Here is a 72,089-nt window from a genome sequence, read left to right on the forward strand (position 1 = left end):
CCCCCCATCGTGCTCCATCCTCCATGCTGCGCACCCCCATCATGCTCCATTCCCCATGCTGCGCACCCCCCATCGTGCTCCATCCCCCCTGCTGCGCACCACCCATCGTGCTCCATCCCCCATGCTGCACACCCCCCATCATGCTCCATCCCCCATGCTGCGCACCCCCCATCGTGCTCCATCCCCCATGCTGCGTAACCCCCATCGTGCTCCATCCCCCATGCTGCGCACCCCCCATCGTGCTCCATTCCCCATGCTGCGCACCCCCCATCGTGCTCCATCCCCCATGCTGTGCACCCCCCATCGTGCTCCATCCCCCATGCTGCGCACCCCCCATCGTGCTCTATCCCCCATGCTGTTCACCCCCCATCGTGCTCCATCCCCATGCAGCTGACCCCCCATCGTGCTCCATTCCCCATGCTGCACACCCCCCATCGTGCTCCATCCCCCATGCTGCGCACCCCCCATCGTGCTCCATCCCCCATGCTGCGTACCCCCCATCGTGCTCCATCCCCCATGCTGCACACCCCCCATCGTGCTCCATCCCCTATGCTGCGCACTCCCCATCGTGCTCCATCCCCCATGCTGTGCACCCCCCATCGTGCTCCATCCCCCATGCTGCGCATCCCCCATCGTGCTCCATCCCCCATACTGCGCACTCCCCATCGTGCTCCACAGTCACACATCAGACAGTATACACGCACACATCTGATCGCATACACTCACACCCCACTTCTCCCTGTGCCCTCCGGTGGGCGGTCCCTGCAGCTGTGCTGCACGCCGTGCTCCTCTGCCTTCTGCCGACACTCACAGATCTGATCGCATACACTCACACATGAGAACACACGCACACATCCGATCGCATACACGCACACATCCAATCGCATACACGCACACATCTGATCGCATACATGCACACACACACTGACGATATCGCACATACGCGCTCACACACTCACAACATCCGAAGATACCACATGCTTTCAGCCATGTGATCCTCCGGCAGGTCCTGGAAGGTCACTGCACGCACAGTATCGCCGCCGAGAAGTAAGCAATATCACTGGATGTTGTGAGTGTGTGGATGCGATCTGATGTGTGTGTGAGGTGTGTGTGAGAGTGAGTGAGTGTGATCTGATGTGTGTGTCTGTTCTTATGTGTGTGCGTGTGTGTGTGTTCCGCCGCTGCAGGACCTTGATGCGCTCACCTGCTCCCGGTCGGCGTCTGGTGAGTATGACTGCGGGGTCTTCTTTCTTCTGTCTTCTCTCTTCTGGGGGTGCCCGCTGCCTATAATGAAGTGTCTTGCAGTGTCTTTAACTCTTTCACCGCTGCATGATACTTCATTATTGACCGCAGCGTATGCCGGCTCCCTGCACATGTGTACCGGGAGCCGGTGTACGCTGGTAACCATGATACACATCGGGTAACTAAGGGAAGCGCTTCCTATAGTTACACGATGTTTATCATGGTTACCAGCGTACACCAGCTCCATCACGATCCCAGCATCGCAAGGTTATGTCTGGGCTAGGGGAGTCGGGGCTTCATTTGAATTCAGGGGAAGGGGCGTGGCCGAGCGGTCGATGCGTGCGGAGGGTCGGGGCGAGCGGCCAATCCATGCGGGGGGCGGGGCCAGGCCGAGGCGAGCGGCCAATCTGTGGGGGTGGGCGGGGCCAGGCCGAGCCCAGCGGCCAATCCGAAAGTTGTCACTGTAACGACACAATTTTGGAGCAAGACAGACAGACAGACAGAATAAGGCAATTATATATATAGATTTTGGTAATCCTAATTGACCTAAAACGGGAAAGGTTTATTCTGATTTCATGTCAAATAGTGAGAAAAACATGCAAATGTGTCTTTTTAGATACTGTATGTAAACTTCTGGTTTCAACTGTATCTATTGTGACTGGCATTTTGTCACTACTATGCATACTTTATTAATGTCACCATATGATTATAGATATTTTGTCATTTAATATTGTGAATCGCTGCAGAATATGTTGGTGCCATAGAAATAAACATTATTATTATTATTATTATAAAATGGATTCAATATTTTAGGTTTACTCATGACGTGATTGTTAGCAAGCTCATTGCATTTTTATTATATTGCCCACTGGTATCACTGTTGTACAGGCATTTCCAGTATAGGAGGCTGCAGTTGCTTTCTAGTATCCAGATGTTGTGGTAATAGGGAGCAGGAATCATCAGCACTGGGTAGTTTACAGTTTATTACGCCCTCATGTAACCAGCAAAGCAATGAATATGCCTGTGTTTGGGAGATCGGTTTGTTTAGCATATGCAGTAGAGATCAGCAGCTAATATTAATGCTGAGGCTGGATTCCTATCTTATTTTCTTATTCAAAGCTGTAGTTTATTTCAAGTTCGTCATTTTCTTATTCAGTAAGAATGTATTATACATTCTCCAATACATTTTTTTTCTATGCATTCCATATGTTGTCATTTGCATTAGCTTCCCTTTTTGCTTTCTATCTGGAAAATCCTTGGTTATATCTGGTCTGTTGGGTCATGGAATCCGACCATGACCTTCTGTAGACGGCCCATTATATAATCTGTAAATAATGTGACCAGTAGTTTGATACATGTATTAATGCTCATGATCTTTGAAAGTGAAATCTCTATGTTTTTATAATGTGAAGTCCTTGGACCAAAGTAAGTTAACTCTTTGTAGACACCGAATTAATCTAGTCACACTGTGCCAACTCTTAACTCAAGTTGAATCAGTCAGGACTACAAAGCCAGCCATGCACATTAGATGGTTATCGGTAAGCGATGCCTCTACTGATTGTTTGGTGTAAGCCATCTCAGCTGACTTTGCCAAACACAGAAGCTGTGCTTCAGCGCTATGAGAAAGCCGCACACTGCCAGCGGCCAGCATCTTCTCTCCAGCAGAACAATACGATCGACAGTCCGAAATTGGAAATCTACCCAGACTATCAGTCAACTGGTGACTCTACACACATTAGACCATTGACTGAGTAAGTTGATCTCCGTGGGTTCTGCCAACATGAGTCCATTGTGTATGGGGGAGCTTTAAGACTGGGGCTAGACAGGAAATTTTGTTGCACACAGGTTTTATGGCCAAAGATCGCTCTACGAGAGTGAGAGTGAGTGGTGAACATGGTCAGATGTGGTTGAAATTAAGTGTTGGCATTGTATATACCGATAAGGACAAACACAACTACAGAGAAATATTGCCACATAAACAAATTGTTAATGACACTGCTATGTACATTGGAAGAGGGAGACAGAGCAATGCAACGTGAGATAGGCATTGTAGATCACACCTGCAACTCTGTGAAAGTGAGTTTACTTCCAGAAGACATAGTACTGAACTCAGTGTTGGTAGCTCAGTGTCATTAGATGGTGTAAGGCCACCTTTATATGTTTACAATACGTGAGGTATCCATTTTTTTCACAGATGCCACACTTACCCATTATAACCTATTGAGCTGCTAACATCTGTGTTTTTACACAGACCATGTGTCCCTGCACATGGAGACTTGTCCAGTTTTTTGGCCACACAAGTGACAAAGGCGAAAAAAGTCTATAAGTCCATGAAAAAACATGTACAGCACACAGATGGCTTCTATGTATCTTCCGTATGCCATCTGTGTGCCGTGAATGTGCTGTGCGTGTTTACCAATGTCAAGAATAGGAGAAGATTTGTAATTTAATTTTTTATCCATAACGGAGAAATACTGGTGATACACTATGGGCACATTGAGGGTACCCTGACGGAAAACACTGATGACACTGGTACTATTTTTTACATATATGTTTTATATGCACATGTGAAGGGGCCTAGGACTGGTGGGGACCTGTTGAAAAACAAGGCCAACTCTTGATCGCTAGAAATACCTATATATATATATATATATATATATATATATATATATAATTGCCTTATTCTGTCTGTCTGTCTGTCTGTCTGTCTGTCTTGCTCCAAAATTGTGTCCTTACGGTGACACAAAGCCAATTGGCCGCTGGGCTCGCCATGGCCCCGCCCCCCCCGCATGGATTGGCTGCTCACCCAGGCTCTGCCCCCACACGGATTGGCCGGCCGCTCGCCCAGACTCCGCCCCCCACTTGGATTGGCCTCTTGCCTCGGCACCCTGCACGTATTGGCAACTCGGCCACGCCCCGCCCCCTCACGCAATGCATGCTCGCTCTGGCCCCGCCCCCCGCACGCATTCCCCGAAGTGACACGGAGCCACGACTCCCAGGTGAGTACTGTACCCCCGGGAGCCCACATCAGCGTACGCCGCCAACCCAGCCGACACATACCCTTGCATTGCTGGGGTTGCCGCTGTATGCTGGTGTGGGCTCCCGTGCGGGCGGGGGACGGGATACGCTGGTAACCATGGTAGCATAGTTACCAGCGCATCAAGGTCCTGCAGCGGCGGAACATACACACACGCACACACATAACAACACACACGCACACACGCACACACACACGCACACACATAACAACAGAAACACACACACATCAGATCACACTCACTCTCACACACACATCACACACACATCACATCGCATCCACACACTCACAACATCCTGGGATATCGCTTGCTTCTCGGCGGCGATACTGTGCAGTGCGCTTCCAGGACCTGCCGGAGGATCACATGGCCAGAAGCATGTGGTATCTCCGGATGTTGTGAGTGTGAGCGCGTATGTGCGATATCGTCAGTGTGTGTGTGTGTGTGTGTGTGAGTGTATGCGATCGGGTGTGTGTGAGTGTATGCGATCGGGTGTGTGTGAGTGTATGCGATCGGGTGTGTGTGAGTGTATGCGATCGGGTGTGTGTGTGTGTGTGTGTATGCGATCGGGTCTGTGAGTGTCGGCAGAGGAGCACGGCGTGCTGGAGGAGGCTGGGAGGAGAGAGGCTGATCCTGGGGAAGGCTGGGAGGGGGAGGCTGATGCTGGGGGAGGCTGGGAGGAGAGAGGCTGATGCTGGGGGAGGCTGATGCTGGGGGAGGCTGGGAGGGTGTAGGCTGATGCTGGGGGAGGCTGATGCTGGGGGAGACTGGGAGGAGAGAGGCTGATGCTGGGGGAGGCTGAGGCTGGGGGAGGCTGATGCTGGGGGAGGCTGGGAGGAGGGAGGCTGGGAGGAGAGAGGCTGATCCTGGGGAAGGCTGGGAGGGGGAGGCTGATGCTGGGGGAGGCTGGGAGGAGAGAGGCTGATGCTGGAGGAGGCTGGGAGGAGAGAGGCTGATGCTGGGGGAGGCTGGGAGGAGAGAGGCTGATGCTGGGGGAGCCTGGGAGGCGGGGGCTGATGCTGGGGGAGCCTGGGAGGCGGAGGCTGATGCTGGGGGAGCCTGGGAGGTGGAGGCTGATGCTGGGGGAGGCTGGGAGGCAGAGGCTGATGCTGGGGGAGGCTGGGAGGCGGAGGCTGATGCTGGGGGAGGCTGGGAGGGGGAGGCTGATGCTGGGGGAGGCTGGGAGGGGGAGGCTGATGCTGGGGGAGGCTGGGAGGGGGGAGGCTGGGAGGAGGGAGGCTGGGAGGGGGGAGGCTGAGAGAAGAGAGGCTGATGCTGGGCGAGGCTGAGGCTGGGAGGAGAGAGGCTGATGCTGAGGACAGAGAGGCTGATGCTGGGGACAGAGAGGAGAGGCTGATGCTGGGAGGAGAGAGGCTGATGCTGGGAGGAGAGAGGCTGATGCTGGGAGGAGAGAGGCTGATGCTGGGAGGAGAGAGGCTGATGCTGGGGGCAGAGAGGCTGATGCTGGGGGCAGAGAGGCTGATGCTGGTGCAGCATGGGGGATGGAGCACGATGGGGGGGTGCGCAGCATGGGGGATGGAGCACGATGGGGAGTGCGCAGCATGGGGGATGGAGCACGTTTGGGAGTGCGCAGCATGGGGGATGGAGCACGATGGGGAATGCGCAGCATGGGGGATGGAGCACAATGGGGAGTGCGCAGCATGGGGGATGGAGCACAATGGGGAGTGCGCAGCATGGGGGATGGAGCACGATGGGGGGTGCGCAGCATGGGTGATGGAGCACGATGGGGGGTGCACAGCATGGGGGATGGAGCACGATGGGGGGTGCGCAGAATGGGGGATGGAGCACGATGGGGGGTGCGCAGCATGGGGGATGGAGCACGATGGGGGGTGCACACCTCCCCCCAACACACACACACGTGCACTGCACAACACACCACACACACACTGGGAACCACAAACACCGCCCTACACACACCCACACACACAGACAACGCCGCACACACACAACACCCAACACACAAACACCGCGGCATACATAAATATACGCACATACCGCACAACACACACATTGTACAAAACATACCTCCCCCCAAGACACACACACACCCCACACAAACCGCGCAACACACACACACACACACACACACACAACGCTACAGACACACAGCGCTCCACAAACAACGCAACACACGCAACACACATACAACACCGCTCTCACCCCCCGCCACACCCAGACAACACCCAGAACATGTACAGCGCCCTACACAAACACTTAGTAACTACACACAACAACATATATATATATATATATATATATATATATATATATATGTAACAAAAATCATACATGAACTACACAATACGTAAATTCTAGAATACCCGATGCGTAGAATCGGGCCACCTTCTAGTATATATATATATATAAAATATATATATACAGTATATATATATATATATATATATATATATATATATATATACAGTGTATATAGCACACGGATGAAAGCCATGTGCCGTTCATGTGACACGTACCAGAATTAAATGCATGTAAGTGGACTACGTGTACTAAGCCGAACTTGTTTGAGATATTTTCTTTTATTTTTATTTTTTAATAAAGTGCTGAATGAGGGAACGTGTTGGGGAGTGTTTAATTCAACAAAGTATTTGTGTGGTTTATTTTCCTTCTTAATAATGGGCTAGGAATGGGGGTGTCTGTTAGACACCGATCCAATACTATCACCAGGGCTTGATTCTAGCTAATATTACACAGCTGACATCAACTACAATTACCATTAACCCGATTGCCAATGCACAAGGGCAATTGGGAAGAGATGAGCCGAAGCACCAGAATTGGAGAATCTAATGTAATGCTTCACTTCTGAGGTGGCTGTGGGTTGCTATTTTTGGGCTGGGAAGGGCCTAAGAACCATGGACCTTCCCAGCCTTATAATATCAGCCCACAGCTGTCTGCTTTACCTTTGCTGGCTACAAAAAAAATGTATGTTTTTTTTTTTTGTTTAATTGATTTATTTATTAGGTTAATACAATAAGTTCCACATGCCAGGCACTAAAGGGTGCATTTTATAATTTCTCATGTCGTTGTGAAGTTATATATATCTATCTATCTATCTATCTATCATTATCTTTGCACATCTTTAACACATAAAAATCAGGAATTTCTTGAACGCATTTCATTCCGGTACATGTCACATGAACAGCACATGGATGTCATGCAGATGACACATGTATGGAAACACTGGTCACATGGTAGGGCAAAACGGACTGTCTCATACATATGTTTTTGATGCGCACATGGGAACGGGGCCTTACCCTTAGTCATTTAACCCTCTAAAATTCCAAAGGGTCAAGCAGTCAGAAGTCACCAGATGCCCATTTTCAAGCCAGTCTTGAAGCCCAAATATAATTTAAGCCAGTCTAAACTTGCTTGATTTTGATGTAGCGCTTCGGCATCTATATACTAGCAGTGTGAGAAAAATTGCCCAATGATATTTAACCCTTTGAAAGCATCTAATACTTATTCAGACTATTACTATTATATACTTATTCACACTATATAGTGTTCGTCTCCTCACTTTTATACCAATATAACTGTCAAAATCTGTATTTGGCCACCTGGAATGAAATAATTTTGATGCCAGATATTGAGGTAAATATGTATAGTGTGTCAAAAACATTTATTCCGTTGAAAGTCCCAGCTACTTTTCAAAAATATTAATATTTGGCCCACTACATATTATTATGCCAGTATTCATGCCCAGAACCTCTTTGAGACAACCTGGTCGGGAATTATTTTGATGCTGAGAATCCCTGTCTGTGTGCTAGCCATGTAAGCTCAGATGTCTAATGTAATTTACCCCTTTAAAACCACCAGTTTAATATTGAAAACAGTAAAAATTGACATTATACCCACTATGATGCGAGTTTGTATGGCAGGAAAAGAGAAGCAATTGCATTTTATGTAACGTGGCACAGTCACTCATAGATTAGCATGGTTGCAATGCCACCAAGGACAACATGTGCAATGAGCTTGTATGTTCTCTCCATATTTGAGAGTAGTTATTCTGGGTACTTCTGTTCTCTGCCACACTTTAAATGCATATAGTTAGAGAATTGTGAGTTTCAATCACAACAGTAATGATATGATGAGCGACATTACAATGTTCTGGTACTTGTAGCTGGAAGTTGGATGCTCTGAAGAGCTCTTGTGTACCTGAGTAAAATGGAAGTCAATGGGGAACTCGAGCATTTTTTCAGGAAATCTTCTGAAAAAATGCTTGCATTCCAATTGACTTCCATTATACTTGGATGCTCGGATGGGCATCACTCAACTGTTTGTCACAAGTACCAAGCGCCTGAGTATGGTAGTGTTCGCTCATCACGAGTATCGAGCACCTGAGCATGCTAGTGTTCACTCTTCATGAGTATCGAGCATCAAAGCATGGTAGTGTTCACTGATCAGGAGTATAGAGCAGTTGAGGATTGTAGTGCTCACTCACCACGAGTTTTGAGTACCCGAGCATGGTAGTGTTCACTCATCATGAGTATTGAGCACCTGAGCGTGGTAGTGCTCACTCAGCAAGAGTATCGAGCACCTGACCATGGTAGTGCTTGCTCATCATGAATATAGAACACCCTAGCATGGTGGTGTTTGCTCATCAAGAGTATCGAGCACCCATACATGGTAGTGCTTGCTCATCACAAGTACTGAGCACCTGAGCATGGTAGTGTTCGCTCATCATGGTAGCGCTCACTCATCACGAGAACCGAGCACCCTAGCATGGTAGTGTTTGCTCATCATGAGTACCGAGCATGGTAATGTTTGCTCATCGCTAGTATCGAGCACCCAAGCTTGGTAGCGCTCACTCATCATGAGAACCGAGCACCCTAGCATGGTAGTGTTCGCTCATCATGAGTATCTAGCGCCTGAGCATGGTAGTACTTGCTCATCACAAGTACCAAGCACCCGAGCATGGTACTGTTCACTCATCATGGTAGTGCTCACTCATCACTAGTATTGAGGACCCAAGCATGGTAGTGCTCACTCATCACGAGAACCGAGCACCCTAGCATGCTAGTTTTCGCTCATCACGAGTATTGAGCACCCAAACATGGTAGTGCTTGCTCATCACGAGTACCGAGCACCTGATCATGGTAGTGCTTGCTCATCATGAGTATCGAGCACCCGAGCATGGTAGTGTTCGCTCATCATGGTAGTGCTCACTCATCACTAGCATCGAGCACCTGAGCATGGTAGTGTTCGCTCATCATGGTAGTGCTCACTCATCACTAGTATTGAGCACCTGAGCATGGTAGTGTTCGTTCATTATGAGTACCGAGCATGGTAATGTTTGCTCATCAATAGTATTGAGCACCCCAGCATGGAAGTGCTCGTTCATCACAAGAATCAAGCACCCAAGCATGGTAGTGCTTGCTCATCATGAGTATTGAGCACCCGAGCATGGTAGTGCTTGCTCATCACGAGTATCGAGCACCCGAGCATGGTAGTGCTCACTCATCATGAGTATCGAGCACCCGAGTATGGTAGTGTTCTCTCATCATGAGTATTGAGTACCAGGGCATTGTAGTGCTCACTTATCAAAGTTCTGTGTAATGAATGGTATATAAAGGAGTAAAATAAATTAATGAATAATATGAGGTTGCAATGTGAAATCAGTGGCTCAAAGGTCATTAGCCTCAGTAAATAACACTTTCAGGTGCTCACCTTGGTCCTCATTTTATGCATATTTTCTCTGATTCTAGGTTGCTTTCAGCTTCCCTCGTATCTGTGCAATTGATTCAATGTATTAATATGTACCATAATCTCTAATTACTGAAGCATTAAAAAACAATATTACGTACCTAGTTATTAAGACACTGGTGAATTAACTTCAGCCCTGAACACTGGACGAATAAGAAAAGAGCTTCAGCATCGTCAGCTGATAGAACATGAGGGAGGAGGTGAAAACTCCAGGCTGAGAGGAGCAGTCACACAAGAGGAAGCACAGAGGAAGGAGTGCTGTCAGCACCCAGCTCTGTCCTGCCTGCCCTAACTGAACTCACGCACTTTCCTCCATAGTCCTCACCTGCAGCTTCTTCATCACTTGCTTCTATAGTCAGAGTTCTGTGCAGTAAAGTACAGACTGAAGTACAGTGACTGCTGATCAGTGCATGGCTATCTGACTGGTTGAAGACATGGATCACATTACAGAGCTGGGGAACAAGAGTGAGGGGTTTACCCTGGAAGCAAATGGATCTGATGAACATCCATCTGTAAAGCCACTCTTGGGCATTGGTATAGACAATGTTATTACTCTGGTGGTGTTTGGCATCATATTTGCACTAGGTGTCTTGGGCAACTCATTGGTCATCACAGTATTGGCAAGAAACAAGCCTGGCAAACCTCGAAGCACCACCAACATCTTCATACTGAATCTGAGCATTGCTGACCTTGCTTACCTTCTGTTCTGCATCCCTTTTCAGTCCACTGTCTACATCCTGCCAACCTGGGTGCTTGGAGCATTCATCTGCAAGTTCATTCATTACTTCTTCACAGTATCCATGCTGGTGAGCATCTTCACCCTGTCTGCTATGTCAGTTGATCGCTATGTAGCTATAGTGCACTCGAGAAGGTCTTCTTCCATTCGTATTTCAAGAAATGCCCTACTTGGAGTCATCCTCATCTGGATCCTGTCCATTGCAATGGCTTGCCCTGTTGCCTATAACCAACGCCTGATCCACAGGAGCAACAACCAGACCTTCTGTTGGGAGTTCTGGCCAAATCTGAAACACAAGAGGATTTATGTGGTTTGCACCTTTGTCTTTGGGTACCTGCTCCCTCTGCTTCTCATTTCGTTCTGCTATGCCAAGGTAATTCTATAAAATAGTAGTATGTATACATTTCTTGTTTAATAAACCTGTCCAACAAAGTCGTGTTTGTAAGAGCTGGATGCAGGTTTATCCACTACAATGCTAATGAGATGGCAGATGTCCAAGCTATCTGCACTAATCCACCTTCCAATGACTATATACACATATGTCTATGGAGCTGGTTCTTTCATGTTAGTGCATACATTATGGACCCTTATTAGCAATTACTTTTCCTTAGTACTAGCTACTGTAATTCCTCTTTAAATTAGCATTAGAGCACAATCCTATCAGACTGAGAGGCTGCACACTCCACCAGTGCTGTCATTATACCTGTTGCTTCTGTATGGGGCTGAGGATATTAGTGTGCACAGTTAAGAGCATGAATTAATTCAATTGCAATGCAATGAACACTCCTGACTTGTCCGCAGAGACGTATTTGTATATTTACTGGAACTTATTGACAAACTGAATATATTGCAATTATTTCTTTATATTTCTGCTTAATCCTCCTAAGGAGAAGATATAGACTTTGGTCCCCAACATCAGCACTTGTGAAAAATGCTCTAAACAGAAGGGGTGCAGCATATCTGAATTTATTTAACCCTTTACAGGTGAATGATTACTTTGTGTTTACCTACAGATCTTTTTAAGAGCACAAAGTATTGTGTAATTCTACATCTCATACTCACTTCTGTTATACCTATGTGTCAAATTGTGTGTAACCAAAATCTAATCCATAGTAGAGGCATACATCCCTTGAGATCTATTGAACATGTGAACAGTCACTGACCTGAGATTTACTCAGGCTGGAGGTTAACAGACAATACATTAAAAATGAATATGTCTTGTAATAGAGATAAACTCTGAGCTATACCAGGTAGACATGAATTATGGAGATGGGTGTTTTTATAGAAATCAGAGATTGTCCAGGGGGAGGAAAGTACCCATTAAAGGAATTGTCCAGAATAGCAAAATACAAGTGTTTTCTTTTCAGAAACAGCAGCACATCTGTCAATTGACTATTGCAGCTCAACCAAATGAATGTGAACTGCAATACCAGACACAGCAAGCAACTGATGTGGCGCTGTTTCTGGAAGAAAAGTAACAATTTTTTCTAATGGAAGAAAACCCATCCAACTACCCTTGTGTATTACTCAGAGCAGAAAGCGGCTACATAAGTGGTCTTTCACTCTGTTGGACCCAGCATGTCAGTGCATTACTTGGACAGCCCATTGATTTCAATAAGAACAGTACAATTCCTCATTTTCCTCATGCAGAATTTAGCAATTGCTATTGTGTTCCCCACTGCTTACTGCTTATCACTCGGGGGGTCTCAGCTTACCGTCAAGGTACCTTTCGGAGAAAAAAAAACTCTCCAAATTATACGCAACCGCTTTAAAAATATATTTTTTTATTCACTTGCAAAAGTCGACAGAACATGCGAGCTTCTGTTCATCTCTTAGGAAGTCTCAGCAGAAATGTTGTTAAGCTTAGAATTTATTCCTAGAAGTTACCAGGTGTCAGAGTGACATATTACAAGAATAGCGTATCGTTCACCGAAACTCAACTGCAGGCTTCAAGATACTGTCAAACTGGAGAGCAGAGTCACCAAGAAAGACTAATAAATCTCATGTGGTTATACGCTGTCCACAAAGGGTTAAAAGTGCAGCTTGTAAAGAGTTAACTCAGACAAAAGGGACTAATTAGGTAGCTATAGAATCCAGCAGTATGGCAGATGCGCTATATTGTCTATATTCTTGTATATTCAAACTGGTTTGTCTAGGGCTGTATTGTGAGCCCTTTAATATTGATATACTACTTTTTACTACTGACTTGGTGTTTATGATCACATATCACACTTGTTGCCTTTTGTCACCTGAAACGGACTGATTGCAAATACCTTGTATCACTTGCCTGACAGATCATTTGCACCAGTGAAGAATTCACCACAAATGTAGACATGGTAGTAAAAGTCCAGAATATCCCTCTCATATTCCTGCAGACACCACTAGGGGCAGCTTAGTGCATAGAAATGTTACAGCTTCCATTGAGTTCAGTGACAACTGTATATAAATTCACAAGCACCGAGCTCCTCTTAGTGGTGGTTGCCGGTATCCAGTTTTACCAGGTATTGTGGAAAGGAAAGTATGAAATTAGGGCATCATGGGATAGTTGTCCCAACATATGGAAAAAAATTGTCTTCAGACTGAGCCTCTTATTAAAACGAGGAGGAGGAATCCAGCTCCACAAACAGTAAAAATCATCTTTATTGGTACATGTTGAAATTCAAAATAACATCCATATCTGCTTAGAGCAATACAAAGTATTGATGCATTTTTGGTCCATCAAGCACCTTTAGTTATGGTATACCATGGATTTCTCCTCCTTAATTTTCAGGCACTGACACTATTTGTGCTTTGGACAGATTTGATCTCAGGCATTATTGGTGAGCTAAACTTTATTTCTGCCTCATATTAAAATACTTAAAAGGAATCTGTAAGCAGATTTTTGCTATCTTATCTGAGAGCAGCATAATGTCGGCAAAGAGATCCTGAATCCAACGATGTATCACTTAGATTACTGGGTGCAGCTGTTCTGACACAATCAGAATTTTTAGATTTAATCATGTAGCAAAGCTGAAGGAGCTGCCCTTGCCCACACCAGGCTATCTATAGACATTGTCAATTGACAGTGAGTTGTTAATCAGAGGAGGAGAGCATGCTGGACTGCCCTGCGAATGACATTGTAGTCCAAGCAATGATTAGTTCCGGTTGTGTCCTGCTGCTTAAACAAACATTCCAGGAAAACAACATATCAGATCTTGACAAGACAGACTTCTCTGAATTCCATGTTTTAACCCTTGCAGCATGCTGTATTCAGCTTATATAGCAATATTGTGCTGACAGATTCCCTTTAATCCACTTCTTCCTGTGTACACGTTGAGTAATTGGTAATGTTGATTGAACCGATCACAACTTGTAGTGCAAAATGTCCGACCTGGCTTTATAGTCCTAAGACATGTTCATGAACATTGCATGTACCCTACTGATAAATGTGATGCATGCTGGCCAAGGTGAGACACTGGCACACTAGTATCAAAAGAGCTCCCGCTATAAAGATTTGTTATAAGATCACAGTGATGATTAAATGAATAAAAATCAGTAAATTGTTTGGAGTTTTCAATGGTAGACGGGGGCCACACTAGGTTATGTAATGGGATGATATTACTTGGTTTGCACATTCATTAATAAATATCTTAGAATCATAGAATAGTAGATTTGGAAGGGACCTCAAGGGCCATCGGGTTCAACGCCCTGTGAGTGCAGGTTTTCCTAAATCATCCCAGTTATATGCGTATCCAAAAGAATCGTAGAATGGTTGATTTGGAAAGGACCTTAAAGACCATCGGGTCCAACTCCTTGTTAGTGCAGATTTTGCTAAATCAACCCAGTTTTAAATCTATCCAACAAAACAAAAGAATGGTAGGGTTTGAAGGGACCTCAAGGGCCATCGGGTCCATCCCCTTCGAGTGCAGAACTTCTTAAATCATTCGAGCTATATGTTTATCCAATAGAATGATAGAATGATAGATTTGGAAGGGACCTCAAGGGACATCGATCCAGCTCCCTGTGAGTGCAGGTTTTCTTAAATCATCCCATTTATATGTTTATCCATCTTCTGCTTGAGGATTTCCATTGATGGAAAGCTCATATGTATACATGAAGCATGTATGTTCACCTTAAGGCCCCGTCACACTAACCAACATTGCTAGCAACATCGCTGCTAACGAACAACTTTTGTGACGTTGCTAGCGATGTTGCTGTGTGTGACATCCAGCAACAACCTGGCCCCTGCTGTGAGGTCATTGGTTGTTGCTGAATGTCCTGGGCCATTTTTTAGTTGTTGCTGTCCCGCTGTGAAGCACACATCACTTTGTGTGACAGCGAGACAGCAACAACTAAATGTGCAGGGATCAGGAGCTGGCTTCTGCGGAGGCTGGTAACCACAGTAAACATCGGGTAACCAAGAAGCCCTGTCCTTGGTTACCCGATATTTACCTTTGTTACCAGCCTCCGCCGCTCTCACTGTCAGTGCCGGCTCCTGCTCTGTGCACATGTAGCTGCAGGACACATCGGGTTAATTAACCCGATGTGTGCTGTAGCTAGGAAAGCAGGGAGTCAGCGCTAAGCATTGTGCGCTGCTCCCTGCTCTGTGCACATGTAGCTGCAGCACACATCGGGTAATTAACCCGATGTGTGCTGTACTAGGAGAGCAGGGAGCCAGCGCTAAGCATTGTGCGCTGCTCCCTGCTCTGTGCACATTTAGCTGCAGCACACATCGGGTAATTAACCCGATGTGTGCTGTACTAGGAGAGCAGGGAGCCAGCGCTCAGTGTGCGCTGCTCCCTGCTCTCTGCACGTGTAGCTGCGTGAGCTGGTAACCAAGGTAAATATCGGGTTGGTTACCCGATATTTACCTTAGTTACCAAGCGCAGCATCTTCCACGCGGCGCTGGGGGCTGGTCACTGGTTGCTGGTGAGCTCACCAGCAACTCATGTAGCCACGCTCCAGCGATCCCTGCCAGGTCAGGTTGCTGGTGGGATCGCTGGAGCGTTGCAGTGTGACATCTCACCAGGAACCTCCTAGCAACTTACCAGCAATCCCTATCGTTGTTGGGATCGCTGGTAAGTTGCTTAGTGTGACTGGACCTTTACACTTGTCTCTTCCCTATAGCACCTTGAAAGACTTAGCGTAATGTAAATTAGTGTTGCTTAATCTGTTCTGAAGTGGGACCTGCACGGTTGGTGTGTTATTGTTCAGGGAGGCCAAGTGTCAGCATGCCCCTAATTGATGAAGCTAGCATGCTATTGTTCCATGCCTTCTCTGACCACCATGAAGTTCTGCGCATTCAACCTCCAATTTTCTTCCATTAGGCTTAGGGTACCTTCACACTTAGCGATGCAGCAGCGATCCGACCAGCGATCTGACCTGGTCAGGATCGCTGCTGCATCGCTACATGGTCGCTGGTGAGCTGTCAAACAGGCAGATCTCACCAGCGACCAGTGAACAGCCCCCAGCCAGCAGCGACGTGCAAGCGACGTTGCGCTTGCACGGAGCCGCCGTCTGGAAGCTGCGGAGACTGGTAACTAAGGTAAACATCGGGTATGGTTACCCGATGTTTACATTAGTTACCAGTGTGAGCAGGGAGCAGGGAGCCGCGCACACTAAGCGCTGGCTCCTTGCTCTCCTAGCTACAGTACACATCGGGTTAATTAACCCGATGTGTACAGCAGCTACATGTGCAGAGAGCCGGAGCCGGCAGCACAGGCAGCGTGAGAGCTGCGGAGGCTGGTAACTAAGGTAAATATCGGGTAACCACCTTGGTTACCCGATGTTTATCTTGGATACAGCTTACCTCAGCTGTCAGACGCCGGCTCCTGCTCCCTGCTCACTTCATTTGTCGCTCTCTCGCTGTCACACACAGCGATCTGTGTGTCACAGCAGGAGAGCGGCTTTGAAGAAAACGAACCAGGGCTGTGTGTAACGAGCAGCGATCTCGCAGCAGGGGCCAGATCGCTGCTCAGTGTCACACACAGCGAGATCGCTAATGATGTCACTGCTGCGTCACAAAAAGCGTGACTCAGCAGCGATCTCGGCAGCGAGCTCGCTGTGTGTGAAGCACCCCTTAAACAATGATTTGTCGCAGATAGGGACACAAACAAATAGTCTTTTCAGCTGTATTTTTAATTTGATGTTTTTCCAATGTAGACATTAAGTTGAACAGAGAAGATACAAGGGAAGACTAATTACAGTTGCTGCGCACATATTGTCTTCATGAACCAAAGTCGGTCACTTATTTGCGTACACTTTATAGAATAGGTAGACCATACTACAATTGCCATTGTTTGGTTGCTTGAAGTTTTGTCCCATTATATGTTGGTAGAAACATTAAGCCATATAAACCGGTTCAGTACTTTACGCTCTAGGAAGAGGTAATTAGTCGATGTGTTTACTTGCATGATCTAAACATGTCGGACTGGTTCCTGAATAAACAGAGCTTTTCCTCTGTGTGACTTTTAGATGACTTCACAATTTGCTGATCATTAAGGTAAATCATTTTCTCTGTTATTTTCTATCATTTTTATGAATTTCTTTGTTATGATGTTTTTTTATTTTGGTATGCTCGTTTCTATTTTCATTTTTATTATATTAGTGTAATTTCTGTTTTCAGAAGTTTTAGTTTTTGTGAATTTATCTGTATGACACAGGACATTATTTGAGAATCATTTACAGGATATTGAAATTAGACTAATAAAAAAGAAAGAAGAAACTTTGAAAAATAACATAGTATGAATTGCGTTGTTATTATATTGTATCCATCTCTTAATAAAAGGTTTTTCCTCCATTTATCTAACGAAAGGGAATATTATAAAGTAATAAAAAATATATTACTTTTTCCTTATACGTGATGACATCACATACATTAGTTGCCCAACCACTGCCACCAGTCACTGGCCAGAGCTGTAACACTTGAATGTATAGCACTTGAGCATTGAGACCTGTGAGCACAGAACACAACTTAAGAATCCATCCAAGCCAAGGAAGCATGAATAGTTCAATTTATATACAGCATTTTTTTTAATTCATTTCAATCAGCCATATACATTCTGTAATTCTGAAAATCACAGGATTGATAGACATATATATTTATTCGGGAACGAAACTGAGCACCACACACAGAAATACCAACTCCTAAACTCCTTAGAATGCCATCATTGTGGTTATTAATGGTGGTCTGAGGAATATTCTACACTTGGGCACACAAATAATGCAGATCTATTGCAGGCACATCCCTCTCCAATTGCCAACCAGACGTCTCAGATGTGCTTGATTGGAGATGTTGCTGATCTTGAAGTCAACCATAAATTATGCTATCGAAAACCATAATCCCAGGAGTAGGACTGGTGTGGCATTCAGTCATAATGGCCCCTTCATTCAGATGCAAAAATATCATTGGTGCAACCTATGTGTCCGGATAGGGGCACAAGAGATAAGGGGGCCCATTTCTACGTACAAAACAGGTGGAATTGTGTATTTTGATGAGCTTTTGGGATGCACAGGGCTCTTATATTGTTCCTGCACAGGTACCCTCTTCTGTCTGTGTCGACCGGTGGCTTCATTGGTCCTATCCCACCACTTCAAAAGCTATCATACAGAAAGACAGCCGTGGACATGGGAATGGAAGCTTATACTCTTCAGACACAATGATAGCTGGAGAATTGTCTGGGGACTACATAGGTAACTCCATAAAGAGACCTTTATAAGGGTAAAGTAAAAAAAAGTAAAATGTCATCACAGGGTGTACAAATTAAGCCCTCCAAGAGCCCCAATATCTTAAAAATGAAACCATTATGGATCTCAGAAATGGTGACAAAAGCAATTTTTTTTTCTTTTACAAATTTCAAAAACATTTTTCATCACATAATAAAAAAAAACTAAATATGTTTGGTATCTGGATAATCACCTGGATAAACAATAATTTGGATAAACTGAGGTCAGTTTTACCATATAGTCAACATGGTAAATAAAACCTGAAAAAAACCCCCAAAACATTGTAGAATTGCACTTTTGTTTTCAATTTCAACTTATTTGGAATTTTTTATCCTGATTTCCAGTACGCTATGTAGTAGAATGAATGGTTGCATCCAAAAATGCAACTCATCCCACAAAAACCATGCCCCAATACGGCTATGTGTAAGGAAAAGTAAAAAAGGTATGGCTCTTAGAAGAAGGGGAGAAAAAAAAACCCAAAAAGCAAAACAAAAATCACCCAGGGGTGACAGGGTTAAAGTTCTTGTGTTAGCCATATAACAGCAGCAGGAGAGCTCCCTGCAGGCTTCCCTCTTTGGATGTTCATGATGAGTTTATGAAGGAACTAAAAAAATAATTATATCTATAAAATGTAATTAGAGTTAGGGTACCTCCTTAATTCCTACATTTGTAAACTGTTCTCGGAAAGGCAAAACTTACAAGTTCAACATTTCCACTAGTGACCACCCTAGTGACCACATAGCTACGCAAAACAAGAAGTGGGGTCAAAGGTATTTTGGAAACACCAGGATGGTGCTTAATAATTCAAAATCAACTTTTGTTGTGTAAAAATAGGCTTTAGTATGAAGTATAAAGGAGCTCTTAGATGATCTTTATAAAAACCGTTCTTATTGACTCTCCAGTTTTTAAAACTTATTTTATTAAACATTTCTCAGAAATTCTTACTTAATATAAGGAGTCCTGTGTTCAGAATCACCATCTTTTGGTTAGAGTATAAGTGGTTACAAGAGCATCTCTGCCTGGAGGGCCCGTCCTGAATGACACAGAAGCCCAATGATGTGAATGGACGTGTGTGTCTGTCTGTCTGTGTGTGTGGCTGAGCCTAGAATGAATGGACACTTGGTGGTGTGTATGTATGCTGTCCTTCATCATGGAGCCTCTGAGTGTGGAGTTGACTTCAGGAGGAGTGAATGGCACTTACTTGCTTCTCGGGCTGGTGTCCATCACCCTTGCTTCGAGTTGTTGACATGGAGTAGAGGGTGGTTTACATGATGGTGTCATCGCTACCAATATATTGTCGGGGTCACGTCGTTAATGACGCACATCCGGCACTGGTAGCAACATTGCAGCATGTGACACCAAGGAGCGACGATCAACGATCGCAAAATCGTTGAAAAACAGTGATCGTTGACACGTCGCTCCTTTCCTTAATATCGCTGCTGCCACAGGTACGATGTTGTTCGTCGTTCCTACAGCATCACACATTGCTATGTGTGACACTGCAGGAACGACGAACATCTCCTTACCTGCGTCCACCAGCAATACGGAAGGAATGGGTGGGCGGGATGTTACATTCCGCTCATCTCCTCCCCTCCGCTTCTATTGGCCGGCCGCTTAGTGATACCTTAGTGACGTCGCTATGATGCCGAATGCACCTCCCCCTTGAGGGAGGGATTGTTCGGCGGTCAAAGCGACGTCGCTGAAAAGGTATGTTCGTGTGACGCTGCACATTATCGCTACGGGAGCGAGCACCAAATGTCGCACAAACGACGGGGGCGGGTGCTATCGCGCTCAACATCACTGGCAATCGCTAGAGATGTTGCAGCGTGTAAAGCACCCTTAAGACACACCACACCAGATTTCACTTAGCCAACCAGAATTCATTTGTTTTTATTCCTCGTTATGACAGGCAAGGTCTTCCTTCCTCTCCCTGTGAGGTACTACTCTTTGTGCTGTCCCCCGCTATCTTGGATCATATCCTTAATACTCCGGGGTCTGTTTCTCCAACTACCTCACACTGCACACATTCGACCTCTTCCGCGCCTCGACTGTTCTCCAGCCAGATGTCTCTCTAGACCTGCTGGGGTGAGCCGTAGGTTCCGGACCTTTTGAGGTTACCTCAAAGTTCCCTGACTGTCCCTAGCACCGAGGCTATGTCTTCTCAACTTGAACCCAATTCAATACCCTTGAGACTTCTCTCCTGTCCCCCTTCTCTCTCCATCTGTCACTCCTCACTTTCCACTTCCTTAACCTTATCTTATCTTCACATTTAATCTAGAACTGGCTCGATGCTGCCCTAAAGGTGGTGTCACACACACCGACGGCGACAACGACGTCACTGCTACGTTACCATTTTCTGTGACGTGGCAGCGATGTCCCGTCTCTGTCGCTGTGTGTGACATCCAGCAATGAGCTGGCCCCTGCTGTGAGGTCTCCGCTCATTGCGGAATGTCCTGCTTCATTTTTTGCTCGTCGCTCTCCCGCTGTGAAGCACACATCGCTGTGTGTGACAGCGAGAGAGCAACGAACTGAAGGGAGCAGGGAGCAGGAGCCGGCATCTGGCAGCCTGCGGTAAGCTGTAACCAAGGTAAACATCGGGTAACCAAGAAGCCCTTTCCTTGTTTACCCGATATTTACATTAGTTACTAGCACCGCCGCTCTCACGCTGCCAGTGCTGCCGGCTCCCTGCTCCCTGCACTCCTAGCCAGAGTACACATCGGGTTAATTACCCGATGTGTACTCCAGCTACGTGAGCAGGGAGCCGGCACTGGCAGCGTGAGAGCAGACCGCTGGCTCCCTGCACATGGAGCCGGAGTACACATCCGGTAATTAACTCGATGTGTAGCCTGGCTAGGAGAGCAGGGAGCCAGCGCTAAGCGTGTGCGCTGGTAACCAAGGTAAATATTGGGTAATGGTTACCCGATATTTACCTTAGTTACCAAGTGCAGCATGGCTCCCACAGCAACGCGTGTCGTTTTGATCGCTGCTGCGTCTGATGTGTTTGACAGCTAAACAGTGATCATAACAGTGACTTACTAGGTCGCTGTTGCGTCACAGAAAATGGTGACGTAACAGCGACGTCGCTGTCGCTATGTGTGAACCCAGCTTAAGTCAAAAGCAAGTTGGCAACCATTGTTCTTCTAGTAGACAATCCTACCTCTGCTACATACATATGTGTGCATGTGTACTTACTACTTGGTGTATACATGTGTGTGTGTGTGTCCTTTTTGTGTATACATGTGTGTGTAACAAAGTGTTTGTGTTACACACTGTGTGTATGTAGCATAAACAGTGCAGACCAGAGTAAATGTAAACATATTAGCAATCGCCCATTTCAAGTAAAATGCAGCTCTTTCATTGGTTTGGATTGTTTATAATGGAAAAAAAATCATTGTTCTCACCAACATATCACCTGTTGCAAACTGCAAATGTGCAGCTGATAACATACTTTACGGATCTATAAGGCTATGTGCGCACAGTGCGTTTTTCGCGGCGTTTTTGCGCGTTTTTCGGGTGCGTTTTTGGCCTCAAAACTGTATGACTTTGCTTCCCCAGCAAAGTCTATGAGTTTTCATTTTTGCTGTCCGCACACAACTGTTTTTTTAAGCTGCGTTTTTGAGCTTGAAAAAAAAAATGGACATGTCAATTCTTTCCTGCGTTTTTCTGCGTTTTCCGCCCATGCAATGCATTGGAAAAACGCAGCAAAACGCAAAGATCAAAAACGCAGCAAAACGCTTTTTTGATGAGTTTTTTCGACGCATTTTTGTGCATTTTTAGCAGCCAAAAACGCACAAAAACGCAGCGTCAAAAAAACGCAGCGTGCGCACATAGCTTAAGTGATTGTTCTGTGCCCATCATTCTTCCTTATCTTGTGTAAAGAGGCTGGGAAACAGGAAGACATAGCTGAGAAATGTGATGAGCCACATGATGGGGCTGAGGAGCAACATATTAATTGGCTGGATTTGTATATGGATGGGCTTAAAATAGGGATCCACTGTAGGATAGTGTAGTATGAAGACTAGAGGTGGCAGAGAGGATTATTGTTTTGCAGGAGAAGACTGTGTATAGAGGGGCTGAAAGGATTGATGTGCTGCAGGATTAAATTGTATATAGAGGGGATGCACCCTCATCACACCCCCGTTGCATTATACTGTCCCCTCCTGGCTTTGGCCTCACACTGTACCCCCCATGCTGCCTCCTCTCCATATAGGCTCCCCCACACTACCCAGCCTCCATTCTGTGCCCCCTCACATTTTTCTCAACCCATACTGTCTCCTCACTAGAGATGAGCGAACTGGTCCCGGTTCGGCTCGAGGCCGGTTCGCCGAACGGGGGTCCCGTTCGAGTTCGGTTCGTCGAACGTTCGACGAACCGAACTCGAACGTATAGGCTATAATGGGAGGCAATCACAAACACATAAAAATGCATTATAAATGTACACAAACAGTTAATAAACATTGCCATAACACTTACCGATCCCCGCGATCCCTTCTGCACTTTGTCTCCTGCCGCTATTCCATCCGATGATCGCTGAATCCTCCCGGTGACCTGCACTGCCAGCAGAGATGCAGGACCTATCGTGACGTCAAAATAGCCATGTGACCAGTCACGTGGCTATTATCTCATTGGCTACAGACTGGTCACATGACTATGACACGTCATGTAGGACCTGCGAGTGCATCTCTCCGGTACACGGTGCACATATGTGTATCGCCGTGTACCGGCGACATGCTCTAGCACACGGTCGACTCCCCGTTCCGTTAGGGACCGGCTGACACAGCCGGTCATTAACGGAGATCACCGTTGCCATAGCAACGCAGTTAGTGGTGACGTCACCGCTAACCGCGGCTCCGAGAGCACCGTTGCTATGGTAACGCGTCTGTCAGCGTTACCGCTGTTACCGCTAGCAGCCAGCACTGATCACTCACGGAGTGAAGGCTGCACGCTGCTTCCCGATTGTAGTGATGATTGTAGTGAGGATGGAGGTTCCCCAGCCCCAAGTGATGAGCTGGTGAATCTCATCCTCACTACAATCGTCACTACTACTACACTAGAAAGAAAGAAGACAGAAGAGCAGGATCGTGGAGGGCTGACAGGGGGTAATAAAGATGGAGTGTCTAATGTGTCTGTGTATTTATTTCTATTAAAGTATTTTTTCTCTGTGTGGTGTCTTTTTTTTAACCCTTTATTGGAGATTCTTAATGGCCGGGTCAAACGTGCCTGAAATTAAGAATCTCTGGCTTAATACTGGCTGGTAAAACAAAGCCAGTATTAACTCATGATTACCCAACAAGCCACCCAGCTCCAGGGCTGTTGGAAGAGTTGGATACAGCGCCAGATGATGGCGCTTCTATGAGAGCGCCATTTTCTGGGACGGCTGCGGACTGAAATCCGCAGCAGAGGCGCCCACAAACCTCGGGCTAACCTGTGCTGCGGATTCCAATCCCCAGCTGCCTAGTTGTACCCGGCTGGACACAAAAATGGGGCGAAGCCCACGTCATTTGTTTTTTAATTATTTCATGAAATAAGTGAAATAATTAAAAAAAACGGGCTTCCCTATATTTTTGGTTCCCAGCCGGGTACAAATAGGCAGCTGGGGGTTGGAGGCAGCCCGTGGCTGCCAGCTGTACCTGGCTAGCATACAAAAATATGGCGAAGCCCACGTCATTTTTTTGGTGGGCAAAAAACTTCTGCATACAGTCCTGGATGGAGTATGCTGAGCCTTGTAGTTCTGCAGCTGCTGTCTGCTCTTCTCCATACAGACAGACAGCAGCTGCAGAACTACAAGGCTCAGCATACTCCATCCAGGACTGTATGCAGAAGTTTTTTGCCCCCTGAAAAAATTATGTGGGCTTCGCCATATTTTTGTATGCTAGCCAGGTACAGCAGGCAGGTACGGCTGCCCCCAACCCCCAGTTGCCTATTTGTACCCGGCTGGGAACCAAACATAAAGGGAAGCCCTTTTTTTATTATTTCATGAATTTCATGAAATAATTAGAAAACAAATGACGTAGGCTTTGCCCCATTTTTGTGTCCAGCCAGGTACAACTAGGCAGCTGGGGATTGGAATCCGCACCACAGGTTGGTCTGAGCTTTCTGGGCCCCACTGCTGCGAATTGCAGTCTGCAGCCGCCTCAGAAAATGGCATTTTCATAGAAGCGCAATCTTCTGGCGCTGTATCCAACTCTTCCAGCACCTGCCTGCTATACCTGGCTAGCATACAAAAATATGGCGAAGCTCACGTCCTTTTTTTGTAGTTTTTTGGCAAAAAAAATAAAAAATGCTTCCCTGGATTTTCCATTGCCAGTGAAGGTAACACCAAGCAGTGGAGGTTAGCAGCCAGTAGCTGCTTGGATTACCCTTAGCTAGCAATACAAAAATGCAGCGGGAGCCCATATATATTTTTTTTAATTATTTATTTAAATAACTAAAAATAAAATGGGCTTCCCTGTATTTTGATTGCTGGACATCACAGTGCTGTAAAAATAAATCTTTAAAAAAATGACGTAGCGCTCCACGGTATTTTTGATTCTCAGCGCAGATAAAGCAGACAGCTATGGGTTGCCACCCCCATCTGCCTGCCGTTACCTTGGTTGGCAATCAAAATACAGGGAAGACCATTAATTTTTTCTATTTAAAAAATAGTTAAAAAAAAAAAATGGCGTTGGGTCCCCCCATTTTTGATAGCCAGCTAGGGTAAAGCAGACGGCTGTAGCCTGCAAACCACAGCTGGCAGCTTTACCGTGGTTGGGGATCCAATGTGGAGGTCCCCTCAGGCTCTTTTTTATAATTATTTTATAAATATTAATAATTACACAATAAAAGTAGGGTCCCCCCCAAATTGGATCACCAGCCAAGGTAAAGCGGACAGCTGTGGTCTGGTATTCTCAGGGTGGGAAGGTCCATAGTTATTGGGCCTTCACAGCCTAAAAATAGCAGGCCGCAGGCACCCCAGACGTGGCGCATCCACTAGATGCGCCAATCCTGGCGCTTCACCCCAGCTCATCCCGTGCCCTGGTGCAGTGGCAAACGGGGTAATAAATCGGGTTGATACTAGCTGTAAAGTCACCTGAGATCAAGCCCAGCAGTTTGTGATGTCATGGCGTCTATTAGATACCCAACACCATAAACTGTCAGTACTAACAAAAACAAAAAATCGACAAAAGAAATTTATTTGAAAAAACAGTCCCCAAAACATTTCCTCTTTCACCAATTTATTGTAAGAAAAAAAATAAAGGGGTCCCACGACGACTCTGGACCGTCTAGAATATGGGGGGGAGACACTCAGGGAACGTATCCCCCATTTTCTAGGAGTGCAGACCCTTCATGTGAGGAGTGTGGGTGCAATGAATCTGCACTCACTCTCCCCGGGTCCACAGCAGCAGAGTCCATGTCGTAATGGTTTCTACCAAAGCTGCAATGCCATGCTCATGAGGTAAGGGCATGCCTAATCAGGAGAACTACTGTAGATTAAGCTCTGCTCACTGGTATATAGGTGCTCAGAGGTAATAATAGATAAAATTAGTGAGTAACCTCGGCACTCTATATCTCCCAGACTAAGTCAGTAAGTCACAATGGATAGTAATGCAAAATCACTCTTTATTGGTCCGTATTAAGAAATTTTTTTTTTCATAAGCATATATGTTTTTGTCCAAAACAAGTTACAAATGACGTTTCGGCCTGAGCCTTCGTCAGATTGGACTTATCTGCATGTAATCATGAAAAATGACAATAATCAGTATCACATAAGAGTGAGAGAACAATAACATAAACTCGAACAATGTAGAGGTACAATTGGGATGCAGCAAAAAAATTGCAACACAGCAAGAAATGAAACACATGATACAAATGTCATAATACAGTACAAGGACAATATAGTAATGACAAATATGGGGTCAGAGTAGGCTTAGACAGCTCTGGTACGAAAGAGATGTCAATCATAAAGTAACATGTGCAGTAGGTGTAGAGCTACAGTATGCATGGCAGAGCTAATGGGTAGACCGACCATAGAAAAAGAACGGAGAAAAAGTGGAGAAAAAATGGAGAAAAAGTGGAGAAAAAGTGGAGAAAAAATGGAGAAAAAGTGGAGCACCTCTTTGGTGCCTTTCATGTGGCACTAAGGGGTGCTTAGCTTTGTATTTAGCCAAAAAAATGAAAAAAAAATGACGTAGGGTTACCCCTAGTTTTGTAGCCAGCTAGTGTAAAGCAGACGGCTGCAGCCTGCAGACCACAGCTGGCAACCTCACCTTGGCTGGTAATCCAAAACTGAGGGCACCCCACGCTGTTATTTTAAATTAAATAAATAATTTAAAAAAAAAACACGTAGGGGTCCCCCAAAATTGGATTACCAGCCAAGGTAAAGCAGACAGCTGGGGCCTGATATTCTCAGACTAGGGAGGTCCATGGTTATTGGACTCTCCCCAGCCTAAAAATAGCAGGCCGCAGCCGCCCCAGGAGTGGCGCATCCATTAGATGCGCCAATCCTGGTGCTTCGCCCCAGCTCATCCCGCGCCCTGGTGCGGTGGCAAACGGGGTAATATATGGGGTTAATACCAGATGTGTAATGTCACCTGGCATCAAGCCCTGGGGTTGGTGAGGTCAGGCGTCTATCAGATACCCGACATCACCAACCCAGTCAGTAATAAAAAAAAATAGACGACAACCACATTTTTATTTGAAAAAACACTCCCTAAAACATTCCCTCTTTAACCAATTTATTAGAATGAAAAACAAATCCAGGTCTGGTGTAATCCAAGGGGTTGCCATGACGATCCACACTGTCCCAGTCAATGAAGAGCAGGATGTTCCCCATTGGCTGGGAGAGCAATGCAGTGACCTGAGCTAACATCAATGGGTCAGCCCAGGTCACTGCAGGGGATGACAAGTGCTGCTATCAGCGAGGTACATTACCTGCGCTGATCTCCAGCACACTGACAGCCCCTGTCACTGAGGTCAATGACCGGCGCCTTCACACCAAGTATCGCGAGAGGTCCGTGACGTCTCGGGTCGGAAGCGAGAGGTGATGTGACAAGCGGCGGCCATGGAGGACAGTGACAGCGCTGAGGTCGGGATGGCGGGACTTCATCACCGCAGGTAAGCCGAGCGGGACCATGTGTGTGTGTGTGTGTGTGTGTGTGTGTGTATGTGTACATACCGTGGGCAGGAGGGGGCGGAGCGAGCTGAGCGGGGAAGTGTGGGCTTCCTGCACGTAACTAAGATAAACATCGGGTTACTAACCAAAGTGCTTTGCTTGGATACCCGATGTTTATCTTGGTTACCAGCTTCTGGCAGGCTGCCAGCGATGGCTCCTGCACACTGTAGCTGTAAAAAGCCCTGCTTTTTGCTGCTAGAACCGTTCTCGAACGTATCTAGAACTATCGAGCTTTTGAAAAAAGCTCGAGTTCTAGTTCGATCTCGAACAGCCCCAAAAATCACTCGAGCTTAGAACTGGAGAACCTCGAACCACGAACCGCGCTCAACTCTACTCCTCACTACCTCTGCACCCATCCCCCCTCATTTCTCATACTGTATCTGCATATATTGCCCCATCACTCTCCATACTGTGTCCACATACATTTCCCCCACTTCTCATACTGTCTGCATCCATCCCTCCTCACTCCCTATACTGTATCTGTATACATACGCCCCTTACTACTTATACTGTGTCAACATACATTCACCCCACTACTCCTCATACTGTGTCTGCATACATTCCCCCTTCACTCCTCATACTGTGTACACATACTAAACCACCACTTCTTATATTGTGTCCACATACATTCCCGCCTCACTCTCCATACTCTGCTTGCATACATTCTCTCCTCACTCATACTTTGTCCACATACATTGCCTACCTTGCTCCTCATACTGTGTCTGCATACATTCCATCCTCATTTTTCATACTGTGTCCACATGCATCTCCCCTTACTCCTCATACTGTATCTGAATACATCCCTCCTTACTGCCCATACTGTATTTGTATAAATTCCCCCTTCACTCCTCATACTGCACCTGCATACATTGCCCCCTGACCCTTTATACTGTGTCCACATACATTCCCCCTCACTTTGTGTCTGCGCCCATCCCCTTTCTCTCCATACTGTATCTTTACACAACCCCATCACTCCTCATATTGTCTGCATCCATCTCTCCTCGCTCTCCATACTATGTCCACATACATTCACCCATTCACTCCCATTACTGTGTTTACACCTATCCCTCCTCACCCCTCATACTGTGTCTGCAATCTTCTACCCCTTGCTCCCCATATTGTGTCCGCATACATTCTCATTTTACTCTCCATACTGTGTCTGCATACATTTCACCCTCATTTCTCATATTGTGTCCCAACCCACCCCCCTTACTCCCCATACTGCATCTGCATACATTTCCCCCTTCTATATTGTGTTTGTGCTCATCACCTCTCTCTCTCCATACTGTGGCTGTATACATTCTCTCTCATTCCTCATACTATGTCCACACTCATCTCCCTTCACTCCTCATACTGTGTCTGCATACATCCCTCCTCACTCTTTATATTGTGTCCACACTCATCCTGCTACCTCGCTCCTCATACTGTGTCTGCATACATGAACCCCCACACCTGTCGTCTCATACTCGTTCATTAAATTTCCCTCCTTCCTTTAATTACAATAAAACTTTTGTGTCTTCAGCTCCACTGGACCACTTACCACCAATGATGTTAGTTGCCTCTGTTGTGCTGAGGAGTACTGAATGACGCAAATATAATTGATCAGTGGGATCCAACACACTGCACTTTCTCTGAGTTGACTGTCAGCTTGATAGCCGGCTAAAGAAACAGCCATCTCCCACAGTGAGGAGCAGCAAAATGCAGCCATCAGGGAAACACCTCGGCACATGTTTCCCGGAGGATCACACTGCAGTCTGACTCTTTTCAAGGCCCGTTAACTAAGATTCATCAATATTCACTATTTCCATTGCCAACCCTCTGTGCCAGTGTTTGTCATCATTTGTAGACTGCTATACACACTCCACACCCTGTGTCCGTGTCTGTTATTCATTGTAGTCAGTTTTCTGGATGGTAGTGTAAAAAGAAATATATAATTTTAAAAAATGGCCAGGCTTCCTCCATATTCTGATAGTCAGAGAGGGTAAAACAACAGCTGTAGGCTGCATACCCCACCTGTGTGCTTTACTGTGGCTGGATATTAAAATAGACGGATCCTATGACATTTTTTTTTTAAAAAAGGCTTAGGGATATAATTGCTCACCGCGGGTCCCTGTTGGCTATCAGTGATTGCCAAAGCCTGAAGAGAGCAGCTATGTTTTCCCTCTCTGCTGCCTCTGGATGTAGCACAGGTGAGTATCATAGTGGGACTTCATATAGATTTTGTCAGATCTGCAAGGGTGATTTGGGAGTTAAAAAAGGGCTGAAAGATGGCGTGTGTATTCTATTTCAAGTAAAGGATTTTTTCGGTGTCTAATTTTTTTTTTCACATACAGGATTAGTAATGGGAGTGTTTCATAGACGTCTCCCATTACTAATCTAGGGCTTGATGGCAGCTCTATTTTTTTGGCAAATTACAGCTGTCATTAACCCCTTAATTTACCCCGATTGCCACCACACCAGTGCAATCAAGATGAGCCAGGTCAAGCACCAGGATTGGGGAGTAATATCCATGGCTCCTCCCATCCTGATAATACTAGCCCCAACCAGTCTGATTTGTTGTGGCTGGTTATAAAAAATGGAGGGGACTCTATATTTTTTTAAAAATGATTTATTTAAATATTTTTTTAAAAAAAATGGTGTAGGATCCTCTCTATTTTGATATTCAGATAGGGTAAAGCTTACAGGTGGGGCTGCAGCCTATAGCTGTTGTTTTACAAATAATGGCAGGAGCCTACATGATTATTAAAAAGTATTTCTTTCTTTTTCCACTACCATACAACAAACTAACTGCAACCAAACACAGACGTGGAGACAGGGTGGGGGAGGGTGTATAGCAGTCTGCAACCAATCACAGAACGTAGTACAGAGGGTGGGCAGGGGAAGCAGTGAAAATTGATGAACCTTAATGAGCCGGCCTGGAAAAGAGTCTGACTGCAGTGTGATCCACCTAGTGTGCAGTGCAGTGTGATCCACCTGTGATCCACCTAGAAACATAGTATGTATAACTATCCTGCTTTTACTACCATTTACCTTCCATTTGTAGCCCCATAGTTCTCACTACTGCCATTTTACAACCCAGAACTTCTCATCCTCATTGACTTATATGGGGTTTGTTGTCTGGGGTTGATTTGTTTTTTTTTATTGTCTGTGCTGGTTTCCCAAGCCTGATTATCAATGGGTTTGCTCATCACTAGTGATATTGTATCAGGTGGAATGATTTATTATTATAATATGCAGGATTATTACTGCAATGAAGTGATTGTGATGGAGCAGGATGGGTGTGTGTGGAAGGCTATTCAAATTGCAGCATCTTTCCTATGTATAATTAGACATTAAATGCAAATTGCTTGTTTGTTGCTTATAGCTTCATGGTTTTGTCTTCATTAACTAGAAGTAAACTATTATTCATTTTTATTGATACAACAGAAAGAGGATGTGAGCTTTATGTAATGCGTTGTTAGTAGCCACACTATGGGCACCCACCTAGTGCTACATGAGACACCAGATTAGGGATAGGTTGCCCCGCTCAAGAGCCAGTACCTTGTGCCTGCTCACAGGCTATAATTCGCCAGCCATTGGTGGCAGTCCACTCCCTCACTGATTCAATGAATGAGGCTATTAAATGCTCCACTTAAAGGGAACCTGTCAGGTGCAATATGCACCCAGAGCCACAAGCAGTTCTAGGTGCATATTGCTAATCCCTGCCTAACTGTTCCTGCGTCTAGTAGCAGACATTAAGAGAACTTTAGAAAAAATATTTCTAAAGATCCTTTTATAATATGCTAATGAGCGCAGGGACTAATTGCAAGGGCGTTAGTTCCTGCACTTATTCCGTCCATTTTGCATATTAGCACGTCCACAGAGGCATGATAACATGTTATTCAATGCCCATGGTCTAGCGTTATGGACCATGATGGAAGTGCATACCTGTGTCCGTTGCACCAACTCAGATGCTGAGCTTAGGGTTAGTGCGCATGGATCATAAGCCACCACACTTCCGGTCATGCACACTAGATCTCTCTGAAACCAGGACGCGTACACTTGGCTTCATAGTGCGCATGACCAGAAGTGCAAAGCATTTTGATCCATGCACACTGACCCTAATAAGCTCGGCTCTGAGGCGGTGCAACGGACACAGGAACGCATGTCACCACTGATGATGACGCTGGGCCATGGGCATTGAATAGCATGTTAGCACACCCCTGTGGGCATGCTAACATGCAAAGAGGGTAGAATGAGTGCAGGAACTAACACCCTTGAGACTTGTCTTTGCACTCATTAGCATATCATAGAGGATCTTTAGAAATACTTTTTCTAAAGATCCCTTTATGTATGCTACTAGATGCAGGAACATCCTGGATGAAGCACGCCTGTTGTGAAATGCGCGTCAGTATGAGGGGTCGCCACACCACTCATGGCATTTGAGCAGCTGCCTGTTGGTAATATTGGTTACTATTTGAATGATTAATTGTTCTTTTCTATTTCCTCTATATCTATGGATAATTGATATGTGTCACATATAACTTTACAGCAAGCAATGTTTTCTTCTGCCATGTATAGTTAACTCATATTGTATGTAACTATTTATCTACTATTACAAATTGTTAAATCTGTATTGTGGATGCTGGCTCCCCATATCAATACCATCTGTCATCTGGGGTGGTCCATTCGAGTTTTATGTGTTTATCAATATGTTATTAATAAAGAATTTTTTAATTATTGAATTTTTGAAATTGGCTTGTTGTTAATTGGTTTTGCTATTGTTCATGCATATATCCTTCCATACTAGTTTTGGTATTGGTGTTTAGATGCAGGGACAGTTAGGCAAGGATTAGCAATATGCACCCAGAACTGCTCGTTGTTCTGGGTGCATATTGCACCGGACAGGTCTTTAAATCTAGTAGTAGCTATGCATACATCATTGTTGTATTCCTACTTTGGATTGATGGGGGTCCAAGCAGTCAGTCCCCAACCGATTAGAAAGTTATTACCGTCCTATAAATGCTCAATGTTAGTCATAACAGCTTAATCTCTCTATAGTCAAAAGTTATGAAACTCTGTAAAATATTCCGTGCTTTCATTTTTTGTGTTCACGTTTTCTACTTGCTATCAGTAAGTGGCAATATTAAGCATTTACAGTGAAAATGTATCATTAGACTGACTTCTCACTCAGTAGGTCAGCTTGTTACACTATATCAAACTAGGTAAGATCTATTAGCCTGGAGTTCTAGGCCAGGAGAGAGATTTGTGCTGTTACTAGATTTGGCTTACAGAAGATTATCTTGCCTATTTTTCAGTTGAAGAAAATACATCACATAGCGATGTGTTAGGGTTGACGCGTCAAACGATAATTGATCAAGTCTACATTCTTAAATGTTCGCATGAATAAAAAAAACGAATGAAGAGTTAGAAATTATCAAAATAACCGACATCAAGTGTGTTAATATAAATTAATGTAAACTAATAAATAGATTAACATGCTTTAGAAGTATTGTGGGTGAAACTACAATTTAAATTCTGTCTGGACTCGTAGAGCGAGTCTGTGAATCAATCTCAATACCATCACCGAGTGATTGACAGCGCTCCTTCTGTACTCGCTCCTGTAAGAAAAGCTGTCATACATACAAATAGTTTTCAAGATGAAACCAATGTCATTTAGTTTTAAAACAGGGAGATATTTTTAGGATAGTTGCACAGTCGTAAAGAACTTGACGTCTTATTTGTTTTAGCATTGTTGATCGTTTGTTTGGTGAAGGTCTGCTTGCTCTGACTCTTTAGTTAACTGTGTGAAAAAATATTATTTAATATTGTATACTTGAATCCCTAACAAAATCACCACAGCATTTATATAAAAAATACATTTACTGTATCCTAGAAAAAATATAATAAAATAGTGACTCTTACAAATGCACATAATGATGAAGGAATGACAGTCACAATAGATACAGCGCAGTAGAGTTATTCAAAACAAAAGATGAAATACAAGGCAATAAAGTGACAGTATGGTCAGAATGCTGAAAGACTAATGCTGCTATAAAATAACACTACAGCAGTGGCAACATATACTGCTGCTCTTCACGATTACCTTGTGCAGTGGCAATCAGGGTAATACGTCTGTGGTTGATGTCAGCTGTGAATTGAGAGCTGGCATCAAGCCCAGGGGTAAGTAATGAAGAGGCAGCTATCAGACACCCCTTTTACTAACCCGGTAAGTATAGCGTTAAAAAGAAAACACACACACACTGACATCAACCGCAAAAGTTTTAACCTGATTGCCACTGCACCAGGATAATCGGGAAGAGTCAAGCAAAGAGCAATCCATATATTAGATGTGCCAGCTCTGAGGAAGCTGCGGGCTGCTATTTTTAGGATAAAATGGGTCAAATAATTATGGACCCTTACGGCCGAATAATACCAGCCCCAACTGTCTGCTTTACCTTGGCTGATTATCAAAAACAGGGGGATCCCACGTCATTGTTTTTTAAATGTATTCCCAATCCAAATTTGTTTGCAGAGCAATTGTCCTGCTCTTACTCCATTTTGCTTCCATTTACAGCCCCACAGCCCTTACTACGATTATTTTATAGCCATTTTACAGCACAGAAGTTTGGGTCCTCATTGACTTATAAAGGGTTTGTTGCTGGGAGTAGAGATGAGCCACCCTGTTGAAGTTCAAATCAGCAGGTTCATCCGGTATGTAGTGTGTCCACTAGAGATGAGCGAACCGGCTGTGGTTCGGCTCGAGTTCAGTTCGTCGAACGGAGGTCTCGTTCGAGTTCGGTTCGGCGAACGTTCGACGAACCGAACTCGAACCGCATAGGAAACAATGGCAGGCAATCACAAACACATAAAAACACCTAGAAAACACCCTCAAAGGTGTCCAAAAGGTGACAAACAACTCACAACACAACACAAACACATGGGAAAGTGACAAGGACATATACTCATGCGAAAACAAAAGAGCTGGACAAGGAAAAAGAGGAGGAGACACAGATATAGGCATGGCACGCCCTTCTAAAATCATGTAAAACACCACAAGGTGACTCCAAGCGCAGTTCTCCCTTTTTTCCAAAAATTGGGCCACACACACACACACACACACACACACACACCCACCCCTTCAGTGGCAGCACTTGTGCCCCAGTTGTACACTTCACAGCTAGATTTGCATCAAGCACATTCAAAAATACGCCATACTTAACTGTTCCCAGGATGACCCTGGGGTAGGTAGATAAAGTCTTTGCTGAACCATGACTTGTTCATCTTGGCTCCTTTTAAAAAACACAGCAAGCAAGGGTTACTCCAAGCGGAGTCTCTTTTTTTTTCCAAAAATTGGGTCACACAGACACTCCTTCAGCGGCAGCACTTGTGCCCCAGTTGTACACTTCACAGCTAGATTTGCATCAAGCACATTCAAAAATACGCCATAATTAACCGTCCCCAGCATGACACCGGGGTAGGTAGCAAAGTCTTTCCTGATCCCAGCTCTGTTCATCTTGGATCATTTTTAAAAACAATGTAAGCAAGGGTTACTCCAAGCGGAGTCTCCCTTTTTTCCAAAAATTGGGCCCCACACACACCCACCCATTCAGTGGCAGCACTTGTGCCCCAGTTGTACACTTCACAGCTAGATTTGAATCAAGCACATTCAAAAATATGCCATAATTAACCGTCCCCAGCATGACACCGGGGTAGGTAGCAAAGTCTTTCCAGGTCCCAGCGCTGTGCATCTTGGATCATTTTTAAAAACAATGTAAGCAAGGGTGACTCCAAGCGGAGTCTCCATTTTTTCTAAAAATTGGGCAACACAGACACCCCATCAGTGGCAGCACTTGTGCCCCAGTTGTACACTTCACAGCTAGATTTGCATCAAGCACATTCAAAAATACGCCATACTTAACCGTTCCCAGGATGACCCCGGGGTAGGTAGCAAAGTCTTTGCTGAACCATGACTTGTTCATCTTGGCTTCTTTTAAATAACACAGCAAGCAGGGGTTACTCCAAGTGGAGTCTCCCTTTTTTCCAAAAATTGGGCCACACAGACACCCCATCAGTGGCAGCACTTGTACCCTAGTTGTAAACAGGATGTTTTGATTTGCATCAAGCACATTCCAAATCCACAAGCATTTACTCTCCCCAGGATGACACAGGGGTAGTAAATTCCTTGTGGATCCATGACTTGTTCATTTTGATGAACGTTAGTCTGTCCACATTGCCACTTGACAGACGCGTGCGCTTATCTGTCAGCACACACCCAGCAGCACTGAAGACACGTTCAGAGACAACGCTTGCAGCTGGACACGACAAAATCTCCAAGGCGTAAGTTGAGAGCTCTGGCCATTTATCAATATTTGAAGCCCAAAAAAAGCAAGGCTCCATTTGCAAAGTCATGGCATCGATGTTCATTTGGAGATACTCCTGTATCATCCTCTCCAGCCGTTGACCATGTGTCAGACTTGTCTCTGGTGGCCTTGCAAAGGACGGTCTAAAAAAATTCTGAAAAGATTTAATAAAATTGCTGTTTCCAGCACCAGATACGGTGCTACTGGTACGGGTAGACTGTTGAAGATGACGAGACCGTCCCATGTTTGTCAAGTTACAATTGGGAGATTCACTCCCTGCACCTGCACGGTTGTTTGGTGGAAAAGCCGAGCTAAGATAGAGTAACAGCTTCTGCTGATACTCCTACATACGTGCGTCCCTTTCTATGGCTGGAATTATGTCACAAAATTTGGACTTGTACCGGGGATCTAATAGTGTGGCAAGCCAGTAGTCATCATCACTTCTAATTTTGACAATACGAGGGTCATGTTGCAGGTAGTGCAGCAAGAAGGCGCTCATGTGTCTTGCACAGCCATGCGGACCACGTCCACGCTGTGTTTGTGGCATAGAGGTGCTAACCATTCTTTCTTCCTCTGACATCTCCCCCCAACCTCTTTCAACTGAAATTTGACCAAGGTCTCCCTCATCCGCTGAGTCTTCCATGTCCATGGACAGTTCGTCCTCCATTTCTTCATGTTCTCCTGCACCTTCCTCAACATCTCGCCTGCTACCATGCGCCCTTGTTGATCCCTGTCCCCCATGATCCCATGCCTGCCGCGTTGGCTATGATGAACGTCTGGACCTTGGTGATGTTGTTGTGTCTTGCGCATATGAATCCTCCTGTAGTTCCTCCCCTTCCTGTTGTCCCACCCCCTGACTCCGAATAATGTTTAGTGTGTGCTCCATCTCGTTGGCCCAGGCTATACGTCATGACGTTTTGCACCAGGGCTCGGCGGTGCTGCCACAGTCGCTGTAACATGTGGAAAGTCGAATTCCAGCGTGTCGCCACATCGCATTTCAGGCGATGAACCAGCAGGCCGAAAGACTTCTGGAGCGGTGCAAGTCGCTCAGCTGCGGCGGTTGAATGGCGGAAGTGAGCAGACAGTTTTCGTGCCCTGGTCAGAAGGCCATCTAGGCCGGGAAAGTGTGTTAAAAAATGATGGACAACAAGGTTCAACATGTAAGCCATACAAGGCACGTGTGTCACCTTGCCCAGGCGAAGGGCCGCACCCAGGTTTGCAGTATTGTCGCACACGGCCTTACCAGGCTGCAGGTTGAGTGGAGACAACCATTTATTAAACTCAGTCTCCAGAGCTGCCCACATTTCATCCGCTGTGTGACTCCTATTTCCAAGACATGTCAAGCTAAAGACCGCCTGATGCCGTTGCGCTCTGCTGCCAGCATAGTAATGAGGGGTGCGTGATTCCTTCTGCACAGTGCGAACGCTGGTGGCCTGACCAGGCAGGCTTGGGGCGGAGGTGGAGGACCCAGATGAGGTGAAGGAGGCACAAGCAGTGGCGGAACTTGGACAGACAAAGGATTGACACACAAGTTGTGGGGACGGCAAGACTTGTGCAGCAGACCCCTTCACCATCTATCACCATAGTTACCCAGTGCCCAATCAGCGACATGTAATGTCCCTGTCCATGCTTACTGGTCCAAGTATCGGTGTTGAAATGCACCCGTTGACACACAGAGTTTCTCAAGGAAGCGGTGATGTTGTGTGCGACATGCTGGTGTAGCGCGGGCACACCTTTCTTAGAGAAGTAGTGGCGACTGGGCATCTGGTACTGGGGCACAGCAACAGACATAAGGTCTCTAAAATCCTGTGTGTCCACCAGGCGGAAAGGCAGCATTTCGGTAGCCAAGAGCTTACAGAGGGATAAAGTCAACCTCTTAGCTTTGTCATGGGTCGCAGGAAATGGCCTTTTATTTGTCCACATCTGAGGAACAGAGATCTGGCTGCTGTGTGGAGACGGTGTTGAGTAGGGTGTCCCTGGAAAAATGCAGCTTTGTGAGGAAAGTGCAGGCGGAGACATGATGTTGCCTTCATCCAACGTTGGTGCTATCGATGTCTGAGAGAGCTGTACACACGTACTTGTTTCCCCTTCCAAACCAACTGACGACCTACCAAGCAAACTGCCTGTTGCGGTTACAGTGGTGGAAGTTGTGCGTGGAAAACCAGGTGTGACAGCTGTCCCCACAGTCCTAGAAGATGAAGAGCGCGAGGATGCACTGGAAGGGGCAGGCGGTGGATGCTTTGCTCCTATAGGCCGCATTGCAGCACGGTGAGATTCCCACTGGGACATATGATATTTATTCATGTGACGATTCATGGAAGAAGTTGTCAAACTGCTGAGGTTTTGCCCTCTACTAACAGAATCACGACAAATTTTACAGATCACATAATTTGGGCGATCTTTTGCTATGTCAAAAAAGGACCATGCTAGGCAAGGCTTAGAGGGCATGCGACCTGCTTAGCCCCCACGACTAGTGCTCAGAGGCAGAGTGGTGGCTGATGATGCAGTTGTAGACGTGCTACCAGTACTCCGACTCTGTCCAGGAAGGCGCAAGGTAACTTTGTCGTCAGTTGCATCCTCCTCCACCATCTCTGTTGACCTCCTCGAGGGCCTGACTGTGGGTTGACAGTACGTGGGATCTAGAACTTCCTCATCAATTGTTGTGTTTGCACTCCCCTCACCCTCAGACCGAGCCTCTTCTTGCCCTGACTGAATATTTAAGTTGTCATCCCAATCTGGTATCTGTGTCTCATCGTCATCAGTATGTTCCTCATTGTCTATTACCACAGGTGTTTCAGTTTGTGAATAAGGGTCAACATTATGCTCAGAAACTTGGTCCCCACGGCCTGAATCAGAGTCACAAAGGTTCTGGGCATCACTGCAGACCATTTCCTGGTCTGTACTCACTGTAGCTTGGCAGCAGACCTCTGATTCCCAGGCTATAGTGTGACTGAACAGCTCTGCAGACTCAGCCATCTCAGTTCCACCATACTGTGCAGGGCGGATGGAGACTTCCGAGCTGTGAGAATGCAAGTGTGATTGGGCTGACAACTCAGAGGACTGGTGTTTTTTGGATGCGGCAGTTGAGGTGGCGGAGAGGGCACTTGTTGGACCACTTGAGATCCATTCAAGCATTTTCCTTTTTTTGGCCATCATCTACCTTTGTTCCAGTTGTTCTTGTCCATAAAAAAGGGAGCACATCGGATTGTCCACGGTAAGTAGTAGACATTTTACTTTGGCTGGAAGATGGTCTATCTTCAGCAGGTGTTAATGGAGCTTGGCACCCTTCCCCACGGACAAACCCTTTTTTTCCTTTTCCAACACGCCTCTTCCCCTTTCCACCAGCATCTGTCATTTTGCCACTCATTTTGATTGCGACAAGATTGTGCACTTAAAATGTGGTATTAAAAATTGAGAGGTGGTGTAGATTTCAGCGGTGGTCTAGCTTTATTAACAGCAGAATAAACAATAATAATTATCCCTGGCAATGCTACTACGGCCCTTAAACTGGCAGCAGTGTTTGCTCGTATAATGGCTTAGTAACAATGAGTTTGAGTGTGCAATGCAGGCAGACGTGCTGCAAATATCTTTGCACTAGTGGGACAATACAGAAGTCCAACAGCCACGTGTAGGATGCCACTAAGTTTTCTCAGTGTTTGCTAGTATAATGGCTTAGTAACAATGAGTTTGAGTGTGCAATGCAGGCAGACGTGCTGCAAATATCTTTGCACTAGTGGGACAATACAGAAGTCCAACAGCCACGTTTAGGATGCCACTAAGTTTCCTCAGTGATTGCTAGTATAATAGCTTAGTAACAATGAGTTTGAGTGTGCAATGCAGGCAGACGTGCGGCAAATATCTTTGTACTAGTGGGACAATACAGAAGTCCAACAGCCACGTTTAGGATGCCACTAAGTTTCCTCAGTGTTTGCTAGTATAATGGCTTAGTAACAATAAGTTTGAGTGTGCAATGCAGGCAGACGTACTGCAAATATCTTTGCACTAGTGGGACAATACAGAAGTCCAACAGCCACGTGTAGGATGCCACTAAGTTTTCTCAGTGTTTGCTAGTATAATGGCTTAGTAACAATGAGTTTGAGTGTGCAATGCAGGCAGACGTGCTGCAAATATCTTTGCACTAGTGGGACAATACAGAAGTCCAACAGCCACGTTTAGGATGCCACTAAGTTTCCTCAGTGATTGCTAGTATAATAGCTTAGTAACAATGAGTTTGAGTGTGCAATGCAGGCAGACGTGCGGCAAATATCTTTGTACTAGTGGGACAATACAGAAGTCCAACAGCCACGTTTAGGATGCCACTAAGTTTCCTCAGTGTTTGCTAGTATAATGGCTTAGTAACAATAAGTTTGAGTGTGCAATGCAGGCAGACGTACTGCAAATATCTTTGCACTAGTGGGACAATACAGAAGTCCAACAGCCACGTTTAGGATGCCACTAAGTTTCCTCAGTGTTTGCTAGTATAATGGCTTAGTAACAATGAGTTTGAGTGTGCAATGCAGGCAGACGTGCTGCAAATATCTTTGCACTAGTGGGACAATACAGAAGTCCAACAGCCACGTTTAGGATGCCACTAAGTTTCCTCAGTGTTTGCTAGTATAATGGCTTAGTAACAATGAGTTTGAGTGTGCAATGCAGGCAGACGTGCTGCAAATATCTTTGCACTAGTGGGACAATACAGAAGTCCAACAGCCACGTGTAGGTTGCCACTAAGTTTCCTCAGTGTTTGCTAGTATAATGGCTTAGTAAGAATGAGTTTGAGTGTGCAATGCAGGCAGACGTGCTGCAAATATCTTTGCACTAGTGGGACAATACAGAAGTCCAACAGCCACGCGTAGGATGCCACTAAGTTTCCTCAGTGTATACTAGTATAATGGCTTAGTAACAATGAGTTTGAGTGTGCAATGCAGGCAGACGTGCTGCAAATATCTTTGCGCTAGTGGGACAATACAGAAGTCCAACAGCCACGTGTAGGATGCCACTAAGTTTCCTCAGTGTTTGCTAGTATAATGGCTTAGTAACTATGAGTTTGAGTGTGCAATGCAGGCAGACGTGCTGCAAATATCTTTGCACTAGTGGGACAATACAGAAGTCCAACAGAAACGTTTAGGATGCCACTAAGTTTCCTCAGTGTTTGCTAGTATAATGGCTTAGTAACAATGAGTTTGAGTGTGCAATGCAGGCAGATGTGCTGCAAATATCTTTGCACTAGTGGGACAATACAGAAGTCCAACAGCCACGTGTAGGATGCCACTAAGTTTCCTCTGTGTTTGCTAGTATAATGGCTTAGTAACAATGAGTTTCAATGTGCAATGCAGGCAGACGTGCTGCAAATATCTTTGCACTAGTGGGACAATACAGAAGTCCAACAGCCACGTGTAGGATGCCACTAAGTTTCCTCAGTGTTTGCTAGTATAATGGCTTAGTAACAATGAGTTTGAATGTGCAATGCAGGCAGACGTGCTGCAAATATCTTTGCACTAGTGGGACAATACAGAAGTCCAACAGCCACGTGTGGGATGCCACTAAGTTTCCTCAGTGTTTGCTAGTATAATGGCTTAGTAATTATGAGTTTGAGTGTGCAATGCAGGCAGACGTGCTGCAAATATCTTTGCACTAGTGGGACAATACAGAAGTCCAACAGCCTCGTTTAGGATGCCACTAAGTTTCCTCAGTGTTTGCTAGTATAATGGCTTAGTAACAATGAGTTTGAGTGTGCAATGCAGGCAGACGTGCTGCAAATAACTTTGCACTAGTGGGACAATACAGAAGTCTTACAGCCACGTTTAGGATGCCACTAAGTTTCCTCAGTGATTGCTAGTATAATAGCTTAGTAACAATGAGTTTGAGTGTGCAATGCAGGCAGACGTGCGGCAAATATCTTTGCACTAATGGGACAATACAGAAGTCCAACAGCCACGTTTAGGATGCCACTAAGTTTCCTTAGTGTTTGCTAGTATAATGGCTTAGTAACAATGAGTTTGAGTGTGCAATGCAGGCAGACGTACTGCAAATATCTTCGCACTAGTGGAACAATACAGAAGTCCAACAGCCACGTGTAGGATGCCACTAAGTTTCCACAGTGTTTGCTAGTATAATGGCTTAGTAACAATGAGTTTGAGTGTGCAATGCAGGCAGACGTGCTGCAAATATCTTTGCACTAGTGGGACAATACAGAAGTCCAACAGCCACGTTTAGGATGCCACTAAGCTTCCTCAGTGTTTGCTAGTATAATGGCTTAGTAACAATGAGTTTGAGTGTGCAATGCAGGCAGACGTGCTGCAAATATCTTTGCACTAGTGGGACAATACAGATGTCCAACAGCCACGTGTAAGATGCCACTAAGTTTCCTCAGTGTTTGCTAGTATAATGGCTTAGTAACAATGAGTTTGAGTGTGCAATGCAGGCAGACGTGCTGCAAATATCTTTGCACTAGTGGGACAATACAGAAGTCCAACAGCCACGTTTAGGATGCCACTAAGTTTCCTCAGTGTTTGCTAGTATAATGGCTTAGTAACAATGAGTTTGAGTGTGCAATGTAGGCAGATGTGCTGCAAATAACTTTGCACTAGTGGGACAATACAGAAGTCCTACAGCCACGTTTAGGATGCCACTAAGTTTCCTCAGTGATTGCTAGTATAATAGCTTAGTAACAATGAGTTTGAGTGTGCAATGCAGGCAGACGTGCGGCAAATATCTTTGCACTAGTGGGACAATACAGAAGTCCTACAGCCACGTTTAGGATGCCACTAAGTTTCCTCAGTGATTGCTAGTATAATATCTTAGTAACAATGAGTTTGAGTGTGCAATGCAGGCAGACGTGCGGCAAATATCTTTGCACTAGTGGGACAATACAGAAGTCCAACAGCCACGTTTAGGATGCCACTAAGTTTCCTCAGTGTTTGCTAGTATAATGGCTTAGTAACAATGAGTTTGAGTGTGCAATGCAGGCAGACGTGCTGCAAATAACTTTGCACTAGTGGGACAATACAGAAGTCCAACAGCCACGTTTAGGATGCCACTAAGTTTCCTCAGTGTTTGCTAGTATAATAGCTTAGTAACAATGAGTTTGAGTGAGCAAAGGGCAGGAAGGTACAGTGGCAGGTTTGTGGGTCTGGGTAGAGGAATGGAAGCCTCCCTTTCTATCCCTCCTAATGGGGAAATGCAGCGAGGAAATCCCTGACCTTAGCTACACTGACGCTCTCATCTTGTGTAGCTGTTAAAATCTGTTTTCACTGCCCTGACTGTCCCCTATGGCTCTGTCCATGCCGGTATTAGCCCTTAGAAGGGCTGAAAGAAACTTCTATCCCTATTCTGTATAGTGCTGTGTATAGAGCGTACACAGCAGTATCGGAGACAGGAGCTACGCCGGCGGTGACTGACACCCAGACGCAGAAGAGATAATGGCGTCTGGACGGGCAGATACTCGTTTTTATAATGCAGGGACATGTGACATGGACATCCTATCACACATGCTATTGCTTCTCTGGCTAAAAGTCCACTTAGCTGTGTGTGTGTCTGGGATTGGCTGACATGCTGGCTGTTCCCGCACACTATACACTGAAATTTCATAATAGTGTGAGTCACAGAGTTACTTTCACTATTACAGCGGAAAGCCAGCTAGTAATTAGCTTGTCTTTTTGCTACTAGAACCGTTCTCGAACATATCTAGAACTATCGTGCTTTAGCAAAAAGCTCGAGTTCCAGTTCGATCTAGAACAGCCCCCAAAATCACTCGAGCCGCGAACTGGACAACCTCGAACCGCGAACCGCGCTCAACTCTAGTGTCCACCCATATCCTGTCCACCGCAATTAACTTGAGAATGGCGGCAGCTATAGGCATAGAAGTGGTGTCTAGATATAGTAAAGTAGCCATGCGTTATGCAATGAAACCACCTATAGCGCCACCTTGTGGAAAACAATGGAGTTAGCATTTTTATCTCGAAAACAGAAGAGATAGACAAAAAGCTGAATTACAAAGTTGTAGTGCATCATTAATTCAATACGAATCGATACCTTAGATAGATAGATAGAAAGATAGATGATAGATAGATAGATAAAAAAGGATAGATAGACAGGCAGAACGATGTCAAACACATATATAATGTCCCACCTCCCTGCATATTCTAAACTGGCACCCTTTAGTGACTTTCATGTGGCACTAAAGGGTGCCTAGTCTTGTATTTAGCAAAAGAAATAAATAATTAAAAAGAAAGCGATGTGGGGTCCCCTTCATTTTTGATAGCCAGCTAGGGTAAAGCAGATGGCTGCAGCCTATAGATCACAGCTGGTAGCTTTACCTTAGTTGGGGATCCAATTTGGAGGCCCCCTGGGCTCTTTTTTATAATTATTTATAAATAAATAATTAGAATAAAAAGTGTGGTTCCCCCCAAATTGGTTCACCAGCCAATGTAAAGCGGACAGCTGTGGTCTGGTATTCTCAGGATGGGAAGGTCCATAGTTATTGGACCTTCCCAGCCTTAAAATAGCAGGCTGCAGCCGCCCCAGGACTGGCGCATTCATTAGGTGCGCCAACCCTGGAGCTTTGTCCCAGCTCAACCCGTGCCCTGGTGCAGTGGCAAATGGGGTAATAAATGGGCTTGATACCAGATGTGTAATGTCACCTGACATCAAGCCCAGCAGTTGTGATGTCATGGCGTCTATCAGATACCCGACATCACCAACTGTCAGTAATAAAGATAGAAAGAAAAAATAGATGACAAAAAAAAAAGATTATTTGAAAAAATACTCCTCAACACAGTCCCTCTTTCACAAATTTATTGTAAAGAAAAAAAATTCCCTGTAATCCATTTTGGAAGTCTACGACAACTCTGAACCTTCAAGAATATGGGGAGCATGCTTGGGGAATGTATCCCACAATTTCTAGGAGTGCAGACCCTCCATGTGAGGACTGTGGGTGCAAAGAATCTGCACCTACCCTCCCCGGGTTACAGCAGCAGTGTGTGTGCAGCCAGCACAGCCGTTCTCAAAGCAGGAAGTTCAGTTGACAGACGCTCTCTGCACATGCGCCCAGCATTTATTGTGAAGGAGGAGGGATCGCAGGGGATCAATGCTGCAAAAAGGTACAGACACCGTGGGAACACCGGGAAACACCGGACAGGTATGGGGGGTGACTTAGCTGGACCCGGAAAGGGGTTTTCTGTCACCTGTGTCATGGCGCAGGCCACAGAAATCAGAGGAAGAGGGTGATGCGGGTAGCGATGTGGTGTTTACCCTGCCATCTTGGATGATCGGGAGGGGGCAGAAATGCAGTCAGGCACCCTCTACAGGCTGTGCCCATACTGTTTCTGCCTTTTCCCATCCATTTCAGCCTCTTCCTCAGTCACCCCAGCTCACCATTCGGTCCAACATGAAATTATTTTTCTTTCCCATAGAGTTACATTGGGCATCGAATATTCGCGAATAGTCAAATAGTGGCGACGTATTTGCTGGATATTCAGCGAAGCGAATATTAGGGTATTCGATCATCCCTAATTATTATCTTAGAGAATCTGCATTTATGGGACCAGTTCAACAGTGAAACCTATAAATAATGTTAGATCTAGATTGAGGTCATGGGATGGATATGCGTGTTGTAGGTATATGTTGTAAGTTCCCATGTCCTGTAATCATCTGTTAGAAGAGATGTTGTAGAGATATTTTTTAAGAGAATGGATCAATTAACGGATTGCTATTTATCCCCCATTGGAAATGGATCCTGTAAGAAAATAACGGATCTGTTATAATTGCTAGAATAATGGATGAATAATAGCAATCTGTTAACGGATCCGTTCTCCATAGACTCCCATGTTAAAAAACCTAATCTTGCAGACATCAGTTACTTAACAACATTAAAAAAGTTGTGTTTGCAGGACCTTTTTACCAACAAATTTTTGCAGGATCCGTACTAACAGATGATTTTTGGACATATCACCTTGGCCTAAGGGGTTAGCGTTTTATGACTTCATGAGTGCCTTAGTATGCATATTACATGTAAGCAGAATTATGTTAAAGGGAATCTGTGAGCAGGTTTTTGCTACTTCATCTGACAGTAACATAATGTAGGTAAAGAGATTCTGAATCCAACGGTGTATCACATAGATTACTGGCTGCAGCAATTCTGTTAAAATCAAAGAATTGAGTTTTTTGCATGTAGCGTATCTGGGAAAGCTGTCCCGCCCACACCAGGCTCTCAATAGAGCTTGTGCAATTAAAGTTAGCCCAGCGCAACAGGGGCATAACAGATTGCCTTGCCTGTGAGCTTCTACTCCTGTAATGTTAATCACAGGCTAATTAAGACATTAGGTTACATAAACAATAGCACAGACACTGATGAGAAGCACAATTGTTCTTAGTTTTTTAGCTATCACAGCAGGCTATACTTAGCTTGCATTGCAAAAACTTGCTGACAGGTTTCCTTTAAAGGGTAGGGTTAAAAAAAAATCATTATAAAGCCTTGGCCGAACTTAGAATATTGTGCAAACTGCACTTCACTTGTATTCTCATAGCTCCAACTACTGAGCAGAGAATGTAACTGATGAGGATCAGGGAGAATAGTTACTAACATATGGTCACAGTAATGTTAGTTACCAAGTGTACTCCAAAGTCACGTTCACATGTTAGGTATTCGGTGAGTTTTTTACCTCAGTATTTATAAGCCAAAACCAGGAATGGGACAGTCAGAGGTAAAGTATAATAGAAATGTGTGCACTATTTCTACATTTTTTACCCACTCCTGATTTTGCCTTATAAATACTGAGGTAAAAAACCTAACCAAATATTCAACGTGTGCACATGGCCCAAGTGTGTGGATAGACCATGCAAACCCTCTGAGAAAAGGCTGCTGATGTGCAGGATAAAAAGGCATTCACATTTCTACTTTGAGCAGACCTATAGTGTTTAAAGCCTCTACATAATTAACTACATAAAGATAACGTTTTGTACTAATATAAAAAGGCCATGGAATAGTGACCATATAGCGGTAGTTACCAGTTGTATACTGCCATGTAAGTGAATGAAGTAAAGTTACTCACAGATGCCATATTTGTTCTTTCACCATAGTCTCCTCCATCTGACTTGGGCCTCTCCCAACTATTACTGTTTCTGCAGACTTTTCTGCCTAAGAAACTACCTATTTGCTACTCCCTAATTATTCACCAAACTCCACAAAAATGCCCTATCCTGCTACCTGTATAACAGTTCCATCCTAACCTTCTCCCCTTCCCCGTATTGTGATTGCTGTTTATCCAGGTAGCTTCATAACTAGAGATGAGCAAACCTGAACTTTAAAGTTTGGGTTTAGTACCAAACAGATTTTACAAAAAAAATCAATGTTCAAGTTCGGAGTTCGTGTGCTTCACATATGCTGACTACTGGAGCGAGCATCTCTGTGCTCGGGGACATTCGGTGCTCGACCCAGTGCAAGCCACTTGCGGTATTTGAGTGGCTGGCACTGGGGATAAAATTAGCGTTATCGGATATAGTGTGTACAAAAAAAATAGAAAAAAACTCTGTCCACTCCTTCCCCCCCGTGAGTGCTCTCTTTATGGCTGGCTTTATGTGGGCGGAGAGCCGAACTGCCCAATTATTGACTTCAAAAGAGGTTCGGGTCCAGAACAGATTTTTATCTAAACTCTGGTGGAACCCACAGAACCAAACTTCAATGGGTGCGCTAATCTCTACTTATAGCTATAGATTCACTCCAAAATAAGTGTCAAATGTCTCAGATGGTTAAATGCTCACACAACAATTCTGCACCAATTTGTGCTCCACACAGTAATAGTGCCAGCCCTTTGTGCCCTGCATAGTAAGTGCTCCACATTGTAACCTCACGGTAATAGTTCTCTAAAATGGCAACACCTGTATCGGCATTGTCTGAGGAAAGCAGAAAAATTGGTCATAAGAACGAGCTTCTGTGATGTCTCATTTTCTTTAGCTGTGCACCGCAAACATCTCTTTCATTTCCCAGCTGTACGGGAAGGAATCTCCAGAGCAGTTTAAACTATAGGTTTAATTAGATGTAATTAAACTGCTTCTAAAAAAAATGTTCTAATGGATTGCGAATCTGGAAACCGCTGGCAACACACTTACCAAACTTAAATCTGAATTCTTTATAATATTTCTTTTGTATTTGATTGTTTATATCTAAAGAACAACAGCTGCATAGTGTGAAACCAAACTACAAAATATATGGCAGCTGCAAAAATGTAATAAGCTTCTTCTACAGCAATTACAGATTGTATATGTGTTGAGATAGCATATTAAAATATAGCGTGAACGTGGAAAGCAAAGGTATAAAGTAAAATCAAAGACAAAAAATTAGCATAAAATCAAATTAATTATTGATTTTGATGCATTTGAGCAGATACATCTCACATGGAAGCGTTCAGTTCTGTACTTTAGCAGTAACATCTATTAGAGTCCATATTATATGTAGCATTACATCTATTGGGAACTGTTTTATGACACTTTTTTATGAGGATATAGTTTTTATTGTTGAATACCAAAAATATAAAAAGAATTCACATATTATAATCTAAAAACATGGAAAAATGTATTTTTTTGGTATTTCTTTTGTTAAATCAGGTCACCCAGATCAAGTCATTTTTCTAAATGAAGTGGTGGTATTCTATAAAGGGGTTTTAAGTGTATTTATTATTATTTCTAAAAATATCATCCTGTATACAATTGCGTTTTCAGTTGTATATATTAATTTTGGGATTTGTGGAAATAGCTAAATATGGAAAAGTGTAGCAATGGTTGGGGAGGGACAGCACGTAGCAGCATTGTAGGTTCTGAAATGGCACCAATTTAGGGAAAAAAAAGGTGAATGGATGTCAGTTCACTTACAAATTTGTCAACTTTTACCCTTGAGACAAAAAATATGATTAGGCAACCTTCTAGTGCATTAGACATTGAGTTGATAACCTTTTATTAGCATTTTCAATCAGTAACAGATCTACCAGTTTTGGAAAATCTAAATTAAGTGCAACCTTTATGACTAAACCTCATTGTGTACATCATTAATGTGATCTCTTTTGGAGAAAGTATGATCACAGTGGCTACTGCTGTGACTTTGATATTACTAAGTTCTCTAGCGCTCCCATCACTTCTGATATGGCCATTGATATCCTGTAACATACCTATGCCATTGGGGTTATATGGTAACTTATTAAAATTCATCGCGTGTTTGTACTTTACTAGGAAAACCTTTATTACTGGGTTTTTCTGTACAGTATCTATATATTTTGTCTTATCCATTTTCACATTTGTTTTTTTTTCAAACAATTCATGCATGACAACATATTTGAGTCCCTTGTGAATTTCATCTAATCCTCTTAATTCTCTAACAATTATGTTTTTTTAACTAAATAAGTCTTTGGCTAAAGTTTAACTAAGATTAAAAATAACTTTTAAAGTTATAGCCCCTTGAAAACCCTGTTGATTAGTACAGGTCAGAGTCTTTACTGATCAATTAAACCATGGGGCAAGGAAGTCAATGGCACTAAGACTGGCATCTTGAGTGCGTTGAACTCAATGCGTGTGCCTCTTAAAGACTTTGATGCATCTTTCTGCTGCTGTGCACCTCTGTAGCTAATACTCCAGCATGAATAGGAGTATATTCTTCTCAGAATTTTGCCACATTTCTGATTTCAATTATGTTGAATTGGTCAGCTTTACGTTTCCCTGCTCACTTTCGGACAAACTGTAACTGTGATGCTAGTCACTAGTTACAGGTAGTACAAATGGTATAATAGTCAGGAAAGCAGTGGTTTGGTAACAGGAGGACACATATTGATACTGAGAGTAAACTGAGACAGGGTCAGGTAACGGTCCGAGGTTAACAGCCAGGAGGTAATGACAGGAACTGGGAGCGGGCAGAAAGGAGTCAAACAACAGTCCGTCTTGAGGAAACAAAGATCAGAGCCCAGACAGGAACACAGGCAAACAGCACAACAACAGAATCAGAAAGTACGACTGGCAAGGTTCTGGAAGAGCATGCTCACTAAGGAAGCAGAGCAATTACCCAGAAGATGGAATACCTGAGCAATCAGCACCTCCCAGAACCAGCATGGAAGCCAGTGCTGTCAATCAACCTGCCAGCCAGTAGCCCAGGAAAACACAGCAGAGCATCTCCTAATGTGCAAGATTCTCTGCACAGAGGAATCATGACCGTAACAACTTGTCTAAAAAATTGGTTGAGCTAGCTAGAACTAGCGCAAAGGCACCAAAAGTGCTACATTTTTTGCACAACTATGAATTGCTTAAAAATGTTGCCACTTATCAAATAGTTTTTACATCTGAATTCTGCTGTAAACTAATGAACCAAGACTTATATACCTTTGTGCACTAAAGTATCAGTGTGTCTTCTTTGTGAACTGAGCTCTTCTGCTCTGTGGCTTGAATGATAGGTGGTGTCTTCATGACAGTGATTAATAGGGCTATTAATTGGCTATAACATTGAAATATTACATTTTGAAGTAACATGTACATGCCCTACAACTTTGTAGTATAGTTGAGTAATGGCTACAGAGCTGTCCCACAATGTTGTCTAGATTAAGCCTTTGGGGGAATAAAAACTTTTCAGATTTCTCAGTTTATCCTTTGAGGTGATCCTAAAGCCTCACCTGCATGACTTTTCTAGGATGAGACAAGGTTGCCTCATCTGGAATGGCTTTGCTCACACACGAATACAAATCAATCATCCATATTAAAAGGAGATTTGCATAGTTTTGAGCCACGTTAATTCAATGTTTTAAATTCTGAACCCAATATCATATCTATCTTATTTTAAGATGAGAAATTAGTATTTCTGTGAACCTCAGATGCAGAATTAATAATGGTCTTGATCTAACTGTAATGTAAATGACAACTCATCTCTCATGTACTTTGAATCTCACCCGCTCATACATGACTCAGAAAATGTCTTTTAGATATTAATAGAGCCAAAATAAGAGCAATGCTTTGACTAATGTTTTATTTCATTTTCATGCATCACTTAATATTATGCATCCTTTGAGGAACACGTTTTCCATGATATATGGGATATGTATTTTCCTGTGTAATACAAGGATTGGGGTGGTTCGAGAAAGAGGACGACTATTTAACTTGCCTTATTTCAATCCTTCTATTGATTAAAAAGCATTCCAAGGAGCACTTATTTGGATTATTGGCAAGTTTAGCTAATCATCTTATGAATACGAAAAACTCCCATTTATTGAGTGAAATCAATCTTGAATTGGTTGTTCTCTTTTAGATAATGTTCTGCTCGGCTGCAGGTTGATAAAAGACATCAAACCATGTTGTTCTTGCCTTCCTGGGTCCACCGCTGGTTCAACGTCGCTGCTCCGGGTGTCTGATATGGGTTGAGGTGCAGCCAATCAGTGAGCTCAGCAGCTCTGAAGTGGGTGTTCCGCCCACTGATTGGCTGCAGTACTTTCAACAAGACAGCGCTGCAGCCCATAGGCACACAATGATCATACTAATGATAATTCTGTGCACATGGAAATGTTGTTAGCCTCTCTAAGCAAGTGATTAAACCTCTGCTGATGGCCAATTGGTGGAGTTTTAAAGGGACTTTGTCACTATTTTTTTGCCACCTAATCAGAGAGCAGCATGATGAGGGAAAAGAGACCCTGATTCCAGCAATGTGTCACTTTCTGGGCTGCTTAGTGTAGCTTTTGTAAAATCACTGTTTAATTAGCAGGAGATTATCATTAGAGGAGTACTTGGTGTGCTGGTAGGTAGTCCAGCATATTCATATTCTCTGCATAACTGCCTGATGGACAGCAGAGAAAACAGTTTTTTTTTTTTCAAAATCACATCAAGCAGCCCAATAAGTGAAACATCACTGGAATCAGGGTCTCTGTTTTACATTATGCTTCTCTCAGATGGGGCAGCAAAAACCTGGTGACAGATACCCTTTAAGGGCCATGAATGGCCAGTGTAAATGCACCTTAAATATTAACTTTAGAAATATTTTTCATGGAATTTCTTTGCTCTTCAATTCCTTTTTCTAGTCATTTGAGTTCTCATGAGGTTAGGTGTTTCTTAAAGAGCCTATGGCACTTAGTTCTGGAAATAATTGGTAGTCTCATAGATTTGATGCCAAAAAAGTTAGAGATAGGGATAGGTATATGACTGATAATATACTTTGTTGCTAGGTTTCACAGTTCAATACATTTTCCGTTTCCAATTCATAGAAAATTAAAATAAAAGAGAAATATGATAGCTATCAAATTACAGGTTATCCCAGGCCATTGCTTTAACTGAATCCTTGAAAGCAGTGTAGTCAGAGTATGAGATGTGCTGTGCTTATGCATTGCTTATATACAATGTATTATATATTGATTCAGATTAACAGTAATATGCTAACGTTTTAGGCAGGTGTGAGGGGTGGAGACCATGAAGCAAAGTAAAAATGATAAAAACCTATAGAAGTGACTATAACTCCATTAAACCAATAACTTTGTGATTCAAAAAATACTTCAAAACATACAGTACGGTGGGTGATATCTTCATGTGAGAAATACCAAAGAAGATATGGAAGAAACCATGCCGAAACGCGCGTCGAGTCGGTATTTTACGTAAAACACTTTATGCTCTATGCACTTATCTTGATTTTTGTGACAATCCTGTACTACAGTCTATGTGTATGTTAACAATTTGGACTAAGCCTACAGTATTCCTCAATTCCAGTCCATGGGTCCCACCAACAGTTCATGTTTTCAGAATTTCCTTAGTATTGCATAGATGATATTTCTGCCACTTGTGCATTGCTAAGGAAATTCTGAAACATGCACTGTTGGTGGGTCTTGAGGATTGGAGTTGAGGAACACTGGAAGGATTACACATATCTTGTATTATGCACTTGTGCATTAGGCTTTGACAAATTTCATCCTGATTTGGCATGAAATCTGCTAAAGACATTTACTTGAATTGAACCTCCCCTTTTAATTTGAACCTCTAGCGAGATTCATGCTATGGATAATGGATGGCTAAGAAGCCATTTATTGCCATGTGCATTTATTTCTATCTTTGTCATAGTGTCTATCCCATTACATACTCGGATTTATTACAATTTTTTATAGTTTTTCAATCCTGTTGTGTTATTGTACCTACATCCCAGTTGTTGCATCTCATATCTTTGCTGCAGTTCAGTGTGAAAGTTATGTTGTTAGGATGTTGACCAGGTTTTACTTGCAGGTGTTATTAAAAAGGGGTTCAGTTTCTTATGTGACAGTTTTTGGGTAATCTGGGAACAGTTCAGGATCTCTATGCCAGGTTAGTTGTGTGGCCTCTCTGCTGCGCTATGTCTCTCCTTCGTACTAGGCTGCCTGGAGCTATACCTTGTCCCTCTCTCACTGTCTTCACCTGTATGGCAGGCGGCAGGAGCTTCTCTAAGGGGCAATGCTGTACTCACTGCGGTCCCTAGGCTCTGTGTAGTGGCTTTGCCTTCAGGTGCTGCTGCGGCCAGGAGATCTGCAGTCTCCCTGGCCTCTAGTCTTTATTGCTGGGCAGATTAGATCAGTCACAATCTCGGACGCCAGTGTCCGGTAATCAGCGCTGTTCCTCGGGGATGAACCGATCTGGCTCCACCTCCCCGGTCACTCCTCTTATGCCACACTTCTGGATCCCTCAGTCTGTCACACAGCTACTCGTGCGGGCTAAGCTCAGCCCTCTCCATTTTAATGTCTTCCCTCTCCTCGCTCGAGTTCAACTCAAACTGTCAACTGTCTGTCTGACTCTGCCTCCAAACCTGGATTTAAAGAGGACTTCACCTGAACTCGGCTTGTAGAGCTCCCCCTCCAGGCTTGGAGTGGAAGTGTTGTTTGTGGGATTACCTGATATGGAGATCCTTCCCCAGGTACAGGTATATTTGTGGAAACTGAACACTGGGGTGACACATGTGTTATTATTGAGAGGGCACACCAAATTTACACTGTTACAGAAGCTGTACACTGACTACTTTAAATTATATCAAAGTTTTATGTCTTCAGTGTTGTTCCATGTAAAGGTATAATAAAATGTTTGCAAAAATATGAGGGTGTACTCACTTTTATGATATAGTGTAAATATTTTTTTTTTTTTAATACACTTCCTGTGATGTTTTGTTTGAGAGGAGTTTCAAATGGAAAGTCACAGTAGGCTGGGGCTGCACTCACTATCCAGAGCGTCCATCACACCATCTGGAACAGGACATCACAGGGGTGGCTCTACAGTTACTTACTGGTTTCTTGCATCACAGCCCCTCTGGAGATGTCCTGCATCCATGATGACAGATGCTGTGGGGAATGTTAGTGCATCACTGGCAGTTTATTCCTACTCCCCCACCACCATTGTGTCTGTGAAAGAAGAAGTCATCAGGGGATGGAGATAAAAGCAGCGAGTGACACAAGTGTTGCACCACAGCTTCTAGCAACGGCATCTAACGAATCGTCATTATGTGGTGATTCTAGAAGCAGTGAGTGATACTAGTGTCAACCCTGATGATAATTTGTTTGAGGACAGTGCTAGAAGCTGTGGGCTTTTATCTCCACCCCCTGATGATGTCTTCTTTCACAGAATCAAAGGTTGTGGTGGAGATAAGAGCAGAGATAGATGCTGTGGGAAGTAAGTGCAGCCCCAGCCTCCTGTGATGTCACATTTTAAACTCCTCTCAAATTAAACATCATAGGAAGTGCAGTAAAAAACAACACAATTAAGGCATTAGCTAGACAGTGAGACAAGTAGGGTTTTGTGTAACGAAACAAATGAAAAAAGGGGTTAGGATGTAAGGATAGATATTTAAAAAATATATTTTTGGTGCTGGACTACCCCATTAACCCTATAACGTATACCTGGGGCCTCGCAGGCCTGCTAGGTCACTTGTTTTCTATGGTAGATTTCTATGGTTGCGCGTTCTAGGGTTAATAAGATTGGCTGTATGTTTGCAGTTGTTTTCCTGATGCAGAAATACATTTGTAGTCGAAAAGACACTTCCATGATTGAAATGTCTGATGACTAAGGGTGACGTCACATGCTACGAGATATCGGGCGATATGTCGTCGGGGTCACGGATTCTGTGACGCACATCTGGCATCGTTAGAGATGTCGTACCGTGTGACAGCTACGAACGACTGTGAACAATCAAAAATACTCACCTATCGTTGCTCGTTGACACGTCGTTCATTTTCATAAAGTCGTTCTTCCTTCTGTGCACTGGTTGTTTGTCGTCCCTGAGGCAGTACACATGTGACACCCCGGGAACGATGAACACAGCTGACCTGCGTCTCGCCAGCAATGCAGATGGAAGGAGGTGGGTGGGATGTTACGTCCTGCTCATCTCCACTGCTCCGCTTCTATTGGGCGGCCGCTGTGTGACATTGCTGTGACGCCGAACATCCCTCCCCCTTCAGGAAGAGAATGTTCGCCACCCACAGTGAGGTCGTTCGGGAGGTAAGTGCGTGTGACAGGGGGTTACCAACTTTGTGCGCCACGGGCAACAAATTGCCTGTGACGCAAAAACAACGGGGGTGGGTGCAATAACTCATGCGATCGCACGATAAATTGTCTCGTGTAACGCCGCCTTTAGTTCAACCTGTATTCCCCATCATTAAGGACACCATTATTCTTGACCAAATTAACAACTTCCATGACTGAAATGCAGGCTAATACTTGTAATGAACTCCACCATGCTTCACTGTTGCCTGCAGACCTAATTATTGAACAGCTTTCCAGCCCTTCTGAGAACAAACTGCCTTCTGTTACAGAAAAATATTTCCCATTTTGAATCAGTCTAGAGCAACTGCTGGCATTTTCCCGCACTACAATTCCTATGTTTTTGTGCATAGTTGAGTTGCTTGGTCTGGTTTCTATGTTGAAGGTATGGAATTTTTTACTGCAATTTCTCCATGACGACCACTTCTGGCCAGACTTATCCAAGCAATAAAGCAATAGATGTGTGCAGTTGGGTGTTACTGGTTGCTGCCAATTCCAAATATTGATTTGATTTAAATTTCTTCTTTGTCTCACTTTTCTCCCTTTTTCACCCTCCTTCTCGATCTCTCTTTTCTCCCTCTTTCCCCCTCCTTCTCTCTCTCTTTTCTCCTTCTCTTTCTGTTCTATAAGTCAGTGTTTGAGCTTCATAAGTCATTTCTGATGTGATTACTGCATATTACACTTGATTTACTCATAGACGGCTTGTATTGAGAATGACGAATTTTCTTCTATTCTTAACTATGCGTCAGAGAGGTGAACTCTGATAGTGTTGTTTTCAGTTTTCTTGGTTTACTCTCTATGTTTCTTCTCTGGTATTTGAAGCTATATTTAAGCAGGTATGTGTCTGTCATTTAATTTTGTTCTGATAAACTCAATAAAAATTGATTTATAGTACATTTCTCCTATGTTTATTCACAATAGACATTTCTATTTCTCTACTTTTGAAATCAATAAGATAACTGATCCAAGATACAGGTCCTAACCCTGCTCCCGTAAACTAACAGGTCTCTATGTGTTTGTTTAGGGAGAAGCTGCCGGGGATCTGCCTCGGACTAGTCATCTTGATAAGAATTTTAATATATTGCAATAGTCCCCTTATAATCATCTTTCCTTATTTCTTTAAATATCCCCTTAAAACATAGCTATAAAGTAAAATCAGAATTAAAAGCAGAATTTTCTACTACATGAATCTAAGAAAGGATAAGTAGTCACTAACCTGATTATTGCTCTAACCTTTTAGAGTCAGTGTGGTCTCAGGTAACAGTGACAGCAGCACATTCCCCCCAGAACAGTGTGTCATGACCACATTTTTTGTTTTAATTTTTTTCCTATTTTCCTCCTCTAAAACCTAGGTAAAAGACACCAATGGCAACAAACTAACTGAGCAAAAACATATCAAAGGAAGAAGGAAAAAAGGAGCACCTTGTCAAGAATGGGAAGAAGCGAAGACTGGAAATGATCATGACCCAAACATGTTATAAGACAAAGTCATGTTATAAGACAAAGTCATTGCTGCAATAAAGCTTTTGTCAAAAAAGAAAGCACCTGGATTTGACAATATTTCAATAAAACTAATAAAGTTTTCTGAAGCAGTAGTTGATGTCATTACACTCCTCTGTCAGCAGACATGGACAACTAGTAAATGGCCCAAGGACTGGACAAGATCGGAATTTATTCCTATTTCAAAGTAGGGACTGTGAAGACTATCGGACTATTGCGCTCATACCTCACACCAAGAAAATACATCTAAAGATCCTATATAGACGGGTACATCCTTACCTTTACAAAGAGTTGCCAGAGGAACAAGCAGGATTCAGAAAAGGCAGAGAAACAAAGAATCTAATGTAAAGGACAAAGAATACAACAAAAAGGATGAATCTATTTTTGTCTCATCAGCAACAGCAAAGCTTTTGACTGTGTTGATCACGGGAAACTTGGGAAAACCATGAAGGATATGGGTGTGCCAAACCATGTGATCAGCCTTATCAGCAACATTTATATCAATCAAGAAACAACAGTTTGAATTGAACACAGTTACTCTGCATGGTTCAAAGTAGAGAGAGGTGTCAGACAAGGCTACATGTGGTGTGTTATTGGTTAGATCCCAATCTTCATTGTTGCCTCTTTTGGTAAGCTGCATCCTGTCACCATTTCTCTACAATTTATATGCAGAAGCTATTTTCAGAAAGGCTGGACTTGCCAAAAAATTAGAAGGAATCAAAATGGCGGCATGAATCATCAACAATTTTAAATACATAGATGTTACAACATTGATAGCAACAAGCATAGATGGAATGAAGGAAGTGTAACAGTGTGAAGAAGGAAGCATGGAACTCCTACTTAATACAAAGAAGACAAAGATATTGATAACTGCCAAACATGACCGGGGTACATATGAGATGGACAGCGATGAACTGGAAGTTGTAAAGGACTTCAGCCTACTCGGATCAACGATCACTCAAGATGCTGCAACCACACCGGAAGTCAATAGGAGAATAGCTATAGGCGAATCAACAATTAAGTCACCGAACAAGGTCCTCAAACAAAGCAAAATTTCACTGATGACAAAGACATGTCTCATACATACTCTGGTCTTTTGTGTAGTAATATATTGATGTGACACCCGGACGAAAAAAGAAACAACACGGAGGAAAAATCAACACATTCGAAATGTGGTGCTGGAGAAGGATGTTATCAACAACAAGAATGACAAGAAGAACCAACAAAAAAATTTGGAACAAATCAAACCAAACATGTCACTTGAAGCAACAAAACACCAAGCTACGACTTGCCTACTTTGGACACATCATACCAAGAGAGCAATCACTGAAAGAGGAAGAAGGTGAAGAAGAATACCAGAAACCTGATGGCTTGATACTATCAAGATAATGGCAAAGAAGACCCTGGTGGACCTATCTAGGCTTGCACAAGATCGATCTTCATACAGAGCGGTAATCGATCAAGTCGCTATGTCTTGAGATTGAGCTGAAGAGCGATAAAAGTCAACCAAAATCCCTAGGTGCGTCTTATGGTGTGGTGTGTTTAGTAGTCCACAAAATACAGAATTTTTTCTCTGAAACATTGCAGCAATTTCAAGTGAGACATACACCGCTAGGCAGTTTGTGATTCAGCAAAAATCTCATAACAGGTTCCCTTTATTTTATCACATATGCTTTCTAGCTACAGTAGAATCAGTGGTAAATGTATATTTTTATTTTTATCCTTTTATGCCCTCAATTTCCTGTAACTTGTTCAATAGATAAGAAACAACTCTATTGCAAAGAATTACAAAAACATTTATTTTCATTTTCCACACACAAACACATTAAATCAACAGTGAAATAAAGCCAAATGCAATGTTTTCCCAGGAGATAAATTCATTCTTATTTTAGCTAACCCTCTTAGTCGGCATTTGTAAGTCAGAAATATAAAACGGCCTTTAATAAAACCTGATTGTAATTTATCGCCGAGATTGCAAACATTTTTTACTTAATAACTTGCCATTTTATTTTAATAGGCTCAGATGCTCCAGACAAAGAACACAAAAATAGCACAACATAAAATATGCAACATATGGTAAAAAGAATTACTAAGAACACACATATCAGGTTATTTCATCCCATGCCTAATTTACAAATACTCTGTTTGTTACTGAAAAAGCCATAAGCAGATTTTAAAATAACCTAGAAACAAAAAGGACTGTGTATTTGAGGATAAATGTTAATTTTATGTGCGTGATATACACATGATCTAAAGACTTAACATACAAGACCATAACATCTGACTCACGAAGAATATATTAGCGCTCTAAAAAGTTTTACTCAGGTCATAGACTTTGATAGATTTACGCAATTACCCAATTTACAAAGTGAGTTCACGTTGAACTACCATATGTATGCTTCATTTAGGAAATATTGGAAAACTATCATCCATCTCCTGTGTGCAGTAACCATCAAGTCAAATGTAATATTGAGCAGCTTTTCAGTTGCACCTGTTGCTAAATTTGTACACTGTGTTATGGGCATATACAGCAATTCCTCTGACAGTTCTCAGAGCTGATCTTTTTCTTGTTCAGTATTTTTTTTATACCTCACTGCTTCAAAATTGATAGAATATATCATTAAATGTTTTGTTCAGGATAAAGCTTCATCCATGTCAAGTTTTAATAGCTTTTATACAATTGTATCATTTTAGATGGCTTTAAGTGATGCTCCAGGCAGTTTCCTAATATGCCGTTATAAGAATCACTCTATGGAGCAGTAAGGGCATCTGTGTTTTTTTGTAGTCACTTATATCTGCAATCTATTGACAGCCTTCTATAAATGGTAGGTAGTATTGAGTAATAGAGGTTTCCCAAAAGCCTGTTATTCCACTCATATATACATTTCTGGGACTAAATTAAAGGGGTTGTCCAGTCCACTCCATGTGACAGCTCACTTATGAAACCTCCCAGCGCCCACACTGTGCACTGTGAGGATCAGCCGGCTTCTAAGCCAAGAATGGCAGTCACAAGACTGCAATAGTGCGATATGCATATCCCCTTCCACAACTAAACTAGTGATGTTGGCCTCACGCAATACAAGTGTATTGAGCAATGCAGCACCCACTAGATTGTTGTGACAACTAGTCAGACACGCAAACTCCATACACTTATATTCAGTGAGGCCATGCCCACTAGTCGGGTTCTAGTTGGGAACATGTATATTGGACAATTGTGGTCATGTGACCGCCGTTCCTGTCTCAGAAACCTGTGAATCTCACAGCTCACAGTGTGTGCACTCGGAAGATTCATAAGTCTGCAGTCACATAGACTGATTGTAGACTTACCATTTTAGACCAGACAAGTCCTTTAAGCGTATGTTCAAACTGCTTCGTTTTCAAGTGGATTCTGCCTGAAAAGCACCACAAAAGCGCATCATAAAATTAACAATTTTCAGTAACCCTGAGGCGATAATGAAGAGACATGTTCACGACGATAAAATCACCAGCGCCTCTTAAAAGTGACCACTGCCATTTTTCTGAAGCAGCTTTACCTGGGAAAATTCAGCAGCTGTGCTGGTGTATATATGACTGTGTGTGCATAAACCATAAGGCAGTGTTCCCCAACTCTAGTCCTCAAGAGTCACCAACAGTGCATGAGTTCAAGATTTCCCTAATATTGCACATGCAATGGACTTTTCACCCTGGCAATACTGAGGAAATCCTGAAAACACACACTGTTGGTGGCACTTATGGACTGGAGTTGAGGAGCACTGCCCTACGGGATAAAGGTATTAATATTGTCCATTAATTAATAATATGCAATCAAGATTGCTCTCTTATTTTGAGCTTCCGATAGATATAGACCCTGGGATTGCTCTGGGCCTGAGGTGAGGAATGTAGAAGTTACATTATAGAAATCATATTTTTCAGCTCCCATTTATCTCATTGCTAGCTATAGCCATTTGTTATCAACTCCTAGTGTTAGTTACAGGCAATTAGTATTTGTAGATTTCTGGCTTTATGAAAGAAAGCTGGGGATTTTGAGTTCTAAGAATGAAAAATATACTGTTCCCTTATCGATTTCCACAGGAAAGGCGATAATTTATTGATCAGTTGGAACCGATAGAATAGAGAATTTTTATCGCCATTACAATGGAGCAACAGTGCCATGTCTGACCTCTGCTTCATTTATTATTTATGGGGCTAAAGGAAAAAGCTGAGGTCAGTGCTCAGCACCTCCATAGAGAATGAATAGAGCAATGATCTAGCATGTGTAATGCTGCTCACGTCTAAAGAAGATAAAAGATGCCCATTCTGTTGGACCCTCTTCAATCAATAACTTCTTTTCAAAGGATATTAAGATTAACCCTAGAATGCATACCTGGGGCCTCGCAGGCCTGCTAGGTTACTTGTTTTCTTTTTTCTGCCAGATTACTTGTTAACTTAATGTTTTGAAATGTTCACATCTCAAATAAACTTTGAAAAGTATTACTATTCAAGTTACTCCATGTTATTTGCACACAGGCCTAAAAGGCCCCAGGTATGTGAAAGTGTAGATTTCTATGGTTACGCGTTCTAGGGTTATTAAAAAAATAGTTCATTGGAGAGAACTGTAGGTTTTAGCTGAAGCTATCGCTCTTGGTGTTTCAGTGTACACCCCTGTATCATCTCTCAGTGGTAACCTACGCAATTGCCTTAAAGGGGGCTTTACACGCTATGATATCGCTAGCGATGTTGCTAGCAAGCGTACCCGCCCCCGTCATTTGTGCTTTTGCTTACCTGCATCCTCCGGCAACAAGGTGGGCGTGTCGATAATTCGGCTGGTCTCCGCCCCTCCGCTTCCATTGGTCGGCTGCTGGGTGACGTCGCTGTGACGGCGCACAAACCTCCCCCTTAACAAAGAGGTTGTTCTCCGCCCACAGCGACGTCGCTAGGAAGGTAAGTATGTGTGACAACTCTTAGAGATATTGTGCGCCACGGCCAGAGATTTGCCCATGATGCACAAACGACGGGGGCGGGTATGCTCGCTAGCGTACCATGTAAAACCCCCTTTAGCATATACTGTACTCCTAAATTGTGCTTAAGGCCTGCAACACACATCCGTGCCACCGGCACGTGTTTGTCATTTTTTACACGTACCGGCGGCACAGAGACACGTTCAGCAATGCTACCCTATTGTAGCAGGCACACACACGTAAAACCACACGGAACGTGTGTCCGTGTGCGTTTGTACGTGTGTGCGTTTTTCAAAGCGCTGACATGTCAGTGTTTTCTCCTGCAGCACGGGTGTCACACGGCCCGCACCCGTACCACACGAGTGTAGTGTGGATGCGGTCCCGTGTGACACGCGCCGGAGAAAACACACGTGTCAGTGAAAAAAACCCAAAACATTAACTCACCTTCTCCAGCCCTCCTGTCTCTGCTGCTGCTGCCTCTTGCTGCCGACAACCGCTCATTATTCTCATTGAATATTCACTTCACTGCCTGGCAGCAGCAGCAGCGGGGAGACGGGAGGGCTGGAGACCGAGGATCAGCACCACGGACAGCAGCGCGGACATCAGGAAGGACCAGGTGAGTATGTTAATTACCGGTTCTACGTGTGCTATCGCGGATAGCACATGTAGAACACACGTGTCCCGCACGTACCAGAGACACGTACTTACCTGCATGCAACACGCAGGGGAAATACGTGTCTCTCGGCACGTACGTGAATTTCACGTGAGTGTGGCAGAGGCCTAAGATAAAGTAGAAGTGGACTTTATTTTTTCTTTCAATAAAAGTAAAAAAACAATTACACAAAAACAACCAACAGATATAATATCCTAGATCAAACACCAGTCCCTCATCAATTTAACAAGATTTTGTATCAACTCAGACTTTTATAGATGAATAATGCAAATTTTATTGAATTAGAAAAGTAATTTTATATTTAATTTAAAGGGGATTATAATTTAATTACCCAGTGGAAACCTGTGTAACTGCATATTTTTATTTTAACGTAAAACACAGTGTTTTATTTACTTTCTAAAGCTGAATTTAGAATTCTTCTGGTTTTCTGTCACTAGTGTATTTTAGGGGCCTTGGAGGGCAGTCACAAATTTAGAAAGTGGATGGACAAAGGTCCAATCATGGAGTAGAGGTAAAATTCTCTCCGATTTTAAAAAAGTTTTAAGCTTCTTTGTATTCGACTGGAGAACACAACATAAAATGCCTGAAGATTTCAAATAAGTGGACCCGTGGAAGTTCGGGTTCAGGGAGTTTAGTCTGATTTTAGATAAAGTTGAGCTTGGAACCTAGACATGACCTTAACTTGATCCTGGAGCCCGAGCCCCATTGAAAGTCAATGATTTGACAGTTCGACGCTCCGTCCACATACAGTCAACCATACAGAGAGCATTTCCTAGAAGAGGGAGGGTGGCATGTTTATTTTTTTTGTGCACACTACATTCGAAAATGCTGTTTTTACCCCAAGTGAGAGCCATTCAGAGACTGCAACGGCTTGCACTGGGCCGAGCACCGAGCTTACTTTAGCACCCAGATGCTTGATTGAGTGGTTTGCATATGCAAAGCACCCAAACTCATACACTGAGTTTTTTGTAAAGTCCATGTTCAGTACAAACCCTAAACTTTACCATTCACGTTCACTCATCTCTACTGGAGATATGTCCAAACTGGTCATGCAAAGAGTGTAAACATACTAAAATGTAATTTATTTATTTTTTACTGCACAGTACTGTACTTGAAGTATATACAGCTCTGGCAAAAATTAAGAGACCACTGCACATTTCTATAAAAATACGCTTTTCTACATGTCTGACAGCCATTCCATTCCAGTGTCAGTTGAATTCCAACCAGAGTAGAGACCGGCAGAGGGCAAAAGTGACTCTTCACTGACCAGGATGACCGTCATCTTATTCGAATGTCACTCAGCAACCGCAAGATGACATCAAGTGACCCACAATAGGAATGGCAAATGGCAGCTGGGGTGAAGTGCACTGCAAAAACAGTTCGTAACAGGGTCCTAAAGGCAGGGCTCAAGTCATGTAAAGCTAGAAAAAAGCCTTTCATCAATGAGAAGCAAATGAGAGCCAGGCTGAAGTTTGCCAAAGACCATAAGGATTGGACCATAGAAGACTCGAGTATGGTAATCTTCTCTGATGAGTCTAATTTTCAGCTTTGCCCAACACCTTCTTTCTAATGGATAGACAGAAACCTGGAAAGGCGTACAAGCCACAGTGTCTTGCACCCACTGTGAAATTTGGTGGAGGATCAGTGATGATCTGGGGATGCTTCAGCAAGGCTGGAATTGGGCAGATTAAACTTTGCGAAGGACGTATGAATCAAACCTCATACAAGGCTATCCTGGAAAAACAGTTGGTTACTTCTGCTCAGGCAATGATGCTCAACTCTTAGGACTGTTTTTTCCAGCAGGACAATGCGCCAAGCCCCACAGCTAGCTCAATCAATGTGTGGATGAAGGACCACCACATCAAAACCCTGTCATTGCCAGCCCAATCTCCAGACCTGAACCCTATTGAAAACCTCTGGAATGTAATCAAGAGGAAGATGGATAGTCACAAGCCATCAAACAAAGAAGAACTGCTTAAATTTTTGCACCAGGAGTGGCATAAGGTCACCCAAAAGCAGTGTGAAAGACTGGTGGAAAGCATGTCAAGACGCATGAAAGCTGTGATTGAAAATCATAGTTATTCCACAAAATATTGATTTCTGAACTCTTCCTGAGTTAAAACATTAGTATTGTTGTTTCTAAATGATTATGAACTTGTTTTCTTTGCATTATTTGAGGTCTGGAAGCAATGCATTGTTTTGTTATTTTGACCATTTCTCATGTTCTTAAAATAAATACAAAATGTATTGCTTAGAAATTCGGAGACGTGTTGTCAGTAGTTTATAGAATAAAAGAACAATTTTCATTTACTCAAAGAAATATCTATATAGAGAAAAATCAGAAAAACTGAAAATGTTGAAGTGGTCTCTTAATTTGATAGAGAGCTATAAATCATTTAAAATTTTACCATACACCCTTCATGTTTACAATCTTAATTTTCTTAATGATTGTCTGATTCACTTTAACATTATAGCTTCTTACTTTTTAGATAGTATTACTAATTTAGTATTCCTATGCAATTTAGTGTTTTTCTAGTCGCCTTAGGCTATTTTTTTTGCCCTTAATGTTCGAAAACTCTTAATTACCTCTGTAATGAGAAAAGGACTTTATCATGATTAAATCACACTAACTCCATTTATATACTTTACAATGCAGTGTCAGGCATTGAATTACGCTTTCATTAGTCACATCTAATTATAACTTTAGGTACATTTGTTTGGAAAATTTACTTTTTGGAGACACTTTTCTCTACATTTAACATCTTTCTTAACACATCTATTGTGCACAACATTTAGCCCTTCGAAGGAATAGAGTCACTTTATTCATGTATAAAATGAATTAATATATGTAGCATTTAAAGGATAAATCCTCCTTTAATAAGAGTTTTTAAATGTTAATACATTCTTCATAAGAAAAGTGAGACAACTTAAAGAAACCCTGTCACTAGATTCATGGTGCCTGAACAATTGGCATAATGAATTTTAGTTTGGATCTTCGAGTGAGCCACAAATATTTTATTCTGAAACACTGCGGCATCTCCTGGAAAAGTGTTTGAAGAGTGTCAGGGACTAAACGGAAAAACCTGACTGGTATAGTACGGCCCCGGCTGGCTTCTCCTTCCTTGATCCAGATGGTTACAAAGTCTCTCCTTATGTACACACAAAGATCGTAAAAAATTGTTCTGTGGCCAAAGGTTGCCTTTTTCTTGGCAACACAAGTTCTATATAAAATTGTCTAAGTGCAATTATTTATTCACATTCTATCTATTTATCTATCTATATCTATCTATCTATCTATCTATCTATCTAGCTATCATCTTTTAATGATAATTGAAATAATTTGTTTATATTGTTTTGCTTAAATTGAATACTTTCTTATATTTTATTCATTTTATTCTTTTGAAAAATGCTTCATTTCTTTAATGTTTTCTGGAAGGAATTACATCTCACTTCTATGGCACAATCAGTTTCCATAACTTCCTTTCTATGGGATTAGCCTGAGGTTCTGCCGTCACATTGCTTTTTAAATTGGTATCTGCAGAAAATGCATCCTTAAAGTAATTGCATCTTCTTAATCATGACAAATGCTGGAAACTGCTTTCTTATAACATTGCAACTAACGGGAGAGCAATTTTCTACCATTTTTCATTGCTCATATTAACCCCACACATTGAAACATAAAAATAATTATGTGACATGTAATTCCAGTATGACCGAGAGTTGTGTTAAAACTTTGTGTTTGTAGACGGCTGAGATTATTGCTTATTTGAATGTCTTTGTAACAATTCATTAGTTTATTGCAGCTTATAGTTTAATCAGTTTGACGAATGATTCAGGAACTATGTCATTCTGGAAATGATGGAGTCTTTTTAAAAGGCCCCTTCCTTTTATCACATGCTTCCTGCTCTGGCTCCTGATATGATTTTTTTCTTAGGACAAATTGATTTACTGAAGCAAATTCGTCTGTGATGTTGACCTTTTTCATTATGCTTTGACATCCCCCCTTTGTTACCTATATGTTTTCTAACAATGTGTAATTCATACAAAGGAATGCATTGTTCTGCAGCCTGAAATTCAACATATGGGTATTCAATAACTCATAATTGAAATAACAGTTTTTTCTACTAACGCTTACAAAGATGGACAACTCAGTAGTAGAAATTCTCGATCTTGTAACATCAGGACTGAAATTCTGCAATCTACAGATACACTATGGTGTTTTACTCTTTTATTACTGTTTTTGTAAGTAGTGTTAAAAACAACAAATTATCTCCTTCCAATATAATCCAATAATCAGTCACAATTAATATAAAGTAGTAAGAGTCTCAGAGATTACTAGAATTATGCACTTTTTGGTCAATGTGAACAATGGTAAACCAGAATAATCTTTAATATGTTGGGAATTAAAATAAGGAAACAATACTAGAACAATAGAGTACTTGTTTTAGTATTTGTCAAGCGGCCGGTACACCAGATGCCTTCCTGGTGTAGGATCCTTCTGCATTTGGCTCAGCTGTTGTACTTTATTTCTGCCTTGTGGGTGCAGAGGATTCAGACTGTCTTGTGGAACATGCAATAAATCCTTTCTTGTGAGTTGCTTACACTGTGTGATTGTAGGGTGGACCATGAGGCAGTTGTTCCATATAGTACAATTAGATTGGCAAATTCCCTCAGGTATTATTGTGAACAATGTCAGATGTGTGCTAGGTTGTTGAAGAACTTCATATGGACAGAATTTGATGTGTATTCGGTTGTTGATGTGCTTCATATGGGCTGAATTCTTACCTTTTGTTAGCAATTCCCAGCTGCCTTAAATTGTTGAATGCAAAGACATATTTTTAATTGTCCAATAGTGCATGATGGCCCAGTAATTGAACCGTCAGGTCATTCATCTCTTGTACTTTATATGATGTTCCTCTATAAATGTCTGGGGTGTCCAAACTTTATCCCTTGTGCAAGTCATTATCATGTTGGGGTGGAAGACTTTCATTTGCTCAGCGCATTAGCAGGGAGGGTGAATAACCTGTAGCAGAGTGTACTGTGTGTTGTATGCAACATAATTTAGACACAGGAAAAAGGATAAAGTGGCGAGTCCCATAATTAAAATCTTCATCTCAGTGACTAGGGGCATGCTTGTGTACTGCCCCGCGGCCTCGGCTATGTCCGCCGAGCCGCTCGGATCCGGGCTCGTGTGTCGGTGGCTCGAGCGCCTCCGAACCCGGGGGTCACGTCGCTCTGGAAGGATGTAGTGGCGGTGCACGCAGGGGTTTGGGGTGGTTGTTTGGTAAAGTTCGTGACATCACCCACGGGTTGTGGTGATCGTAGGATGGACACCACCGCTGCCGTTGACTAGGCCTCCCAGTGATGGTGTTATGCAGCTTGGTGTTAACCTCTCCGTGGGCAGGGGCGATGGTCCCGGGGGCCCGTACGGGGAGGGATGCAGGCCGGGGCGCAGGGCGCAGGGTCGCGGTGCAGCGTGGTGCAGTGCTTGACAGCACTGGTGTACTCACTCTGACACAGGAAAAATGGAGTCTTTGATAAACCAAATGCAGGATGGACGGGGCACACAGCCGGCTGCGGTGTTCTCCCTGGACGGGTTGGTGATGGCTGGTCGTTTCTCTGCACCTGTGTTATGTTGTGAATGACTCCGGTGCCTGGGCACTGGTAGTCCGATCCCCGGCATGTAAGGGGCCGTAGGAGCCCATTTGCCCACAGGCACTGGCCCTTTGGATCTCTTGCCTGTGGAGGTGGCACTTATCCGGGTTGGTTGGGCTGTTGCCGTCAGTCGGGACTTGGGTGGGAATGAACCCCTGAGGTCCAGACCGCAATCAGTAAATTCGACTATCAGGGCAGCTTCTAGTCTAGTCGGGGCCTGAGTACCTTGCCTGGTGCTTGGCTCCAATCGGCTCCCCGGTTCGGTACCAGCGGGCCACCGGTCCTACGGTTCCTCTGATCGTGCGCCAACTCCTGCAGACGGCCACCATCGTCTGCCGACCATGCTGGAGGTGCCTGGGCTCCGACCCAGACACCTAGACAGTCCGTGGCAGGTCTGATCCCAGGTCTGCCCGTGCATGTCACTCCTCTCCACTCCACTTAACTGTACTTCACTGTACTGTCCTCAACTGTCTTTGCTTTCCCATCCTCCAGGCCTGTGAACTCCTTAGTGGGCGGGGCAACCACCTGGCTCCGCCCCACCTGGTGTGGACATCAGACCCTGGAGGGTGGCAACAAGGGTTTCTGTTTGAATGTTGTCACCTGTCCGGGGAAGGGGTGTGTGTGGTGTCATGTCTGTGACTACCTGGCTAGTCCAGGGCATCACACTTGCCTGAAACATGTTGAGACTATAATTCGACCATCATGATGTTTTAAAAATTTGCTGAATAAAAATGAAGATTTTTAAATATGGGACTCACCACTTTATCCGTTTTCATGAGAGGCTTCGGAGTTTAAGCTGTGGCTGGAGACCCAGAAAAATAAAGCGAACTACATCATTCAAATAAGACACGGTAAGGCACGGTGATATATATAATTCAGATACCCCTATATCTTGGTTCGCATGGTCATTAACACCCTGAAACAGTGGATGATTAGATGCTCGCAAGTATTTTTATGGTAGTAGATAATTCTTCAAGCTAAAAGTATTGAGTCTTGCGCTGAAGACTCAGCTGTCTAACCCTGGGGGAGAACCTTCATTGCAAACTTAGTGATTGGATCATTGATGACTAACAGCTACTAGCATCCTTACAGTGATCCTTTGACCATGAAGTCCCAAAAGTGTACTAACTGTACAAGATACAAAACAGGAGACAGAGGAAAGCTGTACAAATAGTTAGGTACTCGCTCAAGTCTAATCCGGAGCAAGTTCTGTGTATTTGTAGAGACTAGTTTTAAGCCGCAATTAATCAAGACTTTACATTTTACAGTTATATGAATAGGTTTGGGCACCCCTATAATGTTAACCTTTTTTCTTTATAACAAATTGGGTTTTAGCAACAGCTATTTCTGTTTCATATATCTAATAACTGATGGACTGAGTAATATTTCTGGATTGAAATGAGGTTTATTGTACTAACAGAAAATGTGCAATCCACATTTAAACAAAATTTGACCGGTGCAAAAGTAGGGCCACCCTTATCAATTTCTTGATTTGAACACTCCTAACTACTTTTTACTGACTTACTAAAGCACTAAATTGGTTTTGTAACCTCATTGAGCTTTGAACTTAGGCAGGTGTATCCATGCATGAGAAAAGGTATTTAAGGTGGCCACTTGCAAGTTGTTCTCCTATTTGAATCTCCTATGAAGTGTGGCATCATGGGCTCCTCAAAACAACTCTCAAAGGATCTGAAAACAAAGATTATTCAACATAGTTGTTCAGGGGAAGAATACAAAAAGTTGTCTCAGAGATTTAAACTGTCAGTTTTCACTGTGAGGAACATAGTAAGGAAATGGAAGAACACAGGTACAGTTCTTGTTAAGCCCAGAAGTGGCAGGCCAAGAAAAATATCAGAAAGGCAGAGAAGAAGAATGGTGAGAACAGTCAAGGATGATCCACAGACCACCTCCAAAGACCTGCAGCTTCATCTTGCTGCAGATGGTGACAATGTGCATCGGTCAACAATACAGCGCACGTTGCACAAGGAGAAGCTGTATGGGAGAGTGATGCGAAAGATGAAAGAAGCCGTTTCTGCAAGCACGCCACAAACAGAGTGGCCTGAGGTATGCAAAAGCACATTTGGACAAACCAGTTACATATTGGAAGAAGGTCCTGTGGACTGATGAAACAAAGATTGAGTTGTTTGGTCATACAAAAAGGCGTTATGCATGGACGCAAAAAAACACGGCATTCCAAGAAAAGCACTTGCTACCCAAAGCAAAATTTGGTAGAGGTTCCATCATGCTTTGGGGCTGTGTGGCCAATGCCGGCCCCAGGAATCTTGTTAAAGTTGAGGGTCGCATGGATGCAACTCAGTATCAGCAGATTCTTGACAATAATGTGCAAGAATCAGTGACGAAGTAGAGGTTACGCAGGGGATGGATATTTCAGCAAGACAATGATCCAAAACACCGCTCCAAATCTACTCAGGCATTCATGCAGAGGAGCAATTACAATGTTCTGGAATGGCCATCCCAGTCCCCAGACCTGAATATTATTGAAAATCTGTGGGATGATTTGAAGCGTGCTGTTCATGCTCGGCGACCATCAAACTTAACTGAACTGGAATTGTTTTGTAAACAGGAATGGTCAAATATACCTTCATCCAGGATCCAAGAACTCATTAAAAGCTACAGGAAGCGACTAGAGGCTGTTATTTTTTCAAAAGGAGGATCTACAAAATATTAATGTTACTTTTATGTTGAGGTGCCCATACTTTTGCACCGGTCAAATTTTGTTTAAATGTGGATTGCACATTTTCTGTTAGTACAATAAACCTCATTCCAATCCAGAAATATTACTCAGTCCATCAGATATTAGATATATGAAACTGAAATAGTTGTTGCAAAAACCCAAATTGTTATAAAGAAAAAAGGTTAACATTAATAGGGGTGCCCAGACTTATGCATATGACTGTTTATAGCCATCTTGATCCAGAATGTGCTGGAATAAAAGGCAACTAACTCATTAAGAGGTGTGCACCTCTTAATCAATTTGGTTCATTTTTCAGCTGCCATATGATATGCTTCCTACAAATGTAAAGGGCATGCAGGATCCAATGCTAATTAAAAGTGCCTTAGGCTGATGGGAGAAGTGCTGAGCCAACTAAGGACGCAGTCACCACCTCCAAATGTGTACTACAAGGAAGCAAAAAACTGACGTGCACCACCTAACAGAATAAAGAAACTATGACAAGGTGCAAGCTGCTGTGACTGCCCAAAATACAAGCCAAAGAACACAGCAGCACACTGTATATGCTAAGATATATGCAAAGATTGAATATATGAAATTTAAACTGCATTACTGCCATATAGAATATACTTATAAAATGAAGGAATGAGGTGCACAAATTGGCCAATTAATTTGTGTCCATCAGGCAGCTTTTCTCTAGAGGGACCCCGACTATCCATATCAGACATGCCTCTCCTGGGCAAAACGCCTACAAATTAAAAGGGCACAATTCCTTAGTTGGCTGAGCACTCTGTCCATCAGCCTAAGGCTGTTTTTAATTTGCGTTGGATCACATCGGCTCTTTTAAATTTGTAGGCTTTTTGTGCAGGTGAGGCATATCTGATGGGAAAGTAAAAATGTGCTTTTTATTTCAGCTAGAAAAAAAAACTATTGGTTGTATTCTTGTCCATTTTTTTTCTTGATAAAGGCCATTTTGGCCTTAGCGTTTCAATGTGTATTTTATGGATGGATTAAATAAAAGCTTTTTTTCATTAAATCCTCTTATGCCTTACACTTCTGGAGAATATATATTTCATAAAAATATTACCAAGTTTGTTCTTGTATGCTTAGGTTGAAATTCACTTAGTTACAGTGACCTGATATCATTTTGACACAGGAATAATCTGGCAGGTGTTGTGAAGGT

At 43.4% G+C, this 72,089-nt stretch overlaps 1 protein-coding gene across 1 annotated transcript; it reads left to right on the forward strand.

Annotated features, from left to right (window-relative positions):
• Window positions 1–10,267: 10,267 nt before the first annotated feature.
• GALR1 (galanin receptor 1) lies at window positions 10,268–56,930 on the forward strand. Its single transcript, XM_075316067.1, has 2 exons — window positions 10,268–11,128; window positions 56,802–56,930. The coding sequence occupies exons 1-2, from the start codon at window positions 10,454–10,456 to the stop codon at window positions 56,928–56,930; spliced, it is 804 nt and encodes a 267-aa protein (XP_075172182.1). The 5' UTR covers window positions 10,268–10,453.
• Window positions 56,931–72,089: the final 15,159 nt, after the last annotated feature.

Source organism: Anomaloglossus baeobatrachus, chromosome 6, assembly GCF_048569485.1.
Source record: "Anomaloglossus baeobatrachus isolate aAnoBae1 chromosome 6, aAnoBae1.hap1, whole genome shotgun sequence".
NCBI lineage: Eukaryota > Metazoa > Chordata > Amphibia > Anura > Aromobatidae > Anomaloglossus > Anomaloglossus baeobatrachus.

Excerpts from the sequence above, each read along its gene's own strand:
- GALR1 (XM_075316067.1), top strand. The coding sequence starts at position 10,454 with ATGGATCACATTACAGAGCTGGGGAACAAGAGTGAGGGGTTTACCCTG. Across the intron at positions 11,129-56,801 it reads TTTCGTTCTGCTATGCCAAG|GTAAAAGACACCAATGGCAA; the intron begins GTAATTCTATAA and ends TCTAAAACCTAG.